General features: G+C 33.6%; 1 protein-coding gene across 1 annotated transcript; it reads right to left on the reverse strand.

The window, feature by feature from the left end:
* Positions 1-10,420: 10,420 nt before the first annotated feature.
* LOC114329175 (antichymotrypsin-2) lies at positions 10,421-47,017 on the reverse strand. Its single transcript, XM_028278197.2, has 4 exons — positions 46,771-47,017; positions 29,133-29,939; positions 19,443-19,584; positions 10,421-10,748 (listed from the first exon to the last, which is right to left on the reverse strand). Exons 1-4 carry the CDS (start codon positions 46,882-46,884, stop codon positions 10,612-10,614), a joined length of 1,200 nt encoding a protein of 399 aa, XP_028133998.2. The 5' UTR covers positions 46,885-47,017; the 3' UTR covers positions 10,421-10,611.
* Between the last annotated feature and the right edge of the window lie 25,072 nt (positions 47,018-72,089).

Here is a 72,089-nt window from a genome sequence, read left to right on the forward strand (position 1 = left end):
TTTTCGTCCACCTGATGTGGACTTCCTGGCAATTGACGTGCATATCCCCAATAACGAAACCCTCACGATAGTCTCTTACTACAAACACCCGGGTCAGCCACTCAGCAGGCACTTGCTTGAGTATTTTTCAACGCTTAGCAAGGCCGTGCTGATGGGTGACCTAAATTGTAGACACACTCAGTTTGGTGATCACCGTTTAAACCCAGAAGGCATCCGCCTCACGGATTACCTACTAGACCTTCCCATTTCAAGAATCACCAACACTGAATTCACGTTTTTGAACGCCAATGGGGCCTCTATTGTCGACCACATCCTAGTTACTAGTAACATTCTGGATCGGTTCGGGGATAGATGCCACATAGGCGATTCAATAACGTCAGACCACTTACCTCTTCTTGTCGACACCGACATACTAATTCCAAAACAACCAAACCCTCCAAGATCTATAAGAGACTATCGTCACGCTAACTGGACTGAATTCCAAAACTTCATCACACAAAATCTCCCTATGTTAGGCGAACTCGACACTAACGATAGTATCGACACCAGTGCAACCGAAATCGAGAACCTCATCACTGAGGCGATCACGCACGCAATTCCACTCAAACAAATAACCTATACATCACCGGCACTTCCACAATACATCATTGCCAAAATCCAACAAAAACGACGTCTTCTACGTCAATACAAGGCCAACAGAAACCCACTAATCAAAACAGAGTACAACCGGATCTGTGCCAGGATAAAGAGGGAGATATCTGTCCTAACGGCTCGCCGGTGGGAAGATACTACCTCAAAACTGGACTACAGAGACGGAGGTAAATTCTGGCAAAAATTCAAAGTCCTAACAAAACAAAAACTATCTCAACCATCCCATCTGTTGGTCAACAATCACATAGTCAATTCCCCAGAAGGGAAAGCCGAAGCATTCAGAAATTCGCTTCAAAACAATTTTCAAACTCCAGATAACCCGAACTTTGATCGCATATTTAAATTCAACACAGAATACATTGTAAATGTTACTCTCAACCACTACATTCCAGTCTATGATCCTATCATGGACCCCCTCACAAACAGGGAAACGGAGAGCTTTTGCCAAATCGGCAAAAACAGCGCTCCCGGACCTGATGGCATCAACCGAAGGTGCCTCAAAAAACTTCCAGAGAGTATCATTCCTCTTCTAACTAAAATATTCAATGCATGTCTCAAAAACAGCCACTTTCCTACTCCTTGGAAGGTGGCCAACACCATCATGCTTTTGAAAAAAGGCAAACCCCAAACCGACGTGGAATCCTATAGACCAATTTCATTAATCAATACTCTGGGTAAAGTTCTTGAGCTAATCCTAAAAGAGAGGCTCAATGACTTTCTCGAAAACCACTATATCATACCAAAATTCCAATACGGATTCCAGTCAGGTAAATCTACTAAACATGCATTAATAGATTTCACTACCAAAGTTACTCAAACCATCAACGATGGTTCATTCGCCATAGCCACATTTCTGGATGTGCAGAAGGCTTTCGACCAGGTCTGGCACGACGGGCTTGTTCGGAAACTTCTGGACATCGGGCTACCATTGCAATTTACCAAAATTGTACACTCCTACCTCCACAACCGTACTGTCAGAGTTAAAATAGGCGATCAAAGGTCCACCCCCTTCACTCCACAAGCTGGAGTTCCCCAGGGTTCAGTCCTAGCACCGCTGTTGTACATCATCTACAACAGCGACATCACTAACCAAAATATCCCAGGTACTCGGCTGTTTCTCTATGCAGACGACACGACTCTGCTCTCAACAACCTCTCGATACAACCCAAGACTCCTCTTCAGAAGAGCCCAGGCTCTGTTGGACGGCGTCGGCGAATGGTGTTGTAAGTGGAGAGTCACGCTGAACGCGAACAAAACAACAACAATTGTGTTTCGCGCGCCTTCTGTGTCAAATAGAATCATAGCCAATGAAGACGACCAATATCCACTGAGACTGTTGGGAGAAAGGCTTGTTGTTAGCCCGACTGCGAACTATTTGGGAGTACTGTTCACCAGGACTCTCAACTGGAACGCAGATCTAAAGGCAACTTTAGATAGGGTAAGGAACAGGGCCAGACTTCTCAACGCTCTCTCGGGAAAAATTGGCAAGACACACAAGAAGACTCTCATTCACACTTACAAGACCTTTATTCGACCCGTCATGGAGTACAAATCATGTATCTACTCTCTTTGTTCAAGACAAAAACAAGAGTGGTTGTTGAGGACAGAACGAAGAATCTTGCGTAGATGCAACTATGAGCACTGGCGATATCCCTCAAACGAAATCCATAACATCTCGAACACCCCCAAAATCACCGAGAGAATAAATTCTCTGAACAGGAACTTCACAATCAAAGTAATCAACGGCCCCCCTTCCGACACACAAGAATCTCTCAAATGTTTCTGTTCATCTTCCGGCCACGTACTCCACCGAAAGCCCAAACGCAAAAGATTCATGTACCGTCCGCTCTAATGCAAACATGCATTGACGAACTCCCGGTGGAGTACGAAAACATCCTTGAGGCTACCCCGTTAGCCTACCGTACCCACCTCTAACATTTCCTCTTCCCTACCCCGAACAGGGAGAAGTTGGTTTTTTGCGGTTTCCCAACTTCATTGCACAATTATACCTGTTCGTCCCAAGAAAATAGCCGCAACTATTTTCTCCTCTCGAACGCACACTGTCCACGCTGCGCTCAAAGCCACCTCCTGACCGCCGACGAGGGACGCAGGTTCGCCTGTCGTTGTACAATGGTTTCTAGGGAGACTGGTCGAGAGCAAAGCACGGACAGTACACGTAAATGTCTATGGAACCAACAACAATCCATCAAACTTTCTTCTCTGTTGACTTCTTAGCCTTCTGGACACCACCTTCCGGCATAACCCAGGATCCAAGAACACCAGGACACGGCGCTTGCCCCAGTGTGTTTTTCGGACTGTTTTGCTTTTGCTGCCAACACTACACATTCACTACAAACCCTGAAGAGGACAAAATCCTAAACGGGGAAGCACATTGAACGCATTTCTTCTAAGCATTTTCTAGACAAGCAAATCAAACAATGTGATGATATGAAATAATAAAACTTCGTTAACGTTGTAGTTCCTTTCTAGAATACAATAATCAATAGCCTATAAAGTCTCTTACGTGTATTTTCTCGGAGATACTTGATACTGATTATTTTTTAAGTTCTTCAATTTTAGTATAAGTTTAGCTGTAATGGGGTTATGCCGATCATAAATGCCGTTAATATTTCTTTATATTTTGGTAGATTTGGTAATTTGTCAATGATAGATATAATTATTTTTCAATCGATCGATCCATTTTATTTATGTTTTGTGTCTTGTTATAGTTTTTGTGTATGTTTTTTCTCCTTAGACTGTTCAAGTAAAATTTAATTTTTTTTAACCTGAGATCTTTATTTTTAAAAACAGCTGGATACCATTAAAATACCCACAGTACCGGCCACTTGGCAATTCTTAAACTTTTTATTGTACAACACTTAAATCAATTTTTATTGCCCTATTTGTACATAACAGTTATACCTAAAAGTACCGTATTTGTGCAATTTTTACCATTTTTGCATAAAATGGACATACCGTTAGAGCCTGGACCGTAAGCACCCTCATAAACTTTGAATATTTAATTTTTATGAACCTTAAAAGCTGCTTCTTTGAAATTTACGGTATATAGTAGTTAGAATAGAATCATTAAAAATTGCGAAAGACTTGGTACCGCCACGATTCTTTGTCGTAAAACTTATTCTTAGAATAAATATTTGAGGGGTACTGAATTGTACAGTTACTTCTAAATTTCAATAACTCTCATTTAATTACGTTACAATACCGACAAAATGAAAAGTAAAATTTTTATTTAGACTGTTTTTTGTTTAAAAATAAGTAAAATATTGCATCGTGGGCTTATAGTAGAGGAGGAAAGAATGCTAAATTTGCAGTTACTCGCGCGTTATGGAGACCTACTGAGCTGTGAAGATTAGGTCCGAAAACTAAAAAAAGTTAAGCAAAGTTTTCCATTTCCGTGGATACTTTCCATTTTTTTAATTTAATTTTCCATTTCCATTAATCGTTTTTCCGATTATAGCGTCATCTATTCATAATTCGAACAAATGTCTCGAATAAAAGTTACTTATTTTTACGTAACGAATCCAAATCTCCAATAAAAAATGGAGCCTCCTATTTAAGATTTTAAAGAACCTCCCATCCCACCTCCGTGGGGGTCCTGCTCGGTGTCCTTCGATAGATTTTTAAAAAATATTGAATATGTCCATTTTACAGTTTTTCGATCTGATGTTCATTTCACGAAATATCGAGTTGGTTCAAGTTATAAACAAATAAAAACTGAAAAGATAAACGGCAGATGAAAATTTTTAGAGCTCAAAATCACAAGTAAAAATATTATTTTTGTAATCATCAAGTCGTGCGATCGAATGAGCTATGTTAAGGTTCGTATCCATACGTAGGTGTTCCGTGCTCGGTGTTGCTGCTCAAATGGATGCGCCATGCGCTCCCCTACATATAAACCGCAAACCGGCTGAATCGAAGAGGGTGAGCGCCGAGCGGCAAGCACCAACGTATCCACTATGTGGAGCTGTTACACCGAGCACGGAGCACCCACGTATGGATACATACCTTTAGGTGTATCTCTGAGGGAACAGACGAAATGATGACGTGCGATGCTGGACGAAGGTGGAAGATGTAATTGAAAGAATTGCGCAAATGAAATGGAGCTGAGTAGGACACACGACAAAACATCGAAAGGTGGACGAGAAACATTGTACATTGGAAACCACGCAAGCACAGTCGTAGTAGAGGCAGACAACAAAAACGATAGCTAGACGACATCAAAGCAAAAATGGGGAGAAACTGGCACCAGATAGCACAAAAGAGAGAAGAATCGAGAACTCATGAAGAGGCCATTGTCCAGGAATGGATGCAAACAGGCTGGAGAAGAAGAACAATCATCAAGTACCTAAATTTGATCTTCTATGAGGTCACGATAAGAATTTTTGACATGTTTTATTCTAAAATATATTTTTTTAATTGATAATGAGGAAAGTTCCTTATGGGGAGACGGGCGATCGGGATGCATTAACAACTAAAAAACAATGTTTTAAAATTAAATAGGTCCAAAATACTTATCAAGAACTGATAGAATAAGGATAATGTTTGAGCTTGAATTTAGGTACTTCATTACTTTATAAAATAATATTTTTTACTTGTTTTTGAGCCTTGAAAATCGTCACCTTTCATTCATTTTTCATGTTTCACTAATTGTTTACAACTCGAAAACGATCAAGTTAAAATAAAAATTACTAAAGATCTTTTTTCGACTGATCCAAAATATCTTAAATAATATCTGCCAGGGCCGATTTTTTTTTTAATTTATAAAAGAGTCTTTTTTTAGTTAATAATTAATAATTATAGTCAGAATAAAATTATATCTGGCACCCCTTTTTTATAATTCTTTGTGAACATACTAAATATTATTGTTAACATACATATTATAGTTATTAAGGCACCAAGGGTATTATAAGGATAGTAACGCTTGAGGTCAATGGTGTATAGACCGAGGGCCTTCGGCCCGAGGTATATACGTTGACCGAAAGCGTTATTATAATACCCGTGGTGCCTTCAACGTTTAATGTCCGACTAAATTATTCTTTATTATGCAAAAAATTTGAATGAATTTTTAGTTTTCAAATAAGTACATTTACCAGAAATAGTCGTAACTTAATTGTGGTAACCATAGTTTTATTCGTCAACTTGACAGTATTTAACTCCTTATTTAAATTTAATAGGCCATAGGGCGTTATTTTTCAATAACACGCCCTTGGGCGTTATATTGTACTTAATAGACTTCGAAATAATGTCATTATTTGTCAAATAATAGACCAGTCGGACATTAAATCATTTTTATCCAAACAGATCGGTGCAGGTCGACCCTATCGTACCTTACCTATATTATGTTTAAAAAGATAGAACAACAGTTAACAGTTGTAATTACAGTGAAAACCGTTTATAATGGAATCAGTTATAGTAAACTATCACTTGTAGTGGACAAATCCTCCAGTCCCTCCGAGTCTTATGGAGTTAATGCATAATAGGAATCATTTGTAATAGACAATCGTTTGTAGTGTAAATATCGACTGTAATAGACACAAATTCCCGTCCCTTCCCCTGTAAAAATCAGTTGTAATAGACAGATCGTCAAAATTTGTTCCTCATATTGTGCAATCAAATCCGGTTTTCTAGTAGTCTTGCATTTGTCAATAAATAGAACACACATCGTGTAATTTTTGGAAAATCATTTATAATAAATTGAATGTCCATTACAAACGATAAAAATCACTAATAGTAGACAGTCCATTATAAACGATTTATTAGTTGTAATAGAAATCGGCTATAATAGACAAAACCCTAGGTCCCTTGGAGTCCATTATAAACGGTTTTCCCTCCATAAACATATTTTTTTTATTTACAATAATATTAATTTGAATTACAATTTTTCAAAACTAAATATTCTTAAATGAAGCAGGGCCGTAAGTACGATGTTGGGGGCCCCGGGGCAAACGTAATCTGCCCCCCCTTCCGGGGGGTCTGAAGGTTTACCCCCCAGTGGAAGGGGGTCCGGAAAAAGTTTGATATTTAGCCCCTTGAAAACGCATTTTAATGCATTCCATGAATGAAGTTTCTTGTATCCAAGTATTGCTATTTTAGTTTATAAAAATATAGCATATATGGAATGGGCGATTAAATACTCCCCTGAGGCATCCATTCCAGGACTTGATGTATCCTGAACATCTTTATATCTGTACGAAAGGTCTCGGGGACTCCAGCTTAGCCCGGTCCCCCTCTTCCAATGGAATTTAGGTTTTATTACGCCGAAATAACTAATCTCGTAAGTAATAATTTAAATGTTTATGTTAAGGTCTCGGGGGCCCCAGCTTAGCTCAGGCCTCAGGGGCCTCTGTTCTGTACCAATTGCATTTTAGTCAAAAAGACTAATTTCCCCAGTGAAAAATTAAAACTCTATGTTGAGTCCTAGGATGCCCCTGTATGGTCTTTTTTAAAATTGTGTTATTTGAAAAAATTTAGTTGGGATTGGCTTTTAAAATACATATTATTATTTTCCTGGTTAAAATCTATGCATGGTCAACCAAACGGGAGAGCCTGCGGGGTCCCCGGCCAAGGTGGGGCAGTACCCCTTGGCCGGGGGCACCGGGGCACTGCCCCGGTTGTCCCAATGGTAGTTACGGTCCTGAAATAAAATAAAAGAAAGACGTATTCACAATCATTTAATTTCACATTTCGATCTCTACAATATACAGATCATCTTCCTTCAGATCAGCGTTACCAGTGATTAAATGATGCCGTTGCAAGGGATGATTTGTAAGGTCATCAGTAGTAACATGAATTCAAGTCCAAATTATGCTACAGGATGACTTTGTAAAGGGCTGGGTAGGCGGACATGCTTCGTAGGTTAACACATAATATAACGGGATAGTCCTTGAAGGTAGAGATGTAATGTTAAACAAAAGAAAGAAATAAAGAAAGAAAGAAAGGAAGGAAGAAAGAAAGAAAACCAACAGTTCTTTGTAGGGTATTTTGTTTGTGATTTATAATTAGAGAAAATGTTAAATTAAAATTGTCGAGTGTAACGGAATTAAGTTTTAATTAAATTAACGGAGAAACTATTAATTTAATTCTAATGTTATGTATATTAGTTGTGAGAAAGACAACGTTCAGATAGAACTGTTAATAAATGCAGTTAAAGTGTTATTAACTCTGTGTATGCACTTGTAAATTAATTGTAAAGGTCGTTGGTCTTAGACGTTTTGAGCTGAGGGCAAAGGTCGATCTTAGGAAAAGACAAATAGAAAATAAGTGATTGATTTTTTGTTCCCAGTCAAAGGACTATGGGATGTCAGTTTCTTTTACTTCATCAGGATCTTTTTTTTACTTCATCAGGATCTTTCTTTTACTTCATTTAAAATGAACTCACATATGCAACCCATTCAACACCTAAATATTCTTATTCACAATCATCAAATACATTTGAGTTGGGAAGAAAATGGATATCGTCCTTATTCATTGCTGGCAGAGATTTATACCACTGATGGAAAATGTTTGGAATTACTTCTTTTTATGGCGGCACCACACTTCGCTATGTTTTATTTATGCGCCTTATTCGGTCGCATAGGACAAAGTCTGGAGGGTTCACTAGTCAATATTCGCTTTATTCGCATGCATAACGCTTAATAACGAAATCAAATACGCCTATCCGCCCGGTAGTCGGTTTTTGACACACTTCAGAAGACAAATATTTGTGCACATACAGAGTAGCCGATTAACAAATAGCACATAGCGAAGTGCACACATTGTTAGCAGATCAGCTTTCTTCTTTGAACTTATCCGCGGTGGTTCAGTGTAGAGCTTTGGCAGACATTTACCCCCTTTTATTTAAACTAAAATTGATACCAGTTTTTGTTAAGATTTTGGCGTTTTGGGGTCGATATCCAAGAATTATGCAAGATTCAACGACTACTAAACACTAAAGTCCACACTTTTTACAGAATGTCCAAATAACACATTTTTATATACTGAATACTTGGACAATGCACATAATCCAAATAAATAAATAATTTGGTAGACAATGGTGAAGAGGTGTTAAAGAATATAATTCTTGAACTAGATAGAAAAAAAAAGATCGGCTTAAAATAAACTATGAAATAACGAAATCAATAAGTAATACCGAAGAAATTATCACAATAAAAATATTAAAACAGGTAAATAATAAAGAAGATAGAACGGGTTCTAAAGCTACATAATATTTGGGAGAAATCATAAAACTTAACAAAGAAAATCAGACAGTAAAGATGAAACATCGAACAAATTTACTACGTTAAAAAAGTAAGTTTTTATTTTAAAGAATCATAAAATAAATAACCTAAAAATACCTTAAAATAAAACTCTTCGACCAATCTGTACCACCAGTAATGACATATATAGTGATGTTGATTAGTTACTTTCGAGTATTAGTTACAAATCGTTACTTTTGTATAAGTACTCATTTACAGTATTCGTTACTTTGATTACTATGATTACTTTTGTAACTTTTGTATTTGAGTACCGGTACGAGGTAGGTATTTTGTATAGGTAATTCCTGTATTCTGATATAACAGCGACCTTCACCGATCTGTTTAGGGGATAAAAATGATTTAATTACTATGATTACTTTTGTTACTTTTGTATTTGAGTACCGGTAATCATATCGAGAATCGTATTTCTTAGTATGTACTAGGTAGGTATTTTGTATAATTATAGATATAGATTTAGATAAAAATATAGGGTTCTCGCATTCAATCTTTGTTAATGACATACACTGCATATTTTACGTATACCATTACACCTCCCCTGTTTCATCTTCTATCTTCGCCTCACCCTCACACCCTTAAAACGCTTCATACCGATAACGATATTTCATAACACTCATAAAATACCGGTCCTGTTCATTACTCGCTGGGATACGATTGGTAGAAAGTAATCAATTGTACTGGTTGTAGATACAATAGTCGTTACTCGCTCTGATACGATTGGTACGAAGTAATCAGAGTAATCAAAGTATCATAGTAGATATAATAGTCGTTACTCGCTTTGATACGATTGGTACGAAGTAACGAAGTAATCAGAGTAATCAAAGTAGATACAATAGTCGTTACTCGCTCTGATACGATTGGTACGAAGTAACGAAGTAATCAGAGTAATCAAAGTAGATATAATAGTCGTTACTCGCTCTAATACGATTGGTACGAAGTAACGAAGTAATCAGAGTAATCAAAGTAACGATTTTCCTCTCTGTATAGTAATCGTTACTTTCGGTATTCGTAAATAACGAGTACTTTGTAACGAATAGATACTTTTTCAACATCTTTAATGGCATACCGATGCCAAACATCGGCAATGACAAAATCGAATATGGATAAATTAGCGACGACCCAGAGAACGATGGAAAGAGGAATGCTGAGAATAGGATTGAAAGACAGAAAACGTAACAAGTAGATATGCAATGTGACGAACGGTAAACATTATTTCAAAAAGAAATTAGAAATATTATATTGCCACAATAAGGCAATAAACAAATATTTTAAATTTACAGGCAGAAGAACAAGAGATGGAAAAACAAGTACTACACTGGAGACTTTGGGAATTAAACTGACCCGATGGAAGGCCACAAATGAGGTGACCCGATTAAAGAAACATGTGAGTCTATGATGGTTAAAACAGGTTAAAATAACAAACGTAAAAAATGGCAGTCAGGGGGAGGTCTATATCTGAACTTGGATATAAGAAAGGCGACTGATAGATAATTCACTTAATTTTTTGAAAATCTTTATTTGTACTTTCTTGACTTGTTACACAACTTTCTGAAATTTATAATGCAAATAGATATTCCTTTTATTCGTAAAAAAATAATATGATTATTTGTAGAACTATTTTCATTTATTTTTTATTTGTGTTTTTTATATTTATATTTTGTTTACAGATTTTCAAAAAGGTGTAGTATTACTGAACATATCTTCCTATAAACAGAATAACTCCTGACTCATTGTCTCTAATATAGTAAAAGAATGGATGGTCAGCTTTAAATGTTAAGTCTGTATCTGGTGGTGGTAAAGGTAAGGAACGTATTACTCCAACAGCTAAAACAAAAAAAAACTATAAGAAACGGCAATACTGTCTTATGATTTTTAACAACACTACCTATATATGTATTTTTCTTTTATTTTGCGACGTGGGTAGTAAGAATACTGATTAATATATGATTTTTTGATACAGTCATGCAGTGCCAGATTAACCATTAGGCAAAGTAGGCAGTTGCCTAGGGGCCTCGACCCCAAAGGTGGCCTCGTAGGGCCCAAAACGAAAAAATAATAATAATTAGAATTAACCAAAAACTACAAATCATATATGTTGAAAAATTCAAATATCGCACAATACCATAAACTCGGTTTCACACGGAAATTTACAGCTAGTTAAGCTGCAACCAATGAAAATGCTCGTGATGAAATAGAAATAGCTGAGGGAAACATAGCTTCCGTAACTGAAGAAGATAAAAAACATACAATGCCAGTTTGTTATATTCCAGTGCATAAAAGAACCAGAAACCGAAACTAAGTTAGAAATTGAAGTTAAAGGTAAATTGGGCCCAGAATTCGGAAACAACATAGGATTATGGAATACCATAACTAAAGAAATATGGAAATTTTGGATTGGGAAAGGTTTTTCAGAATGTAAAAACCGTAATGGAAATTTTTCAGCATTAAAATGAAATTTTGAGGGCATTATAATATTTTTTACACAATCTTTTCGAAAATATACCAGTGTAACAAAAATTGAAAGAGATTGGCTAACGTACTCTCCCTCAAATAGAAATGTTTACTGCTTTCCATGTATAGTTTTTGGCGAACATGGCGAACATTTGGCGAACACTCATCGACAGGCAGGCACTCATCATGGTCGAATCGATAGCTCTTTGGAAATTTAATTTAATCAAGAACGCGATTACTGGATTCAAGTTCTGAAAAGAGTAGTCTTTGTGGTTAAGTATCTATCTTCTCGCGGATTGGCGTTTAGAAGTGATACAGAGATCCTTCGTTCACAAAATAATGGGAAATACTTGGGAATTTTAGAGCTTCTTCTGAGTACGATCATCTTTAAGTTCTCATTTAGCTAAATATGGCAATAACGGTACTGGAGAACCTTCTGACTTATCTTCAAAGATCTGGGAAGAAATAATAGAAGTAATGGAAAACACGTTTTGAATACAATTGTTAAAGAAATGAAGGAATCCAAATACTACTCCTTAAGTGTCGATTCAATACCAGATTTGTCTCATATTGACCAGTTGGATATTTATTAAGTTATGTAAATCCAGCTGATGGTAGAGTGTATAAGGCTTTTCTCACATTCATACCCATTTTCTCATATACATCTTATATTTCATCCTCTCCTCCCCATACTGTCAACTACATCTTATGACGGTTTGGTTTCAATTCAAACCCTTAGGGTTCCGTGTAGCCTGCGGGGTCCTTAGGAATTAGTCGCCTAAGTCTGAGCTTGTTTTTAATAATATATCACCCTAGATTATTTAAGACATTTTTACACTTCAGTCATCCCTACTGTGACTTTTTCTTGAACTTACACAAATTCCTACAGCTACCAACAAGTTAAATAAATTCGATAACTTTAAAACAACACAAAATTGCTATTCTAAATCATGAGTGTAATCACAATAGGGTTTATTATTATCGATTTTAGTTTTCGATTAATTTTTGTGTAATGTGGCTTGCCTACCACCTCCATTGATAACATACATGAAAACATTTTTGTAACTATAACATCAAGTTTATTTTATTTTAATTGATTATTTATCACAGTGGAGTGATTGTCGTTACTGTTTTTAATTTAACAAGATTTACACCAGAGACTTCAAAACTGACAGGTTAATTTTTCAACTTCCTACGGAACTGTCACTTCTGTCATGTCATCGTTCAAGAGTCCCGCTATCATCGTCACTTGCCACCATACAGTCAACATGTGAACAAGTCAATTTGGAGCTCAGAAGGTACCAACAGCATATTACATGGAAAATTTTGAACATCCATGTTTAAGTTCCCATATTTTATCTATGTTTCCATGGCGGATCAATTTTAAAGGGTTTTTACTCATATATTTTTATAATATTGTATTTTGGTGGTTTGCATGTTAGATTACGTGAGTATAACCTACAACTTTTCTTAAAACCTTAGTCAAAATTTAAAAACTTTGCATTGTCTTATCAGGTTATACGAATTTTAAGTAAGCACTGATGATGATTGGTCAATGGTCATCCAATCGAAAATTAGTTCTGTGATGTAGCCCTTTTTAGGGATTTTTAAAAATACACCTTTTATAAAGAATTTTAGTCGTTTTTTTTAATATGTTGTATACAGCCAACTACAGGACAACTTTTTCCTTGTGGATTTCTTTAGAGAAATCTTTAGTTTTTTTGGGGGTTTGGGACAAGGGTTAGGGTTAACATTTTGGACTGAAATTTGAAATTAAAAGTTTATAGGCGAAAAGTCACCCGAAAACAGATGGGGAGATCAACATTTTTAAATTTTAAACATTTTAAAAAAAATTTAATCACAGACTTCATAACGAAAGACTTGTTAGACTGGTATGGGAGGAGACTCCTACATGCAAAAGACCACTCGGACGTCCCAGAATGCGATGGAGATATAACATTCAAGCAGATCTCCGGAAAATGAACATTCCATTTGACGCTAGGTTGATGGAAGACCTAACAAATTGGAAACAAGATGTACAGTCAGTTAGGATCCACCCAGGGTTGTTGTAGTGCTATATTATTTAGCAAAATTTAGAAAATATTGTTTAGCAAAATAGATTATTTTGGTGAATATCAACCACTATTTCATTATAATCCAGTATACTAACAAATTATGACATACTCCGCACTATTATATTATAAATAAAAAGTTAGTAGAGATATATCATTTTTTTTTATAATTAACTAAAATGTTTATATTCGTATAACGGACTTCCCTTGTTAAGTAAATTACCTCTTCCATCTTTTTCGGTTGTTCTTACCATTTTTAATTTTACTATAGAGAAAAATGAATACGTCAATATAAAAGTTTTGCTTCAAAATGCTTTAGGTCCGGTTTCACCAACAACAAATAAATCAATGAATAGTTATTCGTTGAATAAAGTTAAACTGACGAATTTACCTTCGTATAAATATTTACAGCAATATTAACTTGCCAGTTTATTCTAAGAGTAAATATTTATTTGATAAATAAATAAAATAAGTCTCATTTGACGTTAGTAAAATGGGGAAATGTCAGTTTATTGGTCGAATAACTTTATTCATAAAATAAACTACTATTTATCGTTGGTGAAACCGGCCATTAATGTGCTAATTACGAAAATAATGTGATCAGAAATGTAGCTAAATATGTACAATTAATGGTAAGGGAGCCCAAGCGGGGATTTTTGCAGTTACTCGAGCGCGTCAGATTATCACATGGGGAGAAACCTTGCACCCTGTAAATGTAACTCTACCACCTATTGGCTCTTAATACAGGGGAGTTCGTTAAGGGGGCTCCGAAAAAAAATCTTTCCTTAGAAAAACTCGAAATCGTCGGATTAAGATAAGGTAAGTTAAGTACATGCAAAACAGTGTATATGCCAAAAATCTGACGATATGAGCGGGGCGTTCGGAAATTAGGGCAGTCAATGAGGGTATTTGGCTCCGAATTCCATCCTACTACATCGATTAACTTGATATTTTCACAGTAAGTAGGGAATAGCTCAAGAAACAAAGTCTACCCTATGCCGATGTGTGCTTTTATCTGGATCTAGGACAATTGCCCGAAAACAGTTTCCCGAAAGACAAATCCCCGAAAGCAATTCTCCGAATGGACAATTCACCGAATGTACAATTCCCCGAATGGACAATTCTCCGACTGGACAATTACCCGAATAGACAATTGGCAGATAAACAATTGCCCGAAAAGAGAATTGACCGAAAAATATATTTAAATAGTTATTGCTTTATATGTATTTCCTATATACTAATACGGTAACTTAGGTGCTATTTAAATAGTTATTACTGCTTAGATTGTGTTCGACCTAGCTATGTCCTTAACTAATCTATTATTATAATATCAATTTTTTTTATTCCATGTTCCCTTTACATTTGCACTGCTGGCGTGTTTAGAACTTGGAATAAATATCCAAAGTATGATAAGTGCTATAAGACAAGAATATCCCGACTCAAGACATCGTGGGCAGGCGCGGATCTAGAAATTCAAAATAGGGGGGTCAGACGTACCGCAATTCCAGATTTAGCCATACGACTCAAGCTTACTCTAAGGATAAAATTCAGTCATCTCAGATACCTACGGTATCAAAAGAATTGAGCTCTGGTTGACAGAAAAAAAATAAATAATAAAAAATACTTATAGACTAAATACAATAGGGGGGTCCATGGACCCGTTGACCCTCCTCTGTATCCGCGCCTGATCGTGGGTGCTTTTTCCATTTCACTCAATGTCTCTTTAGAAGAATCCAGTCAGATGGTTTAAAAAGAAGATTTGAAACTGATTCAGATTTTGCTTTAAAGCTCCAATAATTGGCGGCCTTAGCATTCGTTCCTACTGCAGACGTAGTGGAGGCATTTGAAACGATTTGCGAGCAAGATGTGTTGACAGCAGAAGCCCAGTCAGTAATTGATTATTTTGAAGATACCTGGATCGGGCGTCCACAAAGAGGCAGACGATGTCGTTTGGGGACAATGTTGTTTTATGATGGGGTCCAAGAAAGTTTACCAAAAACAAACAATTCTATAGAAAGATGGCATCGAGGGTTTGAACAACAGATTTCCGCAGATCATCCAAACATTCGGAGATTTATTAAAGGCATTGAGCTGGAGCAGAGCTTACATGAACTTCAAATTGAACAGTATATAGGAGGCTTGGAAGGCCCTCCTACATGTAAAAAATACAGAGATTGTGCAGAGCGGATTGCAAGTCTGGTAAACAATTACGACCCTGCGAACACTTACGAATTCTTGCGGGGAATAGCACATAATTTATCGTATTAGTATATACGAAATACATATAAAGATCATGTATAAAGATCATGTGCATAAATGAATTTTAAAAAATCAACAAAAATTAAAATAAACTCTAAAAAAAATTCAAAAAAATAAAATATTTAAAAAAATTAACAAAAAATAAAATAAACTGTAAAAATAATTAAAAAAAATTACAAATTGGATGTTTATTCCAAGTTCTTAACACGTCAAACAGCGGTACGCTGTCAGTCCTAAGCCTGAGTAAAGTGTGAAGGGAAGATGGAAATTAAAATATATAATATAATAATAAATCAATTAACGAGATAGCTAGGTCGAACATAATCTAAGCAGTAATAACTTATATAAGGCAATAACTATTTATAGTATATTAAGTATGGAGAACGGTAAGGGTTTTATACCGATCGAAGACAATTGTTTGGAGGAGGAGCGGAGCGACGACTCCAATTATTGTCTGAGATCGGTTACCCTTAACGTTCGACATGCTTATAACGTTTTTTGCACGATTCATACCATTATAAATTATAAAATTAAACATTTTCGTCATATTGACTAGTTTCATTCATTTTATCAAGATAGATACTTTGGTTGTTAGGTAGTAACTAGGGTGCATAACAACAATGGAGAATCGAGTTTTTATTTAGTTGTCAATAATTTTAAGTACAATTTTGATTATTATAAATTAAAATATGAGCGAAAGTGAATTTGAAGAAATTGAACGGGCTTGGGAAGAAGGGTGTCCCGCAATTATTCCCGAAAAATCCAAAATCCGTTATCAAAATACCTACCAAAGTTTTAAAAAATGGTGCGAAGGCAAGAATTTAAGAATCGAAGAAAAGACTCTATTGGCATATTTCGTTCAAAGACATATGCAGTTGAAAGCTCCTGGAAGCCTCTGGGCAGAATATTCAATGATTAAATCCACCGTTTTTCTTTATGATTGATATTTCCAAGTTTTCAACTTTGATCGCATATTTGAAGAGAAAAATTAACAAATTGTACCATAAGTTTCAATATTAATAAATAATTCGTTAGTTTTCTTTATTCTTTCAAAAAATAAATTAAAATTAAGAGATGTTTTAACTCGACGGTAAGTGAATTACTTACCGTCGAGTTGGATTACTTACCGTCGAGTTGCTAGTAAATGTCACCTACTGACGTAAAATCTGTCACGGTAAACAGTCAAAAATGATCAATCGTGCAAAAAATATATTTTTCGGTCAATTCTCTTTTCGGACAATTGTTTATCTGCCAATTGTCTATTCGGGCAATTGTCCATTCGGGTAATTGTCCATTCGGGGAAGTGTCCATTTGGGAAATTGTTCATTCGGGGAATTGCTTTCGGGGAATTGTCTTTCGGGAAACTGTTTTCGGGCAATTGTCCGGGACCTCTTTTAGACCCCTTTTATCTTGGGGGTGGTTCCCACCCCTTTCCGGGGGTGGAAAATTTTTTGGTTAAAAAACTAGGGTAGTGGCTAGAGAACCTAATTCTAAGCAAAAATTATAAGTTTTTTTGAAAACTTAATACTTTTTGAGTTATTCGTGGTAGAAAATTGGTCATTTTCATTGAAAAATAACTCCTTTTCTGGCGGGTTTTTGAGAATACCTTAAAAACTATGCACCTAACGAAAAGATCTATATAAAATATTTTTGTAGATTATAAAAAAACAAAGAGATTCGTTCCTTCATAAATCTTCCAGTTATAATACAAAAAGCGATATGGCAGGTGAGATGAGTTTGTTTTTTTGTACATGTTCAAATCAGTGTAATCAACTTGAAATAACAGAGAAACGGTCGATTTTAGGTGTTTAATGCTACCAATACCTTTTGTAGTGCTTGAAAAGACCTTTAAAATGAGCAATATCAAATTTCGATTACATTGTAACTAAGCGAGATATGCTGCAAAAAAATGCTGACTAATGTATTTTAAGAAAAAATGAGAAGTATATTTAACTCCTCATCCTCAGAATTTAAATGCACCGTTTTCTTCTATTATAATTTTTATTATAGTGTTATTTCTATCTTTAAAGAGTTGGACGGGTTTAAAATTAATGGTTTTTGAAAAAAAAAATAAGATCAAATTATAGAGCTCATTTTTAATTTCTTTTTTAAATCTTCCTTATTCTCCATGTAACTCAAAAATGATAAGAGATACGAAAAAAGATTCAACACAAAAATGTAGGGTTTTTCTAGGCAAAAATTTTGTTTTTGTTTTTTATTACTGACTTTCTTATCATTTTCAAGTTACACATAGAAAATGGAAAATTTTTAAGAAAATTTAAAAATGCGCTCTATAATTTTCTTATTTTTTTTTCAAAAACTATTTATTTCAAACCCGTTCAAGTTTTTAAACATAGAAATAACACTATAATAAAAGATGTTGTAGAAGGAAAACGATGCATTTAAATTCTGGTGGATGAGGGGTTAAATATACTTCACATTTTGTCTTAAAATACGTAAGTCATAAATTTTTTGGAGCATATCTCGCTTAGTTGGAATGTAATTGGCCTATAATATTACTCATTTAAAAGGTCTTTTCAAGCACTACAAAAAGTATAAGTGGCATTATAAACCAAAATCGACTGTTTCTCTGTTATTTCAAATTGAATACACCGATTTGAGCATGCACCAAAAAAAAAACAAACCTTTCTCACCTACTGTCTCTTTTTGTGTTATAACTACATAAGGGATCGAATTTCTTTGCTTTTTTTATAAGCTACAAAAATGTTTAATATAGTTTTTTAGTTAGATGCATAATTTTTAAGGTATTCGCAAAAAACCGTTCGAAAAGGTGTTATGTTTCAATGAAAATGGCCAAATTTCAACCACGAATAACTTAAAAAGTATTAAGTTTAAAAATAAATTATAGAACAATTTTTGCTTAGAATTAGGTTCTCTAGCCACTTTTGTGGTTATTTTAACCAAAAAAATTTGGGTTGGGGTGGGAACCAGCCCCAACATAAAAGCACACATCGGCATAGGGTAGACTTTGGATTAGGGGATAAGTAGAGGCTCCTCCCAAAATTTCAATAAAATCCATGCAGTAGGATAGAATTTGGAGGTAATAGCCTATTCTTGTTCCCATTGACTGGCGTAAATGGGCGAGTCACAAATTTTCACAAAAAAAGCGAATATTTCGCGAAATGAACGTCAGATCGAAAAACTAAAAAATACGTGTTCAATATTTTTCAAAAATCTGTCGAATGATACCAAACAACGTACCACGGAGAGGGGTGGGGCGTAAATTTAAAATTTTAAATACGAATCCCGCGATATTTTGCGAAATAAACATCAGATCGAACAACTCAAATATACACTCATTCAATATTTTTGAAAAATCTATCGAATGGTACCAAACATGACACCCACGGAGGTGGGGTGGGTGGTGACTTTAAAATCTTAAATAGGAGTCCCAATTTTAATTGCAGATTTGGATTCTTTACGTAAAATAATCAACTTTTATTCGAGACAATTTTTCGAATTATGGATAGATGGCGCTATAATCGGAAAAAAACGGTTGTTGGAAATGGAAGATTAAATTAAAAAATGGTAAGTCCCCCACTTTATGGAAAACTTAAATTAACTTTTTTTGGTTTTAGGACCTACTCTTTATAACCCAATAACCCTCGAGTAACTGCAAATTTAGCATACTTTCCTCCCCTTCTATAAAATCATTGTTACTGTAAACATATCACTAATAAGTAAAAAATAAATACAAAGTATTATTTGTAAATACCTGCTGATGCAGCTGTAGCTAAAGTCCCTTGTTCATTTACTCCTATAAATGCTTTTTGTGTAACAAATTGAATAAAAAGATCTCTTTGAGTTGATATGCCTGTCATGTCTGCCGTTTCTTCAAATACTTGGGTAATACCTAACTGTAAACATAAAAAAATATTAAAATATGAGTTAATACAGCGAAAGCAGCAAAATTAACGTACCACCTTTAAAAATTAAAAATTAGACATATTTGATGTCTTGAATTTCCTAAACCTCTTGTCCGATTGGAGTGATTTTTTTAATATGTTATAGCATTATTCATTATCTATATCCCTGTAATAATATTATTGCTTGACAGGTAAGTTGTCATTGTACACCGGGTGCACCAATCATACTGTGTTTTTTTCTAAAAGTTCGGAAGACCCTCTGGAATATTCTAGCATTTATAAAATGTTGAAATTAAAACTCAGTTGTAGCCTTAGGCTTCCTTATAATTTTGTTTTTTGGTAGATTCGCTTATGTTCAATAATAAAAGAGATATACATAATAAACCAAATGAGGTTTGCTATTTGGTCTGGAACAATATCTTTCCAAATCTCGAGAGCTACTGTTTCTCCCTCTTGTAAGGTTCTAGGAGGTGGCAATCGCTGTCGTAGTCATCTATAAATTCATAGATCCACAAATGTTCGATTGGGTTAGGATCTGGACTATGTGGTGGCCAATTCAAAGTCTGAAGATTTACTCGTAAATATTCGGTAACAGTTCGTTCAACGTGAGGTCTTGCATTATCGTGCATTAACAAAAAACAACTGTTACCAATATAAGGAACCGATAGCATGGTTCACTACTTCACTATGTAAGTTCACTTCTTGATCAAACTCATCGCGGGTCAAATTCCTTGTAGCGCGTTCCATTTATACCAAACAACAAAAACTATTACGGACTTAATTTGAACCTTTAAATAATAACAACTTACAAATTTCTACAACAAATTAGAACAATTTTTGACAATTAACAATTTGACATACAGGGTGAGTTTTTAGTGTGGGATCGGTCGATAACTCCATTATGGTATAAAATATCGAGAAAAGTTATTTAAAAAAAATGTAGGCAATGATACTCTCCACGCTTGGAAAATATGTCCATTTATACAGGGTGATCAGTAACTGCGTGGTATATCAAACATATAATTTTTTAAATGGGACACCCTATATATTTTTTCATATTTATATTCCCCTCATAATTCTTGTTCATATAATATATGGTTTTGCATTACTATACAGAGTATTTAACAAGTTATGACCATTTTTATTTCGAAATCACTATGAGATTAACACCCTGTATATAAAGAAGTAATTCGTAGACAATAATTTGTCTTATGTAATAAGATAAACAATATACTGTAGTTTTTAAATTAAGTCCAATTCACATCATTGACGAATATTTGTATACAGGGTGAACTACAAAACCAAATTACGATTTTCTCTATTTTTTTAAATGGATCACCCTATATTTTACTTTTCAACATTATTGTATTTAATATACTCTTTCATTTTTATATAGCATTCCCTATATCTAAACTGATTGCTTTCCGAGATATTTTTAGTTTTCTTCAAATTTCGGGAATACATTCAATTTTTCTAGTAGAAATAAGTTAGTATTGAGTAATAATTAAACAACATTATTTTTATCAGATAAATAACTAACACAAAATATAAACCATAGCAATATGCAGTGAATACACCAATAAATGTGATATTAAGAAATTATCATATTTCCCTAATATACAAGAATCGTAAAATTCCTACAAAAAACTTTGTATTGTATATAAAAATATAACAAGATTACTTTTATTCAATAAATAACTTACATGAAATATAAATCAAAACAATATACAACTGAAGTAACAGTTTTTAGATTGGTATATCAACAGCATTCTAAGCCAAGAATTTTTTAGTAGAACATTCATTTTTATAAGCACTTTTAAACTACAAAACAAAATTACGATTTCCTCAATTTTTTTTCATAGATCACCCTATATTTTATTTTTTGAAATATTGTATTTATGATACTCTTTCATTTTTATATAGCATCTCCTATACCTAAACTTATTAGTTTCTGAGATATTTTTAGTTTTCTTCATTTGCCGGGAATACATTCAATTATTCTTATAAATATAAATAACTTAACAAATAACTATTATGTAATAATATAACAAATATTTTCATTCAATAAATAACTAACAAAAAAATAATAAACCATAACAAAATTTAATGAATGTACCAATTAATGTGATGTTAAGGATATAAGTCTAAAGTAAATGTTGAAAATGACCACTTTCAACGTCTATGCCATTTTGTAACCGATATTCAAATGACCGAGCCACATTTCTAACATTTTTGTAAGTCAATATTATTAAAAGCTTCTTTTATTCTATTTTTCATATCATCAAGCGTTGTTGGATGCTTCTGGTATACAAGGTTTTTTATATAGCCCCACTTGAAAAAAATCAATTTTGGAAGAACTGGAGCACCCTCGTATAAAAACTTCAACCGTCAAAACATGTGGACCAATCACATAATCTCTAACAATATCACCTTAAACATTTATAGATCACCTAGTTTGAGTGTTAACAAAGTAGGGATTTCTTATTGATGCATATTAATGAAATTTAATATGAAAATTATATTATTAATAACTGCGGGTCACAATCTGCTATTAGGAATGTGTTTCTAAAAACTTCTTGGCTTAGAATGCTGTTGATATAATAATCTAAAAACTATTAAATTAGTTGTATATTGTTTTGATTTATGTTTTGTGTGAGTTGTTTATTAAATAAAAATAATCTTGTAATTTTATTATACACAACATACCTATATTTTTTTTTGTAGGAATTGTATGATTCTTGTATATTAGAGAAATATGATAATTCCTTAATATCACATTTATTGATACATTCATTGCATATTGCATTGGTTTATATTTTGTGTTAGTGATTTATTGAATAAAAATAATTTTGTTTAATTATCATTCAATACCAACTTATTTCTACTAGAAAAATTGAATGTATTCCCGAAAGTTGAAGAAAACTAAAAATATCTCCGAAAGTAATAAGTTTAGATATAGGGAATGCTATATAAAAATGAAAGAGTATAATAAATACAATATTTTTGAAAAATAAAATATAGGGTGATCCATTTAAAAAAATAGAGAAAATCGTAATTTGGTTTTGTAGTTCACCCTGTATACAAACATTCGTCAATGATTTCAATTGGACTTAATTTAAAAACTACAGTATATTGTTTATCTTACTACATAAAACAAATTATTGTCTATGAATTACTTCTTTATATACAGGGTGTTAATCTCATCGGGATTTAGAAATAAAAATGGTCATAACTTGTTAAATACTCTGTATAGTAATGCAAAACCCTATATTATATGATCAAGACTTATGAGGGGAATATAAATATGAAAAAATATATAGGGTGTTCCATTTAAAAAATTATATGTTTGGTATACCACGCTGTTATTGATCACCCTGTAGAAAGGGACATATTTTCCAAGCGTGGAGAACATCATTGCCTACATTTTTTCTAAATAACTTTTTTCGATATTCTATACCGTAATGGAATTATCGACCGATCCCGCACTAAAAACTCACCCTGTATATCAAATTGTTAATTTCTCATAGCCCACTGTAGGCATGGTAATTAAACCATGAAGAAAATGAGGATTTATCGACGAAATACATGGCTAGGTATTAAAGTAGGTACCGAACTTTTTTATTTTCCAATATGAGCATATGAATCAAAAAACACAATGTTAAGAAAGCCTAAGGCTACAATCGAGTTTAAATTTCAACATTTTATAGAGTCTAGAATATTCCACAGGGTGTTCCAAACTTTTAGAAAAAACACAGCACGATTATTACACCCGGCATTCAATGACAACTTACGTATCTAGCAACAATATTACCATAGGGATATTGCTAAAGAATAAGCCTATCACATATTAAACAAGCTGAAAATGCGAGCATTGTCATAACGAAAACTTTGTATATTTACGTATTTTAATTCATAGTATGGAAAATTTCTATTATGAAAAGTAGTTTAGAATTAATAATTATGTTTTAATGTGCAGTTATATCATTCTAATTTAAATGTTATGAACTATAAAGGTAGTTTACTCTTGATCGAAATTCATATTTTTTATATACCTCGTATAAAATTAATAAAATTTTATACAAATTTTCCCAAAAAAGTTTCCCAAAAGTAGTGGAACGGTCGAATATTTCGCGAACTGAATATCGGATCGAAAAACTGAAAAATACGTATTTAATCATTTTCAAAAATCTATCCAATGACACCAAACGCCAACCTCCACTACACCCCCTGGAGGTGGGGTGGGGGGTAACTTTAAAATCTCAAATAGAAACCCCTAGATTTATTCGAAACATTTTTTAGAATTGTTGATAGATGGCGCTTTAATTGGAAAAATACAATTTATTAGCGCCATCTATCAGCATTTTTAAAAAATGTTTCGAATAAATGTTGCTTAATTTTTCATGGCGAATTCGAATCTGCAATAAAAAGTGGGGGTTGCTATTTAAGATTTTAAAGTTACCCCCCACCCCACCTCCAGGGGGTGGGTTGGAGGGTCATGTTTAGTGTTAATCGATAGGTTTTCAAAAAATATTAAAAACCTGTTTTTTGGTTTCTTATTTGGAAGTGTATTTCTCGAGATATTAGACCGTTTCTATAATTTACCTATGGTATCAGGATAAATCGTTTTTCCCAATTATAGCGCCATCTATCCACAGTTCGAAAAAATGTCTTGCATAAAAGTTGCTTACTTTTACGTAACGAATGCAAATCTGCAAGAAAAACTAGGGGTTTCCATTTAAGATTTTAAAGTTACCCCCACCCCACCTCCAGGGGGTGTAGTGGGAGTTGGTGTTTGGTGTCATTGGATAGATTTTTGAAAATGATTGAACACGTATTTTTCAGTTTTTCCATCCGATGTTAAGGTCGCGAAATATTCGACCGTTCCCCTACTTTTGGGACAAATGCATAGGGGGGTTGCATCATAAATCTTAGAAAAAGAAGAATAACTTAGCTTTTTATGAAGAATAACTTTTATTTGTCAAATTAAAAATAAAAGAGTTATAAATGAAAATGTTCTTGGTATCCATAATTTGAGAAAAATCTCCAAATATTTCTTTCCATTAGAAGGATGTACACAGACACAATACTGGCTAGTGATTTTAGTCAATAATTTTGCCAATTCGACAAAAAAATAATTTCTAAATAGTTAATAATTATTACTATATAATTAGTAATTTTGCCAATTTCGGCAAAATTCTCAAAAAACAAAAGAATTACCTTCTACAATCACTATCTAGTTGTGTCGAGTTTAGGGAACGACTAGGTATACATACATAATATTTTAATTTTATAGCAAATGGAACAGTCCATTTATCATAAAGGGGAGGCCGTATTTATACTGGTATAAACCTTTTTAAAACTGTTAATAAATTATTGCTTTTAAAATATTTATACTCAAATTGTATTTTTAAACATCTTATTTATTTTATATAATAATTAAATTCACTATCAAATGTCGTTGATGTTTTATTAATACTTAATTTAAAATGTAGTTTGATTCACGAAGTGTCAAACTCAAATGTAAATAACCTATGCTTGGCAAATCGAGATTTAAAAAAAAGTAGCCTACTTCCTAATCAACCATTTGAGCTGACGTTTAGTGCGTCTGTAGGAGATAACCGGATTGTGACGTCACATTTTAGATTTTGAGGTCGATTATCTCAAAGACGGTTAGATATATCGAAATGCCGTTTTCAAATTTGGATTCAGAAGGCAAAACTACATAAGAATCCATCGATACACCTGCTCTAAGTATTGCAGGATCGGCAACACAATAACACACAGACTTTTGCAAATTTATAAACGAAAAGTTTTCGTTGAAAAATCACTAAAATCGGAGAAGAGGTTTAGGAAATGGAGACATCAAATTTGTCCCATTTTAAGGTGGTGCGTTAATTTTGATGCTTAGTGTATAAGAAATAGAAAAATCAAAGTGCATTTTTGGTAAATTAAAAAATAATGAAAAAAGTGTAAATGATAAATCACCAACATTTCTAAAAGCAATGACGGAATAATAATTAAGAAATAAGTACACAGATTTTTAAAGGGGTAGGCGCAAAATCTTGGTCCAATGATATTTAAATGCATTCATTTTTTTTGGAAACTTGAAAAACTAATAAGTATGTATTTTTGAAAAATTTTAAACTCACAATGAAAGATTACATTATTGCCGAGGACCGAAAATTCCTGAAAACTTCTACATATAATGTTTATTTTAATAAGTTATAGGGGTGAAAAAAAAAAGAGAAAATTTAGTGTGATTTTTAATTTCAAATATATAATTCAAAATAAATATTTTATTTATTTTGTTCTGAAGCTATTTACAGTGGAACCTCGATAACCCGAATTAATCGGGACCGCGGCCGATCCGGGTTATCGAAAATCCGGGTTAGCCGGAGAATATAGTAAAAATTAATAAATAACCTCCATTATAATTACAAAAACATGAAACACATATGCACAGTACACATCTAAATTACGTATAGTTGTATAGAGTGTAGAGTTTTGTTCATTTCTTGGTAAAAAACTCAGTCATACTGTAGAGATGTACCGACACCATAATATGGTATCATAATATCATATTATGATGCTGCAATAAATTTATTTTAAAGATTCGCCTTTATCAATCCTACCTAATGTTTCTAGTTTCTTTTCCATTGTCACAACATTTTTACGTTTTGTTAACATTACAGTTTTGTTACCATTACGTAGACAAAAATCAGGCAAACACAATCTGAAGCACGATTACAGAACGGAAGTGATTAAAACAATGTTGTTATTTAAGAACAGACTAAGGCCATTGTTTTAAAAAAGAATTTTTAAATAGTCACGTCTACTTTAAACAATGCTAAGACAGTTTGACATAAATAACGGAAAAGGAATACAGACAGGTGCCTGTTCTTTCCGATAAGCTGAGACGGTCGCTCTGCCTGCCGCCGTGTGCATGAATCATTTTTACTGTTGTAAATACTTATATGTGTTCAAATTACACAAATACACATTATCTCTCAAATATTATTTGACCTACATACATTTTTATTTGATAAAATTGTTAAATTGTTAATTTGTTAAATTTTTGTCTGATGAAAATCGGTCCGGGTTAGCCGGACTTCCGGGTTATCGGGGGCCGACTTATCGGGGTTCCACTGTACTTGTGGCATTTTTATAATTAACTATTTAGATGGAAAATAGCCACAATTAAATTGAAAAAAAAATTATTAACGTTTCGACGCCCAAATAGGGTGTCGTCAAATTGAGTATTTTGTATTTTGATAACGTATTTTGTATTTTGTATTTTGAAACGTTGATAAAAATTTTTTGTTTTTTCAATTTAATTGTGGTTTATTTCCCATCTAAATAGTTAGTTTTATTTATTATAAGGGACTTCCAGCCAAAGATCTTATACACATAGATTTGGCCAACTCCTAAAAATACCGTAACGCGGAGCATTTCGAGTCGGTTGTCTATCTATCTCTCTCTACCGGCGCTTAGCTTTCTCTCTCTAGCATATGATGGCTGCCGCCTCTGTGTCACTGTCGCTCCATTACTCCCACCTCTTGGTAGATACGCTCACACTCGCACGACACACAAAGATAGCTAGGCCACTGTACTTGATATTGGCGTTATACCCCGATGCATTGAGTGGCATATCCCTAGCCTGATCTATTGTTGACATATCTCTGCTTCCAGCCCTCGGCAATAATGTAATCTTTCATTCTGCGTTTAAATTATTCATAAATATCTATTATTAGTTTTCTCAGGATTCGAATAAAATTAATACATTTAAATAGCATCTGACCAAGATTTTGCCCCTACCCCCTTAATGTATTTAATTAAACGGAATACAAAAGCTAAAGTAAAAGTATATCAATCACAATTTCATAGCCAAAAAATTATTAGTATAACAAAAATGAAAATTCAGCTCAGATTAAGGGGGTAGGCTTAAAATCTTGGTCCATGATCCAATGCTATTTAAATGCATTCATTTTTTTAATCCAGAGAAAACTAATATATATTTTTGAAAATTTAAACGCAGAATGAAACACATTATTACCGAGGACCGAAAGTCTCTAAAAACTTATATAATGTTTATGTTAATAAATTACAGGGGTGAAAAAAGAACGTGATTTTTAATTTCAAATTTTTTATGCAAAAGATACTTTTTGTTTATTCTAAGGGACTTTTGGTCGTGGGTAATAATGTAACCTGAAATGTAAAAATGTAATTAAATGTTTTAAAAATATTTATTAGTTTTTTCAGGATTCGAAAAAATGAATGTATTTAAATAGCATTGGACCAAGATTTTGGGCCTACCGCTACCCCTTAATGTATCAATAAAAAGGAGGCGAACTAAGCAACGTAAACGAAAGGGATACTCTTAAATTTCTCGTTGAAAACAATTTATATTTAATGAAAGCTTCTTCTTTAAGAAGATCCATAAAATATGGACCTTGAGGAATCCCGATGGTAAGACCAAAAAACGAGATCGATTTTGTCATCAGGAATAAAAAACACATAATATTTCTTTCAATTTGCAGAAATTGTCTATCTCGGATTACATTTTATGAAATATGTGGTGTAAACTACCTTTGAGAAGAATAAAACAGTAACATTATTGACAAAAAAGTCGTTTATTAATAAATGCTTAGCAAAAATCCAATGTTTAAAAATCTTCGAAGAAAATTCAAACAAATATAATTTTGAAAATCATAGTATAGTTAAAAAAATATTAGTAATAATAATAGGTAGCGCCGCCTCCGGCGCTTCAAACTTTTTGGAGCCGATTAGGTAATCCATTCATGATATCCTGGATATTCGATTGGGGGATATTGTGCCAATTGTCTACCGCGTACCGCAGCCGTCTTGAGCTCGCCGAAGGCTATAGGGGCAGAACTACGGTACGGGATGCAATCAGACGATTTTGGGAGATATATTTATACATCCACAGATGCACTACAATTCAAGATGACCGCTTCATTGTCAACAACGTGTTGAGAAATCGCTTCTGCACCGCTCCTGAAGCTCATACTCTTCTTTTTGAGATGAGAAATGTTAATGTAAGTGAACGTACCATTAGAAGTAAACCGAAAAAAGAAACTAGAGGGCTTTCGGTCCGGCTCGCAACCCACAGCTGCTCTCATAACACCGTGGAGCTAGACTTGGTTTTGTGCGAGAATATGTTAACTGGACTGTAATGGAATGGAAGAATATACTGTTCTTAGATGAAAGCAGAATAACCCGAAGTGCCCAGATGGACGTCAGCGTGTCTACCGCATCGGTAAAATAAAAGGTTTGCTCCATGTCCTTTAACCAAAGCAGTGGCTTACCGAGCTTCTTCGAAGATATTGAATTTTTGCTAAGCATCCCTTGATTTATTTTTTAGTAATTTTATTGCTTTTTTTCCTCAAAGGTTGTTGTCACCGTATCTTTCAGAAAATGTGGTCAAATATTGACAATTTTTGCGAATTTAAAAAAATACAAGGTGGGCGATTAACTGTGCCGTGAGTATATTTAAAAAAATAATATTAAAAACTAATTACCTTTCTCAGTAGTGGTATGTAGTTTATTGAACTGGTAATATTAAACTTGGGAATAGATACATCAACTAGCTCAGTTGTCAATTTTTGTTTCTGTAGATATTTCTGAATGTCCTTTTCTATAGAGCATAAACCATCTTGCTCATGTGGTAATATAAACGTCATACTACAATTCGAGTTTTTATATGGAATTTCTAAAAATTTTGCTTCCAGTGCAGATGAGTCCAAAAACAGGTATGTATTAATAGCATTCATTGTTTTAACTATCTTGGCAATTTTATTGTTATTGCAATATCTTGGAAAGAAATTTTGGTTGTCTGTTCTCTGAGGACTAAACGATCTTGTCCAATCTCCTCGGAAATATAAAGCACTAACGGTAACAAACTTGGTCAATGCACTAAGTTCATTAGCATCTACCAAACCTTGAATGGTATTGTTTGTTTCCAGAGCGACCCACTTATTAATATTATTAGCCGCTAAAACGTGATTCGAAAAATCGATATTTTCTATATCTGATTTGTATATATTTCTTGCCAAATCCAAAAACGATGGAAGGACTTTGAAGTATCTAGAGATATACAATTTAATGGCCAAATTTAGTTCAAATGTACCTTTTATAAAAGGATTTAATGTCCTATAATGGTTAATAACTTCTCTCCTAACATTAGTATTCGGTAACTGAAGTCCTGTGATTAATTGTTGAGCTGTCACTCCTTTGCATCCTTCTCCAACCAAGGCTAAAATAACTTGTACGCCAAGGGGACTTGTAATAAAGTTTTTGCCCTTGGTGTTGTTATCGATAACCAGCTCCTAAAATAAATTATATATATTACTACACAATACCTGCAAGAAAATTTGGCTATATGAAATAAAGCATTCAGAGACAGAGGACTAATAATAAATGCTAGGAAAACACAAGTAATGAGTTTACCGCATCAACAAGATTTCCAAATCACAATAGACGATGAAACAATTGAACAAGTGTCATGGTTCAAATACTTAGGAGGGTTCATTAACGAAAATGGAAATATTGAAACAGAAGTAGACAGCAGAATAAGAAACACCGAAAGACTTTTTCATGCTTTAGGGAAGACTCGGCTCAATAAGAAGGAAATCACGAGACAGACGAAGTTAAAGGTCTTTGAAATGCCTAAATGATGAAATACCTAAGGAGAGTACTTGGAGTCTCCAGAAGGGATCGTATCAGAAACGAGGATATCAGAAAGCACTTGAAAACTAAAGCAGTTCTGGATAGAGTTGAAGAAAATCAACTGCGATGGTTTGGCCACCTGAATCGAATGTCAAATGAGAGACTTCCTAAAATAGTCTGGGAGTGTAAGGCGCAAGGCAAAATAAAAAGAGGCAGACCTCAGCTAACCTGAAACAACATCATTGAGAAGGCTTTAACGAAAAGAAATATAGACATCAGGCAAGCAAAAACTTTGACAAACAACAGAAGAGAATGGAGAAGAACTTATACTGCAGCGCCACGATAAAAGTGTCATAATTTATTTTTAGATTTTAATTAGGCTGTGAGTAGTTATTATTTAAGTTTATATTTATTTTTGAAATGTAAAATTTGATTTTAGACACCGGCGTCAGCCGATAAAAGAAATAAAGAATATGTATGTATGCTAGAAAATATTTAGGCTAGCTTTTTATCGGTTATTGGAAGCCAACTTGTTCTCACATCACATACTTAGACTTCCGTGATATTCCAAGCCTCACAAAGCAGCTCATTCAATTATTGGTGTAATGAAAATTACATTTCTTAAATGAACTACTGTTTAACGTTTCGTTTTCCACTCCGGAAACCGACTTCACAAAATTAAAAAAGAAAAATTACTTAGGTCTGAAAGTTCTGCGAAAATCCTCACAACCTGATCTTTTAGGTTATGTGTATCTTAAGGCCATCGGTACATAATTCGCAAATATTTTACTGCTATCCCTACTTTTTCTGTCTTTACACGGCAAATTACGTGTAGTAAAATTCACACTGGTATGGATATGTAAACATTACTAGAATGTCATTCTACTTGAAAATGTCATCATTAACTTAAAGAGATGGTTTTTGAATGTTTTTGGATAACTGTTATTTCTATAATTGCAAATTATTAATTCAGTTAATAAATGTGATAATTTTTTCACTAACTATGTATTCAGTGATTGTAATAATTTATATGTACAACAAAAACTAATACTCAATCGAGGAAAGAGGAAAAGTGAAGTAGAAACAGTAGCGATCAACAGGTAGCGAAAACGCGTTCCAAGATTGCGGCTGTAATTTTAAATATTTATAATCAAGAATGACGCTACAGAGCCCAATTTGAAAAATATATTAATGTGTGGAAATTATTCTGTAATTAAATACAAAATTAAAAAAACGAGCCTGTACCGCCATTAAGAAGAACAAGAAAATACACTTTCTTCAAATAAACTTTTTTATCCGATGCCTAGATTTTGTGTCATTTTGGAACTACTAATGAAATAAAACATTTTAGTAGTTCCAAAATGACACAAAATCTAGGCTTCGGATAAAAAGTTTATTTGAAGAAAGTGTATTTTTTTGTTCTCCTTAATGGCGGTACAGGCTCGTTTTGTTAATATTGTATTTAATTACAGAGTAATTTCCACACATTAATATATTTTTCAAATTGGGCTCTGTACCGCCATTCTTTATTATATTACGAATACGTGTGCCAAATATCTCGAAAAAATATTCAAAATTACAGCCGCAATCTTGGAACGCGTTTTTGCTACCTGTTGATCGCTACTGTTTCCTCTTAATAATATATTGTTACTATGGAACGCATACAATTTTGAACATCTTTAACAACAAAATACTTGGATCACAGAATATATTATCCTGATGTATTCTCTGCTTAGATCTTCCACAAATAATACACAATAAATAACTTTTTATTAAGTTCACGTCTTAAATAAATTATTTATCAAATACACTATATTATCAATATTATTTAATCAACAACTCAAAATATTCTCGATTAATGTCAAATAATTAAAATTGTCACTGATTGTCACTGTCTGACTGACAATAATATGCTGACAATATTCTATTCGACTGAGTGCGTTGTATGACAAAGATAGATTTGGAAAATATTACCACGGACATTGTGTTCATTTTTTCGAATCCTGAAAAAACCAATAAACATTTTTGAAAAATTTAAACGCACAATGAAAGACTAAATTATTACCGAGGGCCGAGAGTCCCTTAGAATAAATAAAAAGTTTATTTTGAATGAGATATTTGAAATTAAAAATTACACTAAATTTTCTCTTAGTTTTTCACCCCTGTAACTTATTAAAATAAACATTATAGAAGTTCTCAGGGACTTTCAGCCCTCGCTAATAATGTAATTTTCCATTCTGCGTTTAAATTTTTCAAAAATACTTATTAGTTTTCTCAGGATTCGAAAAAAATGAATCCCCATTTGAATAGCATTGCAGCCGAAAATACGTACCCATCCGCTTAACCCGGCATTGGTCACTATATGAGATTCTTTCAAACTATTTCAGAATAGTGGACGCAACTTTTCCCTGATAAATTGGACATGTTGTAGTTCCTTCTAGTCTCCTAATTATCCTTCCGCTACAATCGAATAGACAAGTCTGCTCAGATGGTGGTTCAGTTGGCTTACTTAGTATGGCCCGACTGTTAAGTCAGTTCGCTTCACGTGAGATATTCTCTCATCGCGCGACCACCCTGTATAACATTATTTAGTATTACTCTATATTGTAGCATTATTTTTTTTGTATTTGCAATACGAATCGTGCAAAGATAATTTTGGGACTTGCCCTGTTGCAGGACAATAAAATAAAGGTACTAGTACAAATTTGAAATTTACAATATATTACAATATTTATTATTATATTGAAATATTAAAATAAATATCATTTCTACATTTTTCGATTAAACTATACAAGCGTATCAACAGTCACATTGTGTAAAACTAATAATAACTTTATTCAGTTTAAAATCTAGTTTGAAATTTTTATTTCGTAAAAACGGGTAAAAGTTGGATATGTGAGACAAAATCTCACGCGCGACCACTGACTAAAAGCTAACCTAGCGACAAATGCTGGGTTAAGGCTTCTAGTAATCTGTGGTTGAAAAGCATTATTTGAATAATGTTACCAGGGGGTATCAAATTCTGACTGTTTTTGTTTTGTTTTTGTTGGTTTGTTGGTGTAATATGTAATGTAGATGTGATCGTTGAAAATAATCATATTTATCCAAAATTGAACTAAATTCCATTATCAAATTTTTATAACAGCTTTATTGTATAAATAATTTGCTTAATCAATATTTAAAAATATGACCCTTTTCAGTTGTGTTGTTTGTACAATGTACATTATATCAATGTAAATTTGTATATGTATATTATATCTTCAATATGTACCTGACGTAGAAGTAGTCCCGGCAATTAATTTTTTTCTGTTTCTCCTCTGTCAAGTGTCTGTTATATATTATGTTATGTGTTAATATGGCCATCCCAAATCAGACAAATGTTTATGACATTCAAGGATAACTTCCTGTTTTGACGAAATGCCCCTGATGATACTCTAGGAGCGAAAGTATACTTGGGCAAGATTTAATAAAATCAGTGTTCGATATCTCCCTTTTATTTCCGTAAATTTCATACCTGGTGGTAAATTGGAAAACGGGCCATAGGAAACTCAATGTAAAATTCTAAACTGTTGAATTCCTGCTTTCCTAATTATTTTACATCAAAAGACATTAGAAACTATTTGTAGAGGATTGAAATCTGTATTGAAAACAACTGTTAAAATTGTTCTACGAATTAAACATATTCCGAAATTTTGTAAAAATGTAATATTTTCCAGTTTTTCAGCCCAAAATTAGGCCACACACGGTGCAATAATGTGTCACAAGTCACAATGAAGATATTATTTTCACATTTTTGAGCTGTCAATATTTTTATTTTATCATTTATTGTTTAAAAACAATACAGTTGATAAGATACCCTCAATTGAGGAAGAAAGTATTAATAATAAAGATTTTTTATTCAGTCAATGGTGTGAACACTGTCAGTTAAATAGTAACGTGTGGCCTAACTTTTACACACATACCTACTGTGGCAAATGTATTATATTTTTAAAAATTTTGGAATGCGTTTAAATCGTAGTACAATTTTAACTTTTGATTGTAATACAGATTGGAATCCTCTAATAATTCAACTCAAACTCAAATATTCTCTCATGACTTTTGATGTAAAATAATTAGGGAAGCAGGAATTCAACAGTTTAGAATTTTACATTGATTTTCCTATGGCCCGTTTTACGATTCACCACCCGGTATGTTCAACCACTTCCTATTTTAATAGCTAATAATGTTAGATAATTTCTAACAACACTACTGATCGCGGGTTAATATGAAACGAGGTTCCTGATACGAAGGTTACCGAGGTAGTTCCATCCACCATTCCACTGTATTTGTGAGTCTATTTAAACTCTCCATGCCTTGCAGTTCAGGTCTCTGCCAGGTGGTAAGGTCTCTGTTTGATGACTCCATTATAGTAGGTGGGGCAATGTCGGTAAAGTCAGCAGCACCACTTCATAAGACCAAATTCAGACTAAGACTATATTTTATTGCTAATTTATTGCTAATTTATTACGCAAAGGAAAAATTTATTGCTGTAGCCGTTTCCGAGAAACAGTGGGTGCGGCTAGCTTTACGGTAAAGCTAGCAGCACCCACTCTATATCTCGGCAATGAAAAGGAGTACAGGGATCATTTTAACGGCATATTTTATTGCTATTTAATTGCTCTTGATTGGTATATCAACCAATCCTGAAAAGCTACCCCATCATCCCCTAGCGTAAAACTCACCCCCAAAAAGATGATGAAAATCGAAAATTCAACCCCAAGGAATTAATTGCTAATTTATTGCTAATTTATTACGGAAAGAAAAAAATTATTGCTGTAGCCGTTTCCGAGAAACAATGGGTGCTGCTAGCTTTACGGTAAAGCTAGCAGCACCCACTCTATATCTCGGCAATGAAAAGGAGTACAGGGATCATTTTAACGGCATATTTTATTGCTATTTAATTGCTCTTGATTGGTATATTAACCAATCCTAAAAAGCTACCTCATCATCCCCTAGCGTAAAACTCACCCCCAAAAAGATGATGAAAATCGAAAATTCAACCCCAAGGAATTGATTGCTAATTTATTGCTAATTTATTACGGAAAGAAAAAATTTATTGCTGTAACCGTTTCCGAGAAACAGTGGGTGCTGCCAGCTTTACGGTAAAGCTAGCAGCACCCACTCTATATCTCGGCCATGAAAAGGAGTACAGGGATCATTTTAACTACATATTTTATTGCTATTTAATTGCTCTTGATTGGTATATTAACCAATCCTGAAAAGCTCCCCCTTCATCCCCTAGCGTAAAACTCACCCCCAAAAAGATTATGAAAATCGAAAATTCAACCCCAAGGAATTAATTGCTAATTTATTGCTAATTTATTGCGGAAATAAAAAATTTATTGCTGTAGCCGTTTCCGAGAAACAGTGGGTGCTGCCAGCTTTACGGTAAAGCTAGCAGCACCCACTCTATATCTCGGCCATGAAAAGAAGTACAGTAAACACAACATAGGAAGAATGACAGAAAATAGAATAGTGCGAATAGCAAGAGACAAATCGCCAAATGGAACAAGATCATTGGGACGATCGAGGAAAAGATGGTCAGACAACGTTGATTGAGGCTAAAAACCGAAGTAAAACAGACATTGAGCCTATTTATAAAGTAAAAAGAAGAAGAAAATTCCATCTGTTCCTTGCGCTTTATTGTTTTTTAGTTTCTTTACTATTTGAAGTACTTCTTCATAGCCCGGATTTTCAATTTGCTGCTCCGCCGTATTATATTGTCTCGTTTTCATCATTTTCATTGTCTGCATTAGGTTTTCCTCGAAGTATTCTTTCATTATAATTTTTTGGTTCTCTGTTAGTAGTTCTCCGTCGTTGTCTTTGGATATCGCCAATTTTTGGCTAAATGACTGTGTGCTTTCTTTTATTCTTTTGTAGAATTTTTGCTTTCGTGTCTGTTGTTTTAAGCTCTATGATTTCCTGTACTTGTTTTTTCAAAGCCTCTCTTTTTTTTCTTCTGTATATTCTAGTCGCTTGTATTCTCGTTTCGTTATAAATTTCTCTGACATTTCTTGTTTTTCTTTGAAGTTGGTTAATCCTAGCTTGCTTCCTCTACTGCAGTTCTGAATTCATCATCATTGCATTCCACGTTTCTTTGCCTTTTGGCTTTTACGACAGTTTCTTCTGAAGATTCCATTATTATTGTTTTTATTAATTATTGTCTATTACTCCTCTACAGTTACCTTCCTCTCTGATTCCGTTGAGTTTTATTTAGAGAGCATTTTGGTATTCTTGCCTTTATTTTTCTTTCTTTATTCTTGTATTTTTATAGGTCCATTATCAAAACTGAAATAAACGGCTAAGCTTAATAAATCAGTAATAAATCAATCTAAGACATAATATCTCCGTCCGGCGTCCGTGAATCATAAAATTCGATCATTAAAATTTTATTTTTAAAAACGCTGATTTTAAGTTTGTATATATTAATTGATTAAAAATCGATATTTACTATAAAATAGCACTGGACGAGGTAGACTATACGTATTATCATTTTTTGGACAGTAAAGTTTCTTTGAGTTTTTTGTTATAGTTCTATGCCTTTTATCAATTCCCCTCCTTCCGAGAAACAATCGGTAGACGGGTATGTAATACCTTGTAGCAAGTATGAAGCTAAAATATTTTTTGTTTTTTTTTTGGAAAAGGGTAGAGCAATAAATTGCATTATTCACCTTTCTACTGACTGCACCAATGATTAATAGAAACCCTGTATCAACTGGTCTTAATTACTAAATACATAATTTTTGCATAATGGAACGTTGTATATGCGGTATCAGTAGCCAGCGAGACCTGAGAATACATACTACATTAATACTACTGAGTTAGTAATCATCAATCATTTATAATAAAAATATTTGTCATTATTTAATAGTTGTCATTATTATTAATTTTATAATATACTATACTATATAATATTATTATGTAAACAGTAAACACTTGCAAGTTGCAACAATAAATTGTTTCTTGGCATAAAACTTCAGAAATAATTTATGGTAGGGGAGCCCAAGCGGGGGTTTTTGCAGTTACTCGAGCGCGTCAGATTATCATATGGGGAGAAACCTTGTACCCTGTAAATGTACCTCTACCATATATTGGCTCTTAATACAGGGTAGCTCGTAAAGGGGGGGGGGGGCGAAAAAAAATCTATCCCTATAAAAACTCCAAATCATCAGATTAAGATAAGGTAAGTTAACTACATGCAAAACGATTACGAAACTAAAATTGAAAACTTTACTTAAATTTTTTTTGGTTTTAGGACCTACTCTTCACAACCCAGTAGATCGCCAAAGCGCTCGAGTGACTGCACATTTAGCATACTTTCCTCCCCTACTATTAGTAGGTAATTAATACCTCGCATTTCACTTTTCAGGCTTTGTAGTTTTGACCGATATCTCGACTTTTGGAGTGAGTTTTTTGCTAGGGTGAGGATTAATAGGGTACTTTTACTAATATAATATATGCCGCTAAGATGGGCCCTATAATAGTCCTTATCATTGTCGACAATAATCGAGATATACCTATGATTGTTTTTACCGTAAAGTTGGCATAACTATCGCTTCTTAGAAATGGATACAGCAATAATTTTTTTCTTTCCGTAATAACTTAGCAACCAATTCCGTGGGGTTGAATATTCTAGTTTCATCATTTTTTCGGGGGTGAATTTTGCGCTAGGGAATGATAGGGTAGTTTTTCGGGATTGGTTAATGTAAAACAAGAGCAATTAATTAGCAATAAAATATGCCGCTAAGATGGGTCTTGTACCCTTTCCCTTACCGAGATATAGCTTGGGTGTTGCTAGCTTTAGTGCTTCTAGCTTTACCGTAAAGCTAGCAGCACCTACTGTTTCTCGGAAACGGCTACAGCAATATTTTTTTTCTTTTCGTAATAAATTAGCAATAAATTAACAATTAATTCCTTGGGGTTGAATTTTCCATTTTCATCATTTTTTCGGGGGTGAGTTTTGCGCTAGGGGATGATGGGGTAGTTTTTAGGGATTGGTTAATATATCAATCAGGAGTAGTTAATTAGCAATGAAATATGCCGTTAAAGTGGGACCTGTACTCCTTTTCATTGTCGAGATATAGGGTGGGTGCTGCTAGCTTTACCGTAAAGCTAGCAGCACCCACTGTTTCTCGGAAACGGTTACAGCAATCAATTTTTTCTTTCCGTGATAAATTAGCAATAAATTAGCAATTAATTCCTTGGGGTTGAATTTTCGATTTTAATCATTTTTTCGGGGGTTAGTTTTGCGCTAGGGGATGATGGGGTAGTTTTTCTGGATTGGTTAATTTACCAATCAAGAGCAATTAATTAATAATAAAATATGCCGTTAAAATGATCCCTGTACTCCTTTTCATTGCCGAGATATAGAGTGGGTGCTGCTAGCTTTACCGTAAAGCTAGCAGCACCCACTGTTTTTCGGAAACGGCTACAGCAATAAATTTTTCCTTTGCGTAATAAATTAGCAATAAATTAGCAATAAAATATAGTCTTGGTCTGAATTTGGTCTTATGAAGTGGTGCTGCTGACTTTACCGACATGGTGGGGCAGCTTATTCTTAAACACAAAATCATCTTTCCTCTGCTTGGCTCTGTGTCTAATAGAATTGAGTAATATACGAAGCTTTCTCGATTTTCTTCGCATTATTGTTGGTTCGTGCACATATAGTGGCTGTGCCTCGTTAGTTTCCATTTTATTTCTTTCGATGTGGTCTGCAATATATGTCATACATCCAGTACATGCAATACAGTAGTGACATACCTACATTAATATACGCGTTATAGCTGCATTAATATACAGAGAGAGTCTGTAATTTGGAATAAATTCAATATCTCAAATACTAATTGCTTTTTTGAAAAATGCTCAGACCCGTCGATTAGTATTTCAAATTGTCCTTTTTGACATACAATAATAATGTATACAAGGTGTCCCAATTTAGAGATATGACGTCATCGTTGATTTTCTTAAGTGGCAACACTGTCATTTTGATAGCTATTTTGATAGGGTGTGTAAAGTTATACACAACTGCAAAATATCAAATTTTTATTCTCTACCATTTACAAGATAATAGAAAATAACAAAGTTATGTCTATAATTTGGAATAAATTCAATAATTAAAATACTAATTGTATTTTTTTGAAAAATGGTCAGACCCGTCGCTTAGTATTTCAAATTGTCATTTTTGACATACAATAATAATGTATACAGGGCGTCCCAATTTAGAGATATCAAGTAATCGTTGATTTTCTTAAATGGCAACACTGTCATTTTGATAGCTATTTTGATAGGGTCTGTAAAGTTATACACAGCTGCAAAATTTCAAATTTTTATTCCCTACTATTTACAAAATAATAAAAAATTGGAAGTGGGAGATTTAGCGATAAAAACCTATAAACTTACATTCTATTTATTGTTGCCCACTTTAAGACCTATCACAGGAGTATGTCAACTAAAACTGTCAGTGGCACTGTGACAGTGCCAGTTGCCAATCTCGGCCGATACGTGTAAAGGTAAGAAACAATAAGTAGAATGTCAATTCATAGGTTTTTATCGCTAAATCTCCCACCTCCACTAGTTTCTTTTTTTTTTATCTCACAACTTAATGTGTTTTTGAGTTATTTTGCCGGTTATTAGCGCGCTCATCACTGTATTATAACAAAGATTATTATTTCATTCATAGAGATTCTGAACAATAATAGACAGCTACACTACAAGAATAAAAATTACAGCGGGAATTGTTTTCGATAATTTCCCGTCATCAGGTATTACGTCAGATGCCCTTCGTTGCTACGCAAAAATGAACATTCAGTGACATTGATGCCAATTAATCTTATAAAACTCGTCAAAGAGAACACTATGAACAGGTTTAGCAAATATTCAGGCGAAGATATCAATAAAATATTAATTAGATTTAAAATATTGTTTATTATATTTTTATTTCAATTATTCTAATTGTTTAAAAAGTAGTAAACTTTGTATCTGGGGCTTTTCGTTGTTTTCCTCGTAATACGAGAGATGTCGCTGATTTGCGTCTCAAAAGGTGGGTTCATTGCATCGCGATGTTTTGCCTTAAAAGAGGCAGAATGTTTATATTCCCTTCAGAGTTGTGACTGCATAATCTTCACTGATGATGCATAAGGATGCTGAAATAGTTGCTATATGGAGATGGTAGTCCAACTCTGAATCGAATGTAAACAAAACCTGCCTTGAACCCTTTTTAATCTTTTTCATTTTACTCAGTTTTTGAGTATTTAGAAACTGTCTTTCGGTCCTTTTCCTAGACGAAGAGAAGGTAAATGCGTGGCCTAAGTGTCCTCTATTTGCTTTCTCCTATTTTCGTCGTCTCTACGTGATTATATATTGTAAAATCCGGAGATATGGGATGCAGCCAGAAAGCAGTTTATTAACGAAAAGTCTTAGATTTAAAATATTGTTTATTATATTTTTATTTCAATTATTCTAATTGTTTAAAAAGTAGTAAACTTTGTATCTGGGGCTTTTCGTTGTTTTCCTCGTAATACGAGAGATGTCGCTGATTTGCGTCTCAAAAGGTGGGTTCATTGCATCGCAATGTTTTGCCTTAAAAGAGGCAGAATGTTTATATTCCCTTCAGAGTTGTGACTGCATAATCTTCACTGATGATGCATAAGGATGCTGAAATAGTTGCTATATGGAGATGGTAGTCCAACTCTGAATCGAATGTAAACAAAACCTGCCTTGAACCCTTTTTAATCTTTTTCATTTTACTCAGTTTTTGAGTATTTAGAAACTGTCTTTCGGTCCTTTTCCTAGACGAAGAGAAGGTAATTGCGTGGCCTAAGTGTCCTCTATTTGCTTTTTCCTATTTTCGTCGTCTCTACGTGATTATATATTGTAAAATCCGGAGATATGGGATGCAGCCAGAAAGCAGTTTATTAACGAAAAGTCTTAGATTTAAAATATTGTTTATTATATTTTTATTTCAATTATTCTAATTGTTTAAAAAGTAGTAAACTTTGTATCTGGGGCTTTTCGTTGTTTTCCTCGTAATACGAGAGATGTCGCTGATTTGCGTTTCAAAAGGTGGGTTCATTGCATCGCGATGTTTTGCCTTAAAAGAGGCAGAATGTTTATATTCCCTTCAGAGTTGTGACTGCATAATCTTCACTGATGATGCATAAGGATGCTGAAATAGTTGCTATATGGAGATGGTAGTCCAACTCTGAATCGAATGTAAACAAAACCTGCCTTGAACCCTTTTTAATCTTTTTCATTTTACTCAGTTTTTGAGTATTTAGAAACTGTGTTTCGGTCCTTTTCCTAGACGAAGACAAGGTAAATTCGTGGCCTAAGTGTCCTCTATTTGCTTTCTCCTATTTTCGTCGTCTCTACGTGATTATATATTGTAAAATCCGGAGATATGGGATGCAGCCAGAAAGCAGTTTATTAACGAAAAGTCTTAGATTTAAAATATTGTTTATTATATTTTTATTTCAATTATTCTAATTGTTTAAAAAATAGTAAACTTTGTATCTGGGGCTTTTCGTTGTTTTCCTCGTAATACAAGAGATGTCGCTGATTTGCGTCTCAAAAGGTGGGTTCATTGCATCGCGATGTTTTGCCTTAAAAGAGGCAGAATGTTTATATTCCCCTCAGAGTTGTGACTGCATAATCTTCACTGATGATGCATAAGGATGCTGAAATAGTTGCTATATGGAGATGGTAGTCCAACTCTGAATCGAATGTAAACAAAACCTGCCTTGAACCCTTTTTAATCTTTTTCATTTTACTCAGTTTTTGAGTATTTAGAAACTGTCTTTCGGTCCTTTTCCTAGACGAAGAGAAGGTAAATGCGTGGCCTAAGTGTCCTCTATTTGCTTTCTCCTATTTTCATCGTCTCTACGTGATTATATATTGTAAAATCCGGAGATATGGGATGCAGCCAGAAAGCAGTTTATTAACGAAAAGTCTTAGATTTAAAATATTGTTTATTATATTTTTATTTCAATTATTCTAATTGTTTAAAAAGTAGTAAACTTTGTATCTGGGGCTTTTCGTTGTTTACCTCGTAATACGAGAGATGTCGCTGATTTGCGTCTCAAAAGGTGGGTTCATTGCATCGCGATGTTTTGCCTTAAAAGAGGCAGAATGTTTATATTCCCTTCAGAGTTGTGACTGCATAATCTTCACTGATGATGCATAAGGATGCTGAAATAGTTGCTATATGGAGATGGTAGTCCAACTCTGAATCGAATGTAAACAAAACCTGCCTTGAACCCTTTTTAATCTTTTTCATTTTACTCAGTTTTTGAGTATTTAGAAACTGTCTTTCGGTCCTTTTCCTAGACGAAGAGAAGGTAAATGCGTGGCCTAAGTGTCCTTTATTTGCTTTCTCCTATTTTCGTCGTCTCTACGTGATTATATATTGTAAAATCCGGAGATATGGGATGCAGCCAGAAAGCAGTTTATTAACGAAAAGTCTTAGATTTAAAATATTGTTTATTATATTTTTATTTCAATTATTCTAATTGTTTAAAAAGTAGTAAACTTTGTATCTGAGGCTTTTCGTTGTTTTCCTCGTAATACGAGAGATGTCGCTGATTTGCGTCTCAAAAGGTGGGTTCATTGCATCGCGATGTTTTGCCTTAAAAGAGGCAGAATGTTTATATTCCCTTCAGAGTTGTGACTGCATAATCTTCACTGATGATGCATAAGGATGCTGAAATAGTTGCTATATGGAGATGGTAGTCCAACTCTGAATCGAATGTAAACAAAACCTGCCTTGAACCCTTTTTAATAAAATATTAGTTAAAAGATTTAAAAAACAGTTTCATTCATGAAATAATCTTATCGAATTACTCGAACTCCCATTTGGGTCGTGAAATTAAAACTGTCAAAGTGTCACTCGGGATACAAATCGATAATTTTAGAGCTCTCGTGTAATTACTACTGATTATTTCATTCATAGCAGATTCTGACCAATAGAAAGCTACAGAAATCTGAATTAAATCGATAATTTTTGATAATTGCCCGTCGTTAAGTATATTACGTCAGATGCCCTTCGTTGCTACGAAAAAATACATTCAGTGACATTAATGACAATTAATGTTTTAAAAATTATAAAAGTGATGGCTTTCAATCGTCAAATATTTATAAATACTTTGTGTTTAATTGTACTAATTTGTACTTACATAAATAAATTACAATAAAATTTTGGTTTTGAACAGTTTTATTCATGAAATAATCGCAAAAAATTGCACTCGAGCTCTAAAATTAATATAGAATTTTTGCCCCCGTGACACTTTGACATAATTTCACTCGCCTTTGGCTCTTGAAATTAAAACTGTCAAAGTGTCACTCGGGAAAAATTCAATAATTTTAGAGCTCTTGTGCAATTACTACTGATAATTTAGCTAATGAAACCTGGTTGCCTGGTTGCCTGATACCATTGTGTTTCATGCACAACTACAACTTATTTAAGGATACCGTACTGTAGGGTTTATCAAGGTCAAAAATAGACAGTCGATGCTACCTACTCTCGACGCTGATGACAGGATTTTAAGAAGCAAGAACCACGTCACGCGTGTAACAACAATAACAACAAGTACAACTAGTATACTTATGGTTTTCTGCAGTTGATCTTTGAGTTGAAAGCAGTGCCAGATTAATCAATAGGCAAAGTAAGCAGTTGCCTAGGGGCCTCGGCCCCAAAGAGGGCCTCGCAGGGCCCAAAATGAAAAAATAATAATTAGATTTAAATAAAAATTATAAATATTATTATGTTGAAAAATTCAAATATCGCGCAATACCATAAAAGTGATGGTGGACATATTATAAAATTACATTACAGTGCATACTTTTGTTCACATGGAAAGCCTATGTTGCGAGAACATGTCGCTAATGAATGCCGTTTGGTAGAAGGAACAGTACTAACTGCCTATCAGTCTGCACGGTTTCTTAGATAAGTACAATCCGACAAGCCACACCTGGCAGGTGACCTTCTCGTATTGTGTATTTCTCGTTGTGTATTTTCGCGCAAGGTGACCCGCCAGCTATCGCTTGTCGCATAGTATTAAGAGCAAGAGCAACAAATGAGTCAGCGGCCCGTCGCTACCTTCTCCCTCATTATTCATGCTTTTCACTACATGTCAGGCAAATACAAGAATATCCAGATTAAGAAACTTGCAATTTACATTTTTTTGTGCGGCACACTCGCTTTAGTTGGAGTACCTAAGTGCTGCTAAAAGTTGCGTTGGACCCGTTGGAGCAATATCGTATATTGGATTTGTTCAGTCCGTGTACAACTTTTCTTTAGGCTCTACCCACCGTTGGGAAGCTACGATCAAAAGCTTAAATGGAACTCAACTAAGCGATTCCATTTGTCATATCTAAACCTTGTCCTTAAAAGAATAAGCTGCACTAGATGGACTGCAAGTGATGCTGCAACAAGAGCAACAAAGGTTACAATGCCTTCAAATGTGCCCTTCATACTCTTGCTGACGACCCTAATCAGAAAGCTGAAACAGTTCGTGAAACTAAGTGTTTGCTGAGAGAAATGTCAAAAAAAGAAACTTTCATAATTAAGGAGTTTTGGGCTACAATTTTAGAACTTATCAACGCTGTCAGTAAATCATTACAGAGAGAAGAGATTGAACTGGAAACTGCAGTTCAGCTTCTAAAATGACTTTTGGAGTTCTTAAAATCCCAAAGAGATCTTACTACGAACAGAAGGTCTGCGATCAACAATACTCTAAATATACCGACGAGAGCAAACAAACGCGAGAAAGAAAACTACATTTTGATGATGCTAATTCCAATGAAGTTTTTCTACAGGGTGGAGAAAAGTTAGAGGCTGAAACGAATCTACCAATTTTGGATAAGCTAATTACTGAGCTAAGTCGTCAGTTGACAGTGTACGAGTCAGTAACTGCAGTATTTGGTGTTTTGTGTGTTTTCCAAAACTGAGTGATACTCGAATAAAGGAGTGTGCTTCAAACTACATGAAAACTAATGCAGTTCAAATATTTTATAGTCCATCTTCAGGACTTGTAGCGAAAACATTTTATTCCTGCTTCATAGTCTTTTTGGGCTATTTAGGAAAACAAATTAGAATCGAAGTTTTGAAATTTGTCCGTAGCTTCTAAGGTTTATCCTACGCTAATGATTACAAGTGCAACAGAGGAAGAGTCAGTTTCAAAAATTAAAATTATTGAAAACCGTCACCGTTCGACAGTGGTCCAAAATAGACTAGCATTTCCCTCAATAGTTATGGCTATTGAGAATGATGTGCTCGAAACTTTGGAAGTTGAAGATATATTAAGTAGTTTTGTTTCTATGAAACTCAGATAAGTTGCTTTATAATAATTATAAGGCTTTGAAAACTCAAACTAAATTTAATCCGTAATTATTCATTATTACACAATTATGTAATAAGTAATAGTATATTATTCAAAGAGCATGTAATGATGGGTATTACTAACGATGATGAAGTTTGCGACACGAGCCGACGACCAGTGTCGTTATTCATCAGAGTAATATCCATTACATGAGAGTAAAATATTAGGTATAGGTACTTTTTCTACGACCTTCTTTTTTTTCATTATTAGAAAAATTATTATACTTTAAAATGAATCGTCCATTTATTAATAAATATAACAAAAAAAAAAAAGCTAAAACAATTTTTTATTACAAAATTCAAGCAAAATTATAAAAATAAACAGTTTCTTGACTATCTCTTTGTTTTATCTCCTCAAGGAACAAATGAAACAAAAATTTAAGTTTAAATCTACAAAATGTCCACTAATATATTAAAGGAATACCGCTCGTAGATGGAGGAGTTATCCGAGGTTTTTGAGGGAAAAAAAGTTTCTTAAGGCCCCTAGCTTGGGTTTCCTATAGGACTCAAGATTCTTAATCCGGGACTGGTTGAAAGAAACTTCAAAAGAACAAGAGGCATCAGGCGAAAGAGATTCTATTCGTTGCGTTACTTACGGCAATAGCACAACATAAAGGACGCCAGCACAATTATGCGATTAACACAAGATGAATAATTAAATTTGATGGTCTCCAACCTCCGATGAGGAGAGGGCATATGAGAAAGAAGAATTGACTATAAAATGTCTGCAGAAAAAGTAGAGGTTTTCTTACAACAGGGAATAATATATTAACTGAAAAACTCATCAAATAACTGGCTATTGCAATATCATGAATATGGACAAAATTTGCTTATTTTTCTGAAGTTCTCGATAAAAATTAGGTTATTTATAATTTGTTAGTTATTCTTTACCTATTACTTTAAGTAGGTACTGATCTGTAACGTTGATTTAAGAATATCCTTTATGAATTTTCGACGTTTAATTCAGTTTTATTCAGTTTAATTGAGTTCAATTTAGTTTGTTAATTAACACAAAATAAAAATGGAAAATATTTTGTTAGTTTACGTACATTTATCAAAAACATTTTTGTCTTACATACCTTATATATGTTACCTGAATATTTAACAATGCCATTTGCAAATATCTCTACTGCCTCACTAGCAAAGCATTGAGAAAAATATGCGCTTATGAAAAACAAACTAAAAAACATCATTCTGTCAGCTTATCAACAAAAGGTATTGTTAAATAGGTTGTAAAATGATTTCATTAACTAGTAGGTATTGTTATTTTAAGGTATTCGCAGTAAGGTTACTTGTAAATAACTCGTATCTTTATCGTTTTATATTCTATATACACTATACACTAAAGTTACAAATTTATTGAATAAATTTCCTAAAACGTGTGACGTTGATTTAAGTAGCAAAGGGGAGACCGGAGCAATAATATCCGTGATAAGGCGCGGTTCCGCCTTGTTTAACTTGAATTGTTTCCTTTTCATCTAAAGCTTTACAAACTATAAAAAAATGAAAGAACTGATTATATAGCCCCTCTGATAAGGTCTCGGGAGACTGAAACGTACGTAAAGGGATGATTGATCAGCTCTTAATCGAAATGAAACAAAAGCTGTCTCTCATTTTCTCAGTTTACTCATAATGTGAGTACACGCAACCAAATTTCGTAGGAATTTTTTCCTAGAGCAATGGAAGAAATGTAACTGCATATTGTAGAATCCGTTTCGCTTCCTTATTTCGTCGTCCTTGCCTTATAAACTGTAAAAGACAGAAATTAAGGATGTACCCAGAAATTGGTTCCACGGTTGAGGTTTTCAGATTTACGGATCTGGGAGTTCTTATTGTGTTCTAAAAATGAGGTTGATTAACCATTTAATATACCCAATATCAATACTGACATACGCATGTAAATCTTGTACACTGAGTCAAGAAAAACGAAGAAATTTAGATAACAATGAAATGTTTTGTTGGAGAAGAATGTTGAGAATTCCATGGGCCGACCGCAGAGCTGTCAGAAGAAGAAAAAGTTAAGAATAAGTATGTTGACCAAACCTAAGGAAAAAAACAGGGAAGAGTATAACCACGTACGAAAATAGTTAAAGAAAAGTTGCAGTAAGAAAAAGAGAGAATTCAATGAAAAAAAGTTGCCGGAGATAGAAGAAAAATTTAAAAACAATGAAATAAGATCATTTTATCAAGAGGTAAAAAAGTAGAAAAAGGCTACCAAAGCAAAACAAGGTATATAAAGACCATAAAAGGAGAGCTAGTAAGTGAGCCGGAAAAAGTTATGAAAGAATAGAAAATGTATTTTGAAACTTTAATAAACAGTGATGATGAAGATCAGGGAGAGGACAAAGACAGAACAGAGGAAGAAGATATAAGAATAGCCGAACCAACCAAAGACGAAGTGCAAAGAGTTGTAAGTAAATTGAAAAACAATAAAAGTCCAGGTCTAAATGAAATAAGTGCAGAAATTCTGAAAGCAGGGGGGAGAGAACTACTGGAAAAGGTGTCTGAACTGATGGAACTTATATAGAAAGAAGAAAATATACCTAAAGAGTGGGCCAGAGCCTGGATAATCCCATTACATAAAAAAAGGTAATGCAACGATGGTGAAAAATTACAGTGGTATTGCTCTGCGTGTGCTATAAGATATTTGCTAGGAATATGAGAGAAAGATTAGAGGTATACGCAGAGAAACTATTAGGAGAATACCAAGCAGGCTTTAGAAACAATAGATCGACGACAGAGCAAATATTTAACATAAAAGAAATCCAAACAACCTGTTACGAACATAAAATGGTTTTATATGCACTATTCATAGATTTTAAACAGACCTATGACAAAATTTAGAGAAAAAAAAAATGTATGAAGCCCTACGGCAAATGAAAATACCAGAAAAACTAATCAAGCTAATAAGAATTACCTTTAATATGACATCTAACGAAATAGTGTGGAACAGTCACAAATTTGTAGTCAAAAAAGAACTTAGACAAGGTGACCCTCTAGCAACTGTGTTATTTAATCTAGTTTTGGAAACAAGTGTAAGGAACAGCAGAATAGAAACACAAGAAATAAAACGATCTACCGTAACGAGCATCAATGCATGGCCTACGCCGACGACCTTACACTGCTAGCAAAAACTAATACCGAGTTAAAGAAAATCATGAGAAGATTAGTCAGAAAGGCAAAAAAATTCGGCCTAGAAATAAATGAAGAAAAGACGAAGTATATGGTGCTAGGCAACACAGAAAGAGAACCTGAAGATATGCTAAAGTTAACAGCGTTCGATGGAAAAGAATATAAATTTAAACGAGTAAAGCACTTTACATATCTAGGTGCCACAATAGATGAAAAAAGACACGAGCAAAATAAACTAAAGCACAGGATAGCTAAAGGTAACCCAAAGGTCGGCAATTTAAAAAAAATATTAAAATAAAATTATGTATCAAGAAAGACGAAAATCAGAAGATACCAAACTGTAATAAGAGCAACATTCATTTACGGATGTGAGACATGGGTACTAAACAAAACAGAAGAAGGAATGATAGAGAGGTGAGAACGCAAGGTACTGAGGACTATTTTCGGGGGAAAAATACGGCAGACGGTTGGCAAAAAAGAACTAATCAAGAATTAAGGATGCTTTACCAAGAACCAACTATAACAATATACACAAAGGCACAAAGAATCAGGTGGGCAGGTCATGTCGAGAGGATGTGTAGGTCAAGAATGTCAAAGAAGGTACTGTTAAGAAGACCAGTTGGGACAAGGAGACGAGGTAGACCAAGAAAAAGATGACACGAAAAGTTTCAAGAAGATATAGGATCGATGGAAATTACAGACTGGAAAGAGAAAGCGAAAAGTAGGATAGAGTGGAGAAACATAGTGCAGCGATTTTTACATAGACATTAACCTTCCGATGACCAACCTTTTTTTGTTACACGGATGACCAAGGGGGGGATGACCCCAGGTTAAAAATGTCAAAAATGACACTTAACAGAAAAATAAAGTTTTTTTTTAAATTTTTTTTATTTATGTATTTTTTTATGGCATGGACTTTATGTCATTCAGCCAGTCACAACATGAGTCTTAGTGTCATGTGTAGTGTGTATCTTGAGTAAGTGTCTTGTTGCTTTGCAAAGTCGACGTCATTAGCATAAAACTACTTGGAATTACACATAACAGACGGTATTTTACTAAACATCAACTTCAGAATATATTTCTTATTCGTAAAATATAGGGAATCTTTTTTATTTCAAAATATGAGGATATCTAGAATGATATTAAAGTCAAATAAAAAAATAATGAGTTAAAAATTAAAAATACTTGTGGATTTATTAAAGAAAAACATACGCTGGGGTCACAATTTCCCCCGCTTGGTCATCCGAAGGTTAAATCAAATTATATAATATATTGTTATGATCTGCGTCTTATTACTTTGATATTAATTATTGTTTATTTGATCAATTATTTAATTAACGCAAATCATACATAAAAATTATTAGGAAAAAATCTCAGGGTGCCTTTTGTCAAAAAAAAAATGAATTAAATTCTCTAAGGTTATACTTATCCTTTCTCGTGGCTTCAGTATCTCTTAGTTGATCCTTATCGGGATAAAATAGGAAAAGGAAATAAATACAAAAATCATAAATAAACACATACAAATACCTTTATTATCAAAAGGAATGCTCTGTAAATTTATTAATTAAATCCTGTGGGCATAACTGTCCAAAAGAAACTTTTACCATATAAATTAATCTAATTCAAACAAATATTTATCGCTTTGTTCTTGATACTATTAATAAAACAAGCTAAACAAACAAATTTGGTATTCTCAAATTACTTATACTTCCTATTAAATTTTTTAAATGTTGGAATCTTAAATGCATATGCTTTTATGTAAAAAATTAACTTCTGATTATAAAAAAATATCTATCACATAGGTTATTGACTGACCTTTTTGATTCACACACAATGATGTCTCCTCTTGACCCAAACAGCTCCTCATTGTTGAGGAGGCTACCAATCAAAGCCCTCTCCGTTCTCAGCAAAAATCCAGCAGCAAACCAGCAACTATTTCTCCCAAAACACAAGCCAGGCTCCTTTTGACCAGTACTCGTTCAATAAACTCCAAATCTCTCTCCTCTCTTTCTCTCAACAATAATCTCCTGAGACCCAAGTATCTTTTTTACTTGGTGTCACAAATAATTTTAATAATGATAATTCTTGTAACTTACTCTCTTGGACTTTACAGAATCAAAGAGGTATTTCTTCTCGATTTGATTCGTCTCTCGTACCACTTTTCGGCTACTCTCACTATCAAAACAAAACACTAGTACTTACTTCTGAACTACTCACGAAAAGTTTTGACTGCTTCTTTCGGATGCCGGTAACACAATGATCTCTTCTTTTCCAAAATGTCTCAACATTCAAACAAAACTTTCTCCCTTCCAAATTGCCAAGCCAATCAGAAATATTTCTCTCTTCACCTCCCTCTGTTTCAATCGAAAACCCAGTCATTCTTTCAAACAATACTTCTAACTCAAAACTAATGACTTTTCGGAAATTATCTAAATATTCCTGTCATTAAACAAACGTATTTAAAATTCAAATTCTCTTTACCTCTATTTTTCTAAAAACTAATAATTACATCTAACTGTGGTTTTATCTTTTCCGTAAACAATCTTTTTAAACTTTTAATCCTAAATAACTTTCACTTCACTTTTTATTTACAAAATTGTTTTTAATTTTTGCAGGGAAAAGCTCATTAAAAGAGAAACCCACTTTGCGTGACAGCTAACTTCTAATAAATATTTACAAATCAATATACAGGGTGTATTAAATTTATGTGCCCGCGTTATATAAAAAAATTAAATTGTTATTCCATCTTTGATTGATAAATTGAAACACAATAATATATAAGACATTAGTATATATTGTCATTTGTATTATGTAAAATTGTAATTGTTAAGTTGTAAAGCCCTAGGCCTACAAGGCCTGTAGAGCATATTAAATAAATAAAATATGTTTCATTTCAGTTCAGAGATGATCCACTATCCCTATAAGTCCGTTTCAGTCTCTTCAGACCTCTTCAGTATGCTACATGAACACCTCTGAATCGAAACGAAATCAAGCTGCTTATTTAAGCAAAATTTCAAAAATAATTCTAAAATCAACTTTCGTTGGAATTCTGCTAGACGAATAGACAGAAGGTGACTGCATATTGTAGAGTTCCTTTCGTCTCTTTTATTCGTCGTCCGTTTCTTTATAAATTATAAAAGGTAGAGGAGATTATTAGAAAATGATTCCAAGAGAATTTTAAGATTTATTGTCTAGATCTGAGACGTCTCATTTCTCTTTAAAATAGATGTCGCTACCGCTACTGTGTCCAATACGCAGAATTGTTTTTGAAGTTCCAATTAAATGGGCAGCTTGGTTTCGTTTCGAGGTGTTCATGTCGCCCTACTGAAGAGATCTGAAGAGACCGAAACGGACGTATGGGGATGGTGGATCTCTGAACTGAAATGAAATATAAGCTGTTTTTAATAAGCAAATAATTCAGTTTTAAATGATTGTCGGAAAAGTTTGGTGTTGATCTCCAACAAATAAAATACTAGATATGTGACATATTATTAGAGCAGACACAGATTAAATGGAAAACCTTATTACCAAAGGAAGGTAGAAGGGCGAAGATCAAGAGAAAAATCCCCAACAAGATGGATCGACCAAATTACAGGAATATGCAAAAGACCTATGTATGAGTTAACAGAACTGACCATAGATAGAGAGATCTTTGAAGAGGGACAATAAACATCACAATGACCACTACACTCCGGGGGTCAGGACGGAAGATAGATTTGAGGGGTATGCATTCCACGTAAGGCCGATGCCACATTATGCGTTTTGACCGGATGCAGTGAAAACGCATCCGTTTCCAACGCAGCCGGACCGACCTGTCACACTATGCGTTTAGTCTGGTGCAATTTGTAAGCGCGTACCGATGACTCAAAACGCATCCGTTTCCAACGCAACCGGACCGATCTGTCACACTATGCGTTTTCACCGGATGCGGCGAAAACGCATCCGGTCAAAACGCATAATGTGGCATCGGCCTAAGCACGTAAGTTAACTACCAATGATAACTCCTTAATATTTAATGATAGGGTTATTCCATTCCTTTCTCAAGATTGTTTTGGTAATCAGTGCCGTCTTGTTAATATCTGCTGAAAGTTTTATTTTCGCTAGAATATTACTAAGATTACTGTACCTTACATAGAATTAGAATAAGGAATAATACTGTTACGATACTTATCTCTAAGTACTATATTTATCTTGATTGTTTGCATGGCCTTAAGTAAGAATAGTATATTATTCAACAAGGATGTAATGAAGGGTATTACTCACGATGATGAAATTTCACGATTGATGTAATTCATCAGAGTGAGTATTAGCTATTACATTCGAGTAGAATACTATACTTTTTCTACGACCTTTTTTATTTTAATTAGTAAAAATATAATTATCAGCTACTCGAGATTTAAATTATAATAATTTATAAAAATTACTAAACGCTGTTTACCCTTAGTACGTGGCTCAATAATTGGTTGCCTACTATTACCAAATTCTTATGTATTGTAAAAATACAACAAGAAATAGCCAATCCAAGTTCTATTCGTTTCCGAAAAATTATAAACATAAATTTGTAGGTACCTACTGTCAATGAATCTAATAAATAGGAAATGGCCGTATTTCGTTAAAGTTATAATGTATAATTACATTTAACTATATATATTATAATATAGCTATATATAATATGTTATAACATATTTAACGCAGTATGATTTAAAAAATAAACACAATATTAGAGAATTCAAATTGGAGATGTTAAGTCACAATGACGACCTCTCGTGGATTACGGCGGAACTAAAATTGAGGTCTTTTTTTTCTTTTTATTGCCCTGCTATAATGGGGGTTTTTAATGTCAAAGCGTTGTCAGTATTTTCGAAAATCAATAAAGTGAAAAATTTAGTACATTAATCTACCAGCATCAGTAGAATCAAAAAGAATGTGTTCGTTCTAGATTTACTCCAAATATTCTGCAACACAACATACAAATAAGAACACTTTTGATAAAAGGTTGTAAGCCTTTAATTAAATCTTTTGTATTAACATTTATTAATTATATTGATTTTTGAAAATACTGACAACGATTTTAACAACGATTTGACATTAAAAACCCCCATTATAGCCAGGAACTATTTTACAACTAGGCCCGTGAGGCACCTGCCTCGGGCCCGTATTTTAATGGGGAACGGAAAGATCACCAAAAACATTTTTATTACTATAAACAAACTAAATTTTCAAAATTCATTCATGTTACGAACAGGAAATGAAAAATGATAACAATACCCAGCAAACAGACTTAAGCCCAGTTACGTGATGATTACGTTAAATTTACGGCAAATTTCAACGAATGCGTAGCTCGGTGATTTATGACGGGAAAAAAACGTATTTCAGTGCCAAATCATTCACCTATATATTAGTACTTCCTTTATACACGTTTGGCATTAGAATAATTATAAAATCATAATGACGAATATACTACATGTTTTTTATAATAGGTGTGAATGTCGGTTACATCGCAAAGGTACGTTTATTTCACGTAATAATCACGAAACAGAAATAACTTCCGTTGGTTAAATTTTGAGAAATATTTTGGAAACAAATTTTTACAACAGTGTTGGTTAAATACGTATCGCTTGAATTTTACTCACTCTATTTTATGGACGTCGAAAAATTAGATGTACTTCACGTAAAAGTAATGTAAATAATATCAATATTTAACCAAAAAGTTTATGATTTCGCTTTTAAAATCATTTAGCATAACTATTTCAATCCAACTTTGATTTGAAGCTATTTTTGCTATTTTTTTCTTTAAAAATATCACAGGAGCTAAAATGATGTTGAGTTTAATTTTCAAATCGCGCGCGGTGATGACGTACTACCAAGCCTTTCTCCTCCTTTAAATACTATCACGTGACAACAGTACGTGACCACAGTCACTAACATAGTTGGTTCGAAAACTAAATTAATCGATTTATCAAATAATAGATACGTTTCGAGAGGATTATTTTTTTTTATATTATTCTGGTATTGAAATGGATTTTTAGTAAGACCAATTAGTTAATAGTAGAAGAAGTTTAAAAACAAAAAGAAAATATGTAATACTAATTTACAGGAAGTAGAATAGTTTAACTGTAATTTAAAAATAATCGATTTTTATACTCTAATACCTCTAATATCAGCTTCTTACATTTCTCACAACAAAAAGTGAAACGTGCAGAGCTTTCTTTCCCTCGAATCATTTTAGGCGGATTTATTTATAATAATGTCTTTCGTATTAACGTTTACCTCACTTCTCGAGGGTTGAAGTGTCGATGATGCAATTAGAAAGAAACAAGAAAGTGTCCTGTTCGAAATAAAAAGTGACCTGTGTTTGTGTTGGCATATTTTTTAACGTGTGTTTAGTTCGGTACCATTTTTGGTGCATTATCTTGTATAATAATAATTATATAAGACAAATGTTTTAAAGTCTCTAAATTCTACTAAATAAATACATTGTTAATACTTTATATGCTTGTTTTATTTATATTATATCATATGAGAATAATAATTACGTGATTCATAAGTTAATTAAGGTCGAATTATTTACGTGAACCGAGGACGTATCTTTCACGTGAAAACTAATATATACAAAAGACTAAGTTTTCACTCTAATGGCATACAACACATATCCCACCAGAATGAAAACAATGGGAACCTTCTCTGGTTACACCTCCGAGGCTTCTACAATTTGCAAGCCATACGGATGCTGAGACTAAGGAAGATGAGGGAATTCTACAATTTACAATTCACGTCACATCTGCTCAGCGCGGTAAAGTTCCAACGAGACTGGTTCCCTTCATACTCCACAAAGAGTAAATGTAAATCAAAAATGAATAACTATTTTCAATTTCGTTGCAAAACGAAAATACAGCCGAACCATATTCCAGTCCAATCAGAGAGTGCCGCAAGCACCTCTACCGGTTTCGAAACTTCTTAGTCTCTCATCAGGAGGCACATATGCTGCTCTCCCTGATCCAACCAAAACAAACCCCAGCGTGCAGTCCCGAATTGCAACGAACGAAATGGCATAGATGCCCTAGCGGCAACTGCTAGCAAAAGACTAAGTTTTCACTCTAATGGCATACAACATATCCCACCAGAATGAAAACAATGGGAACCTTCTCTGGTTACACCTCCGAGGCTTCTACAATTTGCAAGCCATACGGATGCTGAGACTAAGGAAGATGAGGGAATTCTACAATTTACAATTCTCGTTGGAACTTAACCGCGCTGAGCAGATGTGACGTGAATTGTAAATTGTAGAATTCCCTCATCTTCCTTAGTCTCAGCATCCGTATGGCTTGCAAATTGTAGAAGCCTCGGAGGTGTAACCAGAGGAGGTTCCCATTGTTTTCATTCTGGTGGGATATGTTGTATGCCATTAGAGTGAAAACTTAGTCTTTTGCTAGCAGTTGCCGCTAGGGCATCTATGCCATTTCGTTCGTTGCAATTCGGGACTGCACGCTGGGGTTTGTTTTGGTTGGATCAGGGAGAGCAGCATATGTGCCTCCTGATGAGAGACTAAGAAGTTTCGAAACCGGTAGAGGTGCTTGCGGCACTCTCTGATTGGACTGGAATATGGTTCGGCTGTATTTTCGTTTTGCAACGAAATTGGAAATGGTTATTCATTTTTGATTTACATTTACTCTTTGTGGAGTATGAAGGGAACCAGTCTCGTTGGAACTTTACCGCGCTGAGAAGATGTGACGTGAATTGTAAATTGTAGAATTCCCTCATCTTCCTTAGTCTCAGCATCCGTATGGCTTGCAAATTTTAGAAGCCTCGGAGGTGTAACCAGAGAAGGTTCCCATTGTTTTCATTCTGGTGGGATATGTTGTATGCCATTAGAGTGAAAACTTAGTCTTTTGCTAGCAGTTGCCGCTAGGGCATCTATGCCATTTCGTTCGTTGCAATTCGGGACTGCACGCTGGGGTTTGTTTTGGTTGGATCAGGGAGAGCAGCATATGTGCCTCCTGATGAGAGACTAAGAAGTTTCGAAACCGGTAGAGGTGCTTGCGGCACTCTCTGATTGGACTGGAATATGGTTCGGCTGTATTTTCGTTTTGCAACGAAATTGAAAATGGTTATTCATTTTTGATTTACATTTACTCTTTGTGGAGTATGAAGGGAACCAGTCTCGTTGGAACTTTACCGCGCTGAGCAGATGTGACGTGAATTGTAAATTGTAGAATTCCCTCATCTTCCTTAGTCTCAGCATCCGTATGGCTTGCAAATTGTAGAAGCCTCGGAGGTGTAACCAGAGGAGGTTCCCATTGTTTTCATTCTGGTGGGATATGTTGTATGCCATTAGAGTGAAAACTTAGTCTTTTGCTAGCAGTTGCCGCTAGGGCATCTATGCCATTTCGTTCGTTGCAATTCGGGACTGCACGCTGGGGTTTGTTTTGGTTGGATCAGGGAGAGCAGCATATGTGCCTCCTGATGAGAGACTAAGAAGTTTCGAAACCGGTAGAGGTGCTTGCGGCACTCTCTGATTGGACTGGAATATGGTTCGGCTGTATTTTCGTTTTGCAACGAAATTGAAAATGGTTATTCATTTTTGATTTACATTTACTCTTTGTGGAGTATGAAGGGAACCAGTCTCGTTGGAACTTTACCGCGCTGAGAAGATGTGACGTGAATTGTAAATTGTAGAATTCCCTCATCTTCCTTAGTCTCAGCATCCGTATGGCTTGCAAATTTTAGAAGCCTCGGAGGTGTAACCAGAGAAGGTTCCCATTGTTTTCATTCTGGTGGGATATGTTGTATGCCATTAGAGTGAAAACTTAGTCTTTTGCTAGCAGTTGCCGCTAGGGCATCTATGCCATTTCGTTCGTTGCAATTCGGGACTGCACGCTGGGGTTTGTTTTGGTTGGATCAGGGAGAGCAGCATATGTGCCTCCTGATGAGAGACTAAGAAGTTTCGAAACCGGTAGAGGTGCTTGCGGCACTCTCTGATTGGACTGGAATATGGTTCGGCTGTATTTTCGTTTTGCAACGAAATTGAAAATGGTTATTCATTTTTACTAATATATACGTTCCCTAAAAGATACGTTAATTAACACGTATTTGCAACGTGAATTTCCCGAAATATTTTATTGCTATTTAAGGTAAATAACACGTCTATTGAAGACGAGTTATTCACGTAATTTAAAGACGTATTTTCAATGTGACATTCCAACCAATTTTTCACGTGAAATTCACGTAAGCAATTTACGTAGGTATATTGGTGACAAATGTACCCAAAATTCACGGTATTAACACGTCGGTCTGTTTGCTGGGTAGGAATTATAATTTTATTTATTGCTAATATAAATTTAAATTACTGGTGCAACTATATTTCTGTTAAATAATTATTACTTAATAAATAAAACAGTGACATTATTATTATTAAATTATATTTAGGGGCCCGAAAATTGTGTATTGCCTCGTGCCTGGTTTGAAGTAAAATAGGCTCTGATTATAGCAGGGCAATAAAAAGAAAAAAGGCCTCAATTTTAGTTCCGCCGAAATCCACAAGAGGTCGTCATTGTGACTTAACATCGTCAATAACCACAAACAAAATGCGCTAATGTCACTGTCACTAAAATAAATGATAAACGTCAAAATTTTTAGTAAACAAGATATAAACGTAAAAATATACCGACATTGTTACAGTTAAAATTCCTTTAAACATTTTTCGTTTCGAAGTTAATTATTGATATAAATTACAATAATTATTGTATTAAATAAACAAATTTAAATAATTTTATTTGCAGTTATATACGATTAAATTAATTAATACGATTAAATATTAAAAGTGGCATGTGCCACTTAAATCTAACTTCAACCCGCGAGTAATGACCAGTGAGTAACTCCAGCATGTGAGAAATGAACTATTACTCACGGGTAAAGTAATGGGTGCTACTATCGATTAAAAAATAGCGAATAATGAGCATAATCTTATTAAACGGTCGTAGGAAAATACTTATATTTTGACTTTGGTTAAAAATATTTTCGTTATCCACAGTCATTGATTATAAACTACCCTTCTTATAGTTTTATAATGCTATAGTATTATAGTTATTAATAGTTTATAATCAATGGCACCGTCAAGCAGTATAATTCCTTGTGAACAATAACCGATTACTACTCTTCTTCTTCGTTATGGACGCTGGACGCTAACATGGCTAATCTCATTTTGTTGATTGCCGTCCTAAAAAGTTCGGTAGTGGTCAAGCTAAACCATTTTCGTGGATTATGAAGCCAGGATATTTTTTCTTCCTGGAATTTTTCCATAAACTTCACCTTGATGTATGGTTCGAAGTAGGTCGTATCGTTGTTCATTACGGATTATATGGCCCAGTTAAGCATTATATTTCCGTTTACGACATTTTATGGTTACGACTAGTTCGCACTCTTTATCTATTCTGTGTCGAACTCCTTTATTGGTAATTTTGTCTATCCAGGAAATCCTTTTATTGATACTCTTGAACAAAATATATAGCTCAGGCATGTTACCCAAACAACGGTTGACGTCGATCTTTATTTGTCTTCCCAAAAGGAAAAACGAAAGAGAATACAACGACTACCGCACCATTAGCTTGATGGCCCATGTACTAAAGTTGTTACTGAAAGTCGTTCATAACCGAATATATCATACACTGGACATAGCTATTAATGATATGCAATTTGAGTTTGGCAAAGGCCTAGGAAATCGTGATGCTCTTTTTTCATTTAATATACTAATTCAAAGGTGCCTGGACGTCAATAAAGGTATATGCGTGTATTATATATAATATATACAGGCCCGGCCCTAGGGAATTTGCCGCCCTGGGCAAGATCGGCGACTGCCGCCCCCCTTACCCCCTTAGATCCAAAAACTCAAAAATTTCACCATGACTTTTAATTTGCTGAAATTTATCACTTAATGCATTAACGGTTGTGTCTATAATTTTTAAAAATAAGTCAACTTAAGGGGGCGGGGGGTATGGTTTGAAATATTTTTTTTATTATTTCAAATAAAAGTGAATACTTTCAAGAATACTCTCTGAAAATTTCAAAATAATCGGAGTAAAATTACCAGAGATACAGCGTGTTGAATATCCCTACGTTCGACTCGCTTTGCCGCGACTTCGCGCCAGCACTCTTGAGCGTAGTGAGAAACGTTAAACAACTGTTCGCCTTCTCTTTTGTAGATTCCTCCTCGATTCAAAAAACATATTCCAATATGCATCACTTTACGATTTGGCAGACAAATAAGAAGATGAAGTTGCAGTTGTCAAAACTTTAAACGCATTTTTCTCAAAACTGCTTTTTCAAATGCGGTGGACATTGTAACTGAAAAACTACTCGGCCGATCTACCTGATATTTTGCACAGATTTTCTTAAGACATTTCATGAGGTAACAAAGTCGAGATATTTTCCTTTTTTTCCTTATTTTTTGTTCAACAATAATAAATCTCTTGATTTTCACAAAATTTTTACCAAAAATTTCATTTTTTTGATTTCTGAGTGATACCAAAAACTCAAAAATCATTAAAAATAAAAAAACACAACGTTGTGACCTCGCGAAACTCATAAGCTAATTAAATCTTTTTGAATTTTTTGTTTCGTATGATCTAGTGACGAGTTCTGATGTCCACCGCAAAATCCATTTTTTTATGAGCTGCCTGCCAAAATTTGTTATCAATGGCTTACTTTTCATTATTTTGGATTGACTTTTTTTCTAAATATTCTTTGAATTGTACTTAATATGTTTATTTAATTTAAAAATAAAATAATTGTACCATAGCTTCGAAAAAAAATCACAAAAATGTGCTTGATATATTGATTTCAAACCATACCCCCCCCCCCCCCTTAATATCATTTTTCACTTTTCTCTTTCTTGCTATTACTGTGCCTCCGATTTTCGGATTCTCGATTTCTAACTTTGATGATAGCTCTTTTGCGTCTGTCATAAATAGCCCTGGAATTTTAAATCACTTCTGAGAGACCTAAAATGGATTTCCGTTTTTTCTAATAACCTTACAGCTTGATACACTCCCATATCAATACTCTGCAGTGATTTGCTGACTACGTTGATGTGAAGTAAAATGTCATGTTATTACCACAGAGCAAAGAAAAGTAAAATCACGAATTTGATTTGCCAAATAGCTTGCCTCATGAGCAACCATTTTATCGTTGTTTTTATTGATGGTCATTTCTAAAAAGCATTGTAGATTTCTTCAATGTGGTATCTTATGGGAGTAATGGCATCAATTCTACTTTCCCATCTAGTTTCGGAGAAAGGTTTCAATTTTAGGCTAGAAATATGATTTTTCAGTACAGCCTAACGATAAAGAGATGCGGAGAAAACGTTTTAAATTTTTGTCACTAAGGAATAGAAAGAAACTGCAAACTGTGAGGCTTTAGCAACCGTTCACGACTAAATTGAGTGAATGACTAGGCTAGATATGGGACAAAAATGCTCTAGGATTTATTTTCAAACTTTTGTTTTGAACTTCAAAGTTCTTCCCTTTCATGTTTGCCCCATTATCATACAATAGTCCTCTTATATCTTCCAAAGGTATTCCCAGTTCATTCAGTTTTTACAAAATAACTTCTGTAAATCCCAAGCCAGTGGTTGCCAGTACAGGCACAAATCTAAGAAAATGTTCTGCAATTTTTACACTTTGTGAAGAACATTAACCTAAATCGACATAACGTACAACAATTTACAACAGCGTACAACGCTGATTTTATAAAGTTTCAAATTTTATTTTTGATTTGGTCATATAGGAGCTGAATAATTTCGTTTTGAATACGTTTTCCCAAGTAGTGATGCTGATTGTTACTACCATTCGTTGTTCTCCTAATGTGCTCTTGTAAAACAGAATCAAATTTTCCAAAGAGCTCAACAAGCTTTAAAAAATTACCATTGTTGTGATGAAAAAGTTCATCAGAATTGCTTCTCAATGGAAGACAATGTTGTGCTAGGAACTGTATGATTGATATAAGTCGTTCTACATAACTTTTTGTGTTTCTTCGTCTATGGTTTTGTTAGATTCTTGTCTAATTGCTAGTTCGCTTCTTGCACTGTCGCTGTGACTGTCGATGAGCTAGAGACTTAGCGTGGCTGGACAAAGTCAACCATATGTTTCCAATTATTATATTCATTTTCACTAAATTTAATTTTGACATTGAAAAATATTATACAGAAAAACCAATATACAGAAGTATTTGTCTTAGAATAAATTCATCACTTTCTCTCAAGAGTTTCACCATTGCAGATTCTGTAACTGTAGTAGTTAGTTGTAAATCTACGGGCATCTATCTAGAAATCTGAATTATCTTTCGGGCACAACTGAGCCTCTACAATGGATAATTTTGGCGGGGGCCTCTTGTTACCGAAGTTGTTCTAACAAAATCATTCATTTTATTGGACCACTTTGCTGGATCATAATAAATAATAACATTGTTACATGTGACAGTAGACAGTAGTAGTGTCATCAGTAGCTGACGTAGATGCTGATGATTGTCCTAGATGACTGTCGTTGGACTGAGAGGGGGCGGCAGCAGATGTGGATGCTGATGATAGTCCTAGGTGACTGTCGTTGGTTTCGCCGCTTTTGTTCATAAATTTGTTTTTTTATAATATTAACAACATAATTTATTATTTCTTCAATTTCACAAATTGGCCGTCCTCTAAAATTTGCCGCCCCTAAATTAGCCGCCCTGGGCGGCCGAAAATAAGAGGTGACAGACAAAAATAATAAATAATGAAAAAATGCTTATAGACTAAATACAATAGGGGGGCCATGGACCCGTTGACCCCCCTCTGTATCCGCGCCTGTCTCAGGATTATATAGAATTATCTTGGAACCAATATGCATATCTTAGAACAATAATCAATTTCACATGTGATTACTTCCAGAAAATCTAAATCGGAATATAAAAGGAGCAAATTTTAACAAAATGAGAAAAGTGCTCTGCACAAGAGATTTGAAGCGTGACCGAGCATCTCGTAACGCGACAATTCGTAACCGGACAAGTGGTAACAGACAACTCGTAACGGCGACAGTTCGTAACAGCGACACTTCGTAACGGCGACAGTTCGTAACTATACAAATTCGTAACGGACAATTCGTAAGGTCAAAATTGAATTATTCTGTTTTTTTTTTGTTAACGTGGAGACCAACTGTTATTACAGTTATAATTATTGAAATTATGCTTATCAATTTAACGAATCAGTACCGGGATAAACATGTTTAACACATTTTACATTTCGTGTTTCAGAATATATTAAAAGTCTTTAAACACAAACAAATATTTAAATACATACAAGCCTTTAACAATATTTTTAAAAGATTATTCCTCTTATTGTTCCTTAAATTTGCATATACCTAGAAAAAGGAATAATGAAGTAATTCGTGAAATCTTTAAGCCGACAACCATCTTTAGACATTCCCAACTTTCTAAGTAAACATTTTGTAAAAGTATTTGTAAATATTATAATTATCTGTTATTATAATAAACCTTGCTCTAGCGTTGGGGTATTCTAAAACACGAAATACGAAATGCCTTAAAAATGTTTATCCTGATATTAATTCGTTAAAGTGATAAACATAATTTCATTTATAACTGTAATAACAGTTAGTTTCCACGTTAACAAAAATAAACAAAATAATTCAATTTGGACGTTACGAATTGTCCGGTACGAATTTGTATAGTCACGAACTGTCGCCGTTACGAAGTGTCGCCGTTACAAACTGTCGCTGTTACGAATTGTCCGTTACCATTTGTCCGGTTACGAACTGTCGCGTTACGAGATGTCATGAAACCGATTTGAAGTTGGAGCTAAGAGTTAGTTTAGCTAGGTGCTACGTTTTCTCGACTTTGCTTTATGGAGTGAAAGCTTTTACCTTGAATGCGACATCAATGAAAAAATTAGAATCGTTCGAGCTGTGGGTGTACAGAAAAATTCTGAAAATATCGTGGACAGAACACGTCACAAACAAAGAGGTTCTGAGAAAGATGAATAAAGAAATGGAAATCTTAAATATCATCAAAACAAGAAAATTAGAATACACCCATACCTCGCTATACGGCCGCTCTGTATACGGCATTTCGCTATAACGGCCCTGTTCATTTACGGCACGGTTTCGATTTACGGCCTAAAATGTTTCTCTATAACGGCCCCATGTTGTCATTCTCGAGCAAACGCAATCTCGATGCACACTCTTTTCTATTTCCACTTGTTTATATGCGTAATTAGAAAATAAAATGAGATGAGGCCGACTCTAAGGAATATCTTAACATTTTAAAGAGAATTATAGAAAAAGGTGGTTATAAACTTGAACAAGTGTTTAACGTAGACAAAACAGGACTTTGTTGGAAGCAAAAACCGAATAATCTGCGCCTGGTTATAAATGGTCTATGGTCTAAAGAAAGATTGACTTTGCTACTTGGTGCAAATGCCACTGGTGATTTTAAGCTAAAACCACTTCGTGGTTGCGCAACCTGAGAGAATGGTATGGAAGTACATCAAATGAACTTTTTGGAGCAATCATCTCTAGTCCGAATAGCTACGATGATTGCCGACCTCCGTCGCGGAGTTGGCACTTAAAGAAGAAGATAGAACCAATTACTTACCTTAGAGTGATCTTACAAAGTCCTTGGGCGTAGGTAATTAGATGACTAATACATAGTTAGAATGGGCTCAATATATTTGATGATAAAAGATTTTATACCTTCTGCTGTTGTGGCAATCTTAACAAACTCCAATGAAATTCTTCCCTATATATTATAAATATATACAATGCTACATTATTCCATGTTTTTAAGTATGTGCAGAAGTTTTGTACAGTTTCGAAGAGTATATCTATTTACTGTTTATAATATCAACTTTTTCTGTTATTGAGTTTTATTCCCGATTAACAAACTGAGGGAATTTGTTTCGTAAGACAAGATTCCATAATATTCTAGGATCTTAACTGTGTACTACAAATGTTTAAAATTTCAGTAAAGTTAAAGTTTATGTAATTTACAAACAAACCTTAATATATCGCTGATTCCTATGATTAATGTGATTCCTAATATATTTTCAGCGAAAATAATAACTCTTTGATAAGTGTTGGCGATACAAATTTTTTTATATGCGTGTCCGCGAAGATTATTTATAACTCCCAAAATATTTATGACGAAAAGATTTAGTTCTTAATAGATGCCGACGAAAACAATTATTCCCATTTCTGTTCTCGCGAAAAAAATAATTCCTGAAATATTTACAGCGAAGGAATCATTTTTTAATAAGTGACCACAAACAATTATAATTTTGTTAATATACCGGCGAATACTATAATTTCCAAATAGACCAGAACGCATCTGTAAAAATATTAGTACATTTGGACGTTGAGAGGTGACTCAAAATTTTTTGCAGAAATTGCTTGAAAATAAATCAAATAATAATATTTGAGTTATCCTTCCTCTCAAAAAGCTCTGGAACATTGTTTAAATAATCAAAATGTCAAAAAATTAAGGAAAAATTCGATTTTTTTCTTGGTTTTTTGATTATAACTTTAAAAGTATTCATTGCCGAGAAAAGTTGTGCTAACATAAAAGTTGCGTAATTAAATTTTCCACAATATAGAATTAGTTAAAAATTTAAAAAATAGTCACCCTTGTTACAAAATAGCAATAATTGTGAAAAAAACATACAAAAACAAGTATTTGCATTTTACGTTTTTCAACCATTAATGCTACACTTAGGACCTTCATATTTCACCTTGAAAAACTTTATGACACAGTAAAACAATACTGCAAATTTCATTAAGATCGGTTCAATAAATTTTGCAAAATAAATTTTGCAATCCAGCTTTCGTAAAAAAATTCATTTTTTCAAAATGTTGATGTTTCAAATGTTTCAAATGTTTCAAAAAGGACTGAAAATAAAGCAGATAGCAAGTTGAAAATTTTTTTGCGTATAGAAGTGTACTGTACCTTTCACTTGCAATTTTGCAAAATTAAAATCGATTAACACCACGGCGTCAGGAATTTTTTTAAATAAACATTAATTATTGGTGTTACGCGCAGGACAGCGGATAGTTTGCTCTGATTTGGCATTCCAATGACCTTTGATATTGATTGAGACATTTTAATTTTTATTACATTTCGATATAAATAAATAAATTTGTTTATTGCAAAATAAAAACGCATACTCTATCCTTTGAAATAACACTTTTATTAGCAAAAACTTTCTTTGTTCATATATTTTAACTTAAATAATAAAAGTTTATTATTTTGAAACATATGCAATTATTTAAACAATATTTCACAAACAATAATAAAATTAGTTTGATTTTTGTGGAATTAAAATATTAAAATACAACAAAATATAGAGTAAGAAAATAATATAGTAGATAAAGATTGGAAGAAATTTTGGTGGAAATCAACTTGTGTGAATCGAACACCGCTGTCCTGCGCGTAGCACCAAAAATTATTGTTTATTACAAGAATTTTCTGACGCCATAGTAATTAATCGATTTTAATTTTGAAAATTGCCAATGAAAGGTACAGTAAACTTCTATAAGCAAAAAAAAATTTCAACTTGCTATCTGCTTTATTTTCAGTCCTGTAATATTTTGAAAAAATGAATTTTTTTTGCGAAAGCTAGATTGCAAAATTTATTTTGCAAAATTTATTGAACCGATCTTAATTAAATTTACAGTATTGTTTTACTGTATCATAAAGTTTCTCTGGGTTAAATATGAAGGTCCTAAGTGTATCATAAATGGTTGAAAAACGTAAAATGCGAATACTTGTTTTTGTATGTTTTTTTCACAATTATAGCTATTTTGCAACTAGGGTGACTATTTTGTAAATTTTTAACCAATTCCATATTGTAGAAAATTTAATTATGCAACTTTTATGTCAGTACAACTTTTCTCGAAAATGAATACTTTTAAAGTTATAATCAAAAAACGAAGAAAAAATCGAATTTTTCCTTCAATTTTTGACATTTTGATTATTTAAACAATGTTCCGGACCTTTTTGAGAGGGAGGATAACTCAAATATTATTATTTGATTTATTTTCAAGCAATTTCTGCAAAAAAATTTGAGTCACCTCTCAACGTCCATCTCAAAACAGATGCGCCCTGGACTAAAAAGGTTGTGGAGAAAAGAATTACTTCTCTACAACAGATATCGGCGAAAAAAATTATTGTTATTTACGTGTCCAAGAAGATAATAAATTTAAAAATATTTGTGACTCAAAGAATTATTTTTATACCAGGAACAACAAAAATAATTCTTTTTATCTGTACATCCCCGAAGTTCATACCTCCCAAAATAGTTATGACGAAAACATCTAGTTCTTAATAGATGATGACGAATATAATTATTTACGTTTCTGTTCTTGCGGAAAAAATAACTACTCGAAGATTTACATTAAACAAAAATTATTTTCCAGTAGAGTAGCTACGAAAATAAAATTTACCGTCGCTTATTTAGGATTATTCTTTTCGCCGCGCATTATTAGGATTCATAATCTTCGCAAACATAGAAATAGAAATGATTTTTTTTGCTGTCATTCATCGAAGAGTAATTATTTTGGCCCAGAAATTTTTAGTAATATTAATTTTCGTGGAAAAATAATCAGAAATAATTCTTTTTACAGGTAAATATTGTGAACTTTTTCATATCACTGCACCGTATTAGAAGTTGGTCTTCGAAAGTATAGAAGAGAAAAAATATTTTTTGCTCTCATTCATTCAGGATCATACTTTTTACCGCGCATTATTAGGAGTTATAATCTTCATGAATACAGAATGAAAAATAATTATTTTCAATGTTATTGATCGAAGAATAATTATTTTCAATGAGAACTTTTTAGTAATTATAATTTTCGTGGACCCACAAACAGAAATGATGTTTTTTGCTGATACTCCTCAAAAAATAATTTTTTTCGCTAACACTTTATTAGGGATTATAATTTTCACGCTCATATAATCGAAAATAATATTTTTCGCGGCGTTCATTGAAAGTTATACTGTTAACGGCATTTTTCGGAGTTATAGTTTTCGTAGGCTGCGGCGATATACGAAACAGCAAAAACATCTATGTCAATATATAACTCATGACATTCAAACTTTAATGTCCGACTGGTATATTATTTGATAAATAATGACACAATGTCAAAGTCTGATAAATGTGTCAAGTATGATATATTTCCCTAGGGCGGTATTTTTAAAGGTAACACCTTAGGGCCTATTAAATTTAAATAACTAGTTAAATACTGTAAAGTTGAGAAATAACAATCTAAGTAAAACTATGGTTACCACAATTACGTTACGACTATTGCTGGTAATAAATTTGAAAACTAATTAATTCAAAATTCATTCAAATTTTTTGCATATAAAAATATTTCAGTCGGACATAAAACGTTGAAGGCCCCACGGATATTATGGATAACACCCTTCTTCTTATACTTGTTGTAGATCTGTAGAACTGTTAATTCCGACGTTGAAGTATATCTTGAGAGGTAGACAGCTATCTCTCTTTTTTTGGTGGTCTCCCCGGTGGACGCTTGCCAGCTGGTTTTCCTTCTACCGCAATTGTTGGTAGTATGTGCTCCTCCATTCCTTTTACATAACTGAACCATTCTCTTCCTTTGCCTGCCCCATCTTGTTAGATCTTGCACGCCACATTGTTCCCTGATAATGTTGTTTCGTATTCTATCCCCTCTTTTCTTCCCTGCTATTGCTCTTAGTGTCTTCATTTCGGCTGTTCATAGCATGCTTTTGGTTTTATTGGTGTCTTCTCTTGATTCAATACCATAGGTCATAACAGGTCCGATGCAAGTTTTATAAATTCTAACATTGCTGTCCATTCTCATATATGGGTTATTCCAGACCACATCTCTCAAACATTTGGACATGACTGCGGCCTTGTTTATTTGTCCTCTTAGGTCTCTGGCTGGTTCATGATAACTTGATAACTCTACACCTAGATATTTGAACTAGTTTAGCTCTTCTATGGGATTCCCCTCTACCACGAGCTTGCATCTAACTGGATCTTTCGCAATGGTAATGCACTTTGTTTTCTGCGTAGGTATGTTCATATTGAATCGTTGACATGCTTGATAGAATCGATAAAGTTGTCTTTGTAGGTCATCCTCATCCTCTGCGATCAGGGTTGCATCATCGGCATAGCACACTATTACGAGATACGAGAAACGATCGTGCGCAAATAGCGGAGAAATCTTGCAACTATCTTAAATAATTCATTGTCAATTGAAATTGTCAAATTGACGTATATTTCATAACTATTCTTAATGAAGAAGAAAAATTATATGTTGCTCCACAATATTGATAGGATATGCAATTATTATAAAAAAGTAAATTTATTTAATTATATTTTGCTTATAGTAGTGCATTTTAATAATTAATTTTATTTACTACATATAATTGTTTACCTTTTAGTAACATAACCTTAATATTATTTTTCTTCTTATAATTTTTTTGGGCTATGGCCTTTTGACAGTTGTCCAGCAAACAGAACTAATATAATTGGCCAATATAATTAAAAGTGCTAAAAATATTGCTGAGCTATGAAACCAGGTGTCGCTTTTCCGAACTTGCACGGTCCCAATACTGATTCTACTGTGACCGAGTCTGTATCCTAGTTGTAGCGATTCCACATCTTCTATTATTTCATCCATTAGCATATTAAATAGAAATGGTCTGAGGCTGCCTCTTTGCCTGATTCCCCTGGTGTTGGTATGTTGACCGTAGTGGTGTCGTTTGTTTTAATTTTTGCCGTGTTGTTATTATTTATTTATTTTATAACTTCCACAATGTTTGCCGGTATCCTTTTTTGCTTAATTTTCTGTAATGTATCGCTAAGTGTGACTCTGTCAAATGCTTTCTTTAGATCTACGAAGCAAATATATGCGGGTTTGTTATATTCTATAGACTTCTCTTTTACTTGTTTCATGACAAATATTGAGACAGTTCTTGTTTCTTTTGTATTAATATTTCTTCTCCTCTTGCTTCTTGGATTTTATAAAACTATTTTCCAATTTGCTTCTAATAAATTGTATCTGTGTACGGTGTAGAATAGTATGCTAACGATAAAAATACATAAAAAAAATTGAAAAGTACTCGATTTTTCCTACTTTATGCAAAGTGGTTGCGTTGATTGCAACCGAAAGATACATTTTCAACAACTAATTAATATTTATAATTACATGTTCAGTAAAATAAATTTACGCATTATGTGATAAAACCATGTTTTATCAAAGGAGAATACTAGGGAGTCAGCCTTGTACATTTTGTTATCAACAATGAATAAATGTCAAGAGGTACTCCATAGGCAAAATCGTTTTTCCATTTATGACTTGAAATAGAGCTGCCACGAAAACCAAATGCAGAATTGACTGTTTTAACCATAATAAAAAATTAAAAAAAAAAGATGAAAAAAACGAACTTTCAAAATTTATTGTCATCATTAGTGGGAGCTACAGCCTTTCGTGAGCCTTGGCCTGCTTCAAAATACTCTTCTATCCTTCTTGGTCGAGTGTCGTTCTTCTTCACTCCCTTTTAGACCGGGAGATGTTACACAGAAGTTCAGCCACGATTTTCTAAGTCCTGCCCTTTGCAATAGTGGAAGCGTAGACGAGGTACTTACAATTTTTGGAAATATCCACAAATATCCTGTGACATTTTCCTGTAAAAATTAGATTTTCTCAAAAAATAAAAATAGGGTTTTCCGATGAATTCCTGAGTCCTGCCATATCCATAGAATGACAGGACACTATGGATTTTATCAAGAAAATGTTTTGGGCAGGAGGGTTGTAAACGGGCTAATGGAGTATATACAGAGTGAGGTTTTAGTGCGGGATCGGTCGATAATTCCATAATGGTATAAAATATCGAAAAAAGTTATTAAGAATAAATGTAGGCAATGATATTCTCCAGGCTAGGAAAATATGTTCATTTCTACAGGGTGATCAATAACTGCGTGGTATGTTTAATTTTTTAAATGGGACACCCTATATATTTTTTCATATTTATATTTCTCTCATAATTCTTGCTCATATAATATAGGGTTTTGCATTACTATACAGAGTATTTAACAAGTTATGACCATTTTTATTTCGAAATCCCTTTGAGATTAACACCATGTATATAAAGAAGTAAGTCATAAATAATAATTTGTTTTATATAATGAGATAAACAATATACTGTAGTTTTAAAATTAAGTTTAATTGAAATTATTGACGAATATTTGTATACAGGGTGAACTACAAAAGCAAATTACGATTTTCTCAATTTTTTTTTAATGGATCACCCTATATTTTATTTTTTAAAAACGTTGTACTTATGATACTCTTTAATTTTTATATAGCATTCCCTATACTTAAACTCATTACTTTTCGAGATATTTTTAGTTTTCTTCAAATATCGGGAATACATTCAATTTTTCTACTAGAAATAAGTTAGTATTGAGCGATAATTATACAAAATTATTTTTATTCAATAAATAACTAACACAAAATATAAACCATAACAATATGCAGTAAATTTACCAATAAATGTGATATTAAAACATTATCATATTTCCCTAATATACAAGAATCGTAAAAGTCCTACAAAAAAAATATGTCTTGTGTATATAATATAACGAGATTATTTTTATTTAATAAACAGCTCAAACAAAACATAAATCCAAACAATATACAACTGATGTAATAGTTTTTAGATTGTTATATCAACAGTATTCTAAGCCAAGAAGTTTTTAGTAACACATTCCTAATTGCAGATTGTGGCGCGCAGTTATTATATAATTCTCATACTATTTTTCATTACTATGCATCAATATCCTAAATGTTTAAGATCCTACTGTTGGCGATTATGTGATTGGCCCACATTTTTTTGACGGTTGAGGTTTTTACACGACGACGGTGCTCTAGTTCTTCCAAAATTGATGATATGAAAAAAAGAATAGGTGGAGCTTTTAATAATGTTGACTTACAAAAATGTTAAGAAATGTGGCTCGGACATTTAAATATCGGTTACAAAATTGCATAGACGTTGAAGGTGCGCATTTTCAACATTTATTCAGACTTATATCTTTAACATCACATTAATTGGTACATTCATTAAACATTGTTATGGTTTATATATTTTGTTAGTTATTTATTCAATGCAAATATTTGTTATTTTATTACACAATACTTATTTGTTAAATTATTTCTACTTATAGAAATTGAATGTATTCCCGGCA

The sequence above is a fragment of the Diabrotica virgifera genome, chromosome 2 (assembly GCF_917563875.1).
Source record: "Diabrotica virgifera virgifera chromosome 2, PGI_DIABVI_V3a".
In the NCBI taxonomy this organism is placed as follows: domain Eukaryota; kingdom Metazoa; phylum Arthropoda; class Insecta; order Coleoptera; family Chrysomelidae; genus Diabrotica; species Diabrotica virgifera.

What these genes read in the sequence shown, in the direction of transcription:
- LOC114329175 (XM_028278197.2), bottom strand. Translation starts at nt 46,884, where the DNA reads ATGATGTTTTTTAGTTTGTTTTTCATAAGCGCATATTTTTCTCAATGC. An exon ending in ACATACCACTACTGAGAAAG is followed by an intron (nt 19,585 to 29,132) that starts GTAATTAGTTTT and finishes TTATGTTTACAG; the next exon opens with TTAGGTATTACCCAAGTATT. An exon ending in AGCTACAGCTGCATCAGCAG is followed by an intron (nt 10,749 to 19,442) that starts GTATTTACAAAT and finishes TTTTTGTTTTAG; the next exon opens with CTGTTGGAGTAATACGTTCC.